General features: G+C 36.7%; 5 protein-coding genes across 17 annotated transcripts; 3 read left to right on the forward strand and 2 right to left on the reverse strand.

Annotated features, from left to right (window-relative positions):
* The first annotated feature begins 366 nt into the window (after positions 1–366).
* LOC121244951 (type IV inositol polyphosphate 5-phosphatase 3-like) lies at positions 367–8431 on the forward strand. Of its 2 annotated transcripts, none has more exons than XM_041143203.1 (11): positions 367–550; positions 700–811; positions 1259–1316; positions 2431–2505; positions 2624–2728; positions 4296–5154; positions 5418–5638; positions 6118–6226; positions 6628–6770; positions 7656–7890; positions 8040–8431. In XM_041143203.1, the coding sequence occupies exons 1-11, from the start codon at positions 521–523 to the stop codon at positions 8061–8063; spliced, it is 1971 nt and encodes a 656-aa protein (XP_040999137.1). In that variant the 5' UTR covers positions 367–520; the 3' UTR covers positions 8064–8431. The 2 variants fall into 2 exon arrangements, with proteins under 2 accessions (XP_040999137.1, XP_040999138.1); XM_041143204.1 differs by having other exon boundaries at positions 369–550; positions 5454–5638.
* A 2277-nt stretch (positions 8432–10708) lies between these two features.
* Positions 10709–30613, reverse strand: LOC121244995 (probable choline kinase 1). Of its 7 annotated transcripts, XR_005936519.1 has the most exons (10): positions 30357–30613; positions 29703–30095; positions 28594–28715; positions 28297–28492; positions 27676–27793; positions 27511–27558; positions 27232–27294; positions 26982–27140; positions 26726–26826; positions 26614–26642 (listed from the first exon to the last, which is right to left on the reverse strand). XR_005936519.1 is itself a non-coding variant. In XM_041143258.1 (8 exons), the coding sequence occupies exons 2-8, from the start codon at positions 30051–30053 to the stop codon at positions 11061–11063; spliced, it is 921 nt and encodes a 306-aa protein (XP_040999192.1). In that variant the 5' UTR covers positions 30054–30095; positions 30357–30613; the 3' UTR covers positions 10806–11060. The 7 variants fall into 7 exon arrangements, 4 of the variants coding, with proteins under 4 accessions (XP_040999192.1, XP_040999191.1, XP_040999190.1 ...); XR_005936520.1 differs by lacking the exons at positions 26614–26642; positions 26726–26826; positions 26982–27140 and adding exons at positions 10709–10790; positions 10941–11083; XR_005936521.1 differs by lacking the exon at positions 27232–27294 and having other exon boundaries at positions 26616–26642; positions 30357–30612.
* A 17324-nt stretch (positions 30614–47937) lies between these two features.
* Positions 47938–63367, forward strand: LOC121244387 (40S ribosomal protein S18). Of its 3 annotated transcripts, none has more exons than XM_041142449.1 (5): positions 47938–47949; positions 61844–61858; positions 61969–62129; positions 62520–62708; positions 63055–63367. In XM_041142449.1, exons 2-5 carry the CDS (start codon positions 61856–61858, stop codon positions 63158–63160), a joined length of 459 nt encoding a protein of 152 aa, XP_040998383.1. In that variant the 5' UTR covers positions 47938–47949; positions 61844–61855; the 3' UTR covers positions 63161–63367. The 3 variants fall into 3 exon arrangements, with proteins under 3 accessions (XP_040998383.1, XP_040998381.1, XP_040998380.1); XM_041142447.1 differs by having other exon boundaries at positions 47939–47953; XM_041142446.1 differs by lacking the exon at positions 47938–47949 and having other exon boundaries at positions 61755–61858.
* On the forward strand, positions 50368–60643 carry LOC121244380 (protein GIGANTEA-like). Of its 4 annotated transcripts, XM_041142437.1 has the most exons (16): positions 50368–50564; positions 50720–50811; positions 50914–51150; positions 53072–53143; positions 53321–53375; positions 53495–53637; positions 53851–54125; positions 55031–55086; positions 55697–55937; positions 56072–56222; positions 56782–56991; positions 57153–58697; positions 59150–59218; positions 59487–59705; positions 59894–59986; positions 60186–60643. In XM_041142437.1, the coding sequence occupies exons 3-16, from the start codon at positions 51061–51063 to the stop codon at positions 60483–60485; spliced, it is 3519 nt and encodes a 1172-aa protein (XP_040998371.1). In that variant the 5' UTR covers positions 50368–50564; positions 50720–50811; positions 50914–51060; the 3' UTR covers positions 60486–60643. The 4 variants fall into 4 exon arrangements, with proteins under 4 accessions (XP_040998371.1, XP_040998369.1, XP_040998370.1 ...); XM_041142435.1 differs by lacking the exon at positions 50720–50811; XM_041142436.1 differs by lacking the exon at positions 50720–50811 and having other exon boundaries at positions 51043–51150.
* Positions 63368–63872: 505 nt separating the features above from the next.
* On the reverse strand, positions 63873–67919 carry LOC121244382 (UDP-rhamnose/UDP-galactose transporter 6). The gene is made up of 6 exons (XM_041142439.1): positions 67859–67919; positions 67036–67240; positions 66108–66292; positions 65824–66024; positions 65282–65443; positions 63873–64555 (listed from the first exon to the last, which is right to left on the reverse strand). The coding sequence occupies exons 2-6, from the start codon at positions 67163–67165 to the stop codon at positions 64226–64228; spliced, it is 1008 nt and encodes a 335-aa protein (XP_040998373.1). The 5' UTR covers positions 67166–67240; positions 67859–67919; the 3' UTR covers positions 63873–64225.
* Between the last annotated feature and the right edge of the window lie 561 nt (positions 67920–68480).

Consider the following 68480-nt stretch of genomic DNA (forward strand, 5'->3'; position numbering starts at 1 on the left):
AATGTGCAAGCGTCGTGTAATTTTTTTAAAAGAATGAGTAAATACAAAATACACATAAAAAAATTAATTTTTTAATAATATATACTATTAATTTTTAAAATGATTATACGATATATACGTACTTTGCAATTATATGGAGCGATACTCTTTTTTTAACAATTTATTTCTCTCTTTTTATTTTATTTTATTTTATTTTTGCACAAAGTATAATTAACGACGGATTAGTATCTATAATTATAGGGATTAAAAAACTCTCAAAGTCAATGCACCGAAAATTGAAAAAAAAGAAAAAGAAAAAAAAGCCCACGTGACGTAACCTTATCGACTACCGTTATTAATTATTTGGCGTCATAGTTGTTACTCTTTCTTCTGCTGCTGCTGCTTCTTCTTCTTCTTATTCATTTGTTGCCTCTCTCTCTCTCTCTCACACGCTTCATTAAGTCAGTATTCATCTGCTGCTTCTTTCTTTATCTTTGTTTTGTTGTTCTGTTTGGTCACCAGTCTTTATATCTTCAGAGACATGAAGCAACGTTCAAAGCACCAACCAGAGGTACCACTGTTACTATTTTCTTGCTCTCTGCGTTTTTTATGGGATTTTAGTTTCAAGCCTTTGGTTTTCTTGTAAACAAGACTAATGGAAAACTTGCAGAGAAGTAGTAGAGCTGAAATTTGTTGTTTGGGTTATGGTGGTGCCTACAGCTCTTCTGGCCCAGCGTGGTGATGCGCAAATGGCTCAACATCAGCGCCAAGGACTTCAGCGCTGATGAGGACGACTGTGACATCGATTCCGGTTCGGATTCCGAGGGTGAAGGTCACAAGCCATGCCTTTTTAATCTTCTACCTTTTCTCTCAAAGTCTTGTTTTTGTTTATTTCTTGCTGTATTATTGGAATTTGGTTGGTTTATACGAATACAGTAGTGGTGGTGCTAGTAGTTGAAGACAGTCCGAGGTTGAGGCTTTGATTGTTTCTGAGTTATGACCGGGAAGTGGGCCTGTGTGGGACATTGAAAGTTTGGAACTGATTGCTCATTAGTTTTGTGTGAAATTCTGGGAAATTTGGTTTTTGATGTTGTAGTGTATTTCATGGTGTAGATGGATTTTGAGGACCCTTTGAAGCGAGTCTTTATGCAGAGCTAAACTTCATAGTTTTTTCAGTTTAACCGGATGTTTTGGTAGAACGTGATAGTATTGTCCTTTGGTTTCCCCCATTGAGTAGTCCCTTTGACGGCTTGATTCAGACTATCAAATGTGTTTGCAGGATTTCGTCAACAGGGAAGAGAATCTCGATTGAGGGGCAACAAAGGGGATGATCCTCAGGTTGATCCTGAAGGTAATTTTTCCCTTGCAGTTTGGTTTTTGTATGTTATAGCACAGCACCGTCACTTCTTTAGATTTTCATGAATTTTCAGTAGCTTTTTCTTGAGATTGTAGCAGCAATTCTTGTTTTGGTGATGGAGGAAGATGTAGTACCACTTTGTGGCTGCACTTGAAGACCAGACATTTAATTATTGAATAAACACCATTAATCTTGTGTTTAATTGCGCAGAACTGTATGTTGTTAGAATTTCAGAATTGTGGAACTTGAATATGGATCTTCCTAGCTACTGGAATTTCTTCATAAAACTGGGTAAAAGAAGTTTAAGAGAGATTGCTTGTTTTAATTAATAATTCGTTTGCGTCTTGTGTTGGCATTAGAAATTTCTTCCAGTGAATATGAATAAGAAGACAGATATACGAATTATTATCTGAATTTAGGAAGTAACGCATTGGCTTTTTCCCATTTAACAAGCTGGAGAATGCAGCTTCAAACTATGAAGGGACTTTCCTGGATGATTCTTGTTTTTGGATGTTGTGGTCCTCTTCCTCTGGCAAAAGACTCCATTTTATGCTACAAACGATTGTTTCAAAGTTCCATTAGATACAAAGAAAACTATAAACTTTCTTCTCCAGAGCTACACTTTTTTTTTTTCTTCTGTGTCAACTTTGGCTAGTGGCTCACTGTATAGACTTATGAGTTGAGATAGATTATGAATAGTAGTGAGATTTATGAGTTAAAATTGATGAATAGTAGTGAATAATAGTGAGATGAGTTGTGAATCCAAACCGGGCCGTCTTCAATCTCATATTCTGTGTATTTCCAGTTATAATATATCCTTTCAGTCTTCTTTCCTTATTTTTTTTTTTATACTACTACATCTATAAAAGAATTACACAAAAATAATCACATAAACTGACATGGCTTCATCTAATCTGTTAGATATACTTTACTATAAAAATAACTTTTTAATTTGATGAATCATTATAAATCACATTAATTTATGAGATTACTTTTATATAATTTCTATGTGGCTAAAGTATTTTTCATTCTTTTAGTATTAGGATAAATTGCTTTTGTTACTTTATTGGCTGAACTTTTTTCTTTTAACCTTCAGATGCTCTTCCAAGGTCAAGAAGAAGAAACTCAGAGACTTTTAGAGCACAGTATATAGACACCGAGGAACTCAGGTATGGTGCGCCTAATAAGAGTGAAGACTTGCAGTACTCATTCTGGAAAGTGCAAAAAGCGATTGTACCACTTTGAGTAAGCCACCAGCTAATAATTCGGTTCTTGCTTTTGTCTTAGAATATGTGTCGTGACCTGGAATGTTGGAGGGAAGCTTCCACCTGAGGACCTAGATATTGATGATTGGCTACATGTCAACGAGCCAGCTGATATGTATGTGATGGGGTGAGTGTTTTCAATACTTTTTTACATTTTTCCTGTATATAGTACATGAAAAATTATTTGTTAAGATAAATTTGGTGCTTTCTCATATTTGCTTTATGTTTCACTAATGTGCTGGGAATATGTTATGTACAACTCTCTCTCTCTCTCTCTCTCTCTCTGTGTTTTAAATGATTTTGTTCTGTGACTAGCCATAAAGAATCTCTCTCCTGGGTTTTCAATCTCTCCAAAGGTCTTTTCTCTCTACCCAACCATCGGCATCCTTCAATTTCCTCCGCCCAGAGGGAGTTGAAGTTTCGACTCCTCCCTCCCTCCTCTTGTCCGGCCAATGCCGGAGTTGTCCATAGAGTTTTTTTTTTTTTTCATCCGTAGCACCAAGATGTGCCAATCTACTACCTACCAACCACCTACGACCACCACGCACCTTGCCAACAGACTCTCCAACTACCGATCTGTTAGACGGTTTAAGAAAACTGCTTAAAAGAGCGGTGCGTGAGACTCACGCGCCGCCACGCCAAAGAGAGTCTACCGCTGTCACACACGGCACTATTGGGATCAGTGGCTTCCCGCCACCACAAATAGTGAAGGTCCTATGCCCGCATATCGACGCATCTTCCGGTTGCTACATTCCTATGTTTCCACTTTTCCTAACCAACGATCAAGTGAAAGTGGATGTGGACATGAAAGTCTTTTCCAGCTAGTCTAGACCAACAAGATGCAGCACCCAACCCTTCTCTGCGGCTAGAAACCGCAATATTATAGTCTATTTATCAGACTATATTAAAACCACTTCAATCTGCTTCCTTTTGAGGGAAATGGGTATGAGCTAAACTTTTGGCTCTAGATCCATTTTTTTCTTATTTTCGTGATGTATATATTAGTTTTGGGAAGACTGTAGGGGGACTTCCACCCAATGTTTTGAATACCGTACCGGATAGCGTACCGGTCAAGGCACTGGAACGAAATATTTCGGTACCGGTACCGTTTCGGGATAGCGTTTCGGGATAACGTTTCGGGATAATCGATCTATAAATAAATTATATATATAAATATATATAAAAATTATATTCTAAAATAATAGTCTATATATAAATAAATTATATACAAATACATATATATATAAATTATAAATAGTCTAGTCTGAATTGAGGGTTAAAAAATAAGTTTGTAGTTTGAAAAAACGAAAAAATGAAAAAAAAAAAAAAAAAACACAGGCCGAAATATAGGCCGGTACAGGCCGAAATTGATGCCGGTATGACCGGTACCGGCCGGTACGGCTGGTATTTTGGCCGGTACGGAACAGGTATAGTACCTGTACCGGCCGGACGGCCGAAACGAAAAATTTCGGCCGTACCGGCCGGTACGGTACGAAATTTAAAACTTTGCTTCCACCCCATTAGAACTTGTATCCTGTAATCTGCTAGTTTATCTATGAATATTTTACTTGCTGAGGGGAACAAAAAAGAACTTGTTCTATAACACTCTCTATGCTCTTAATCTATTTGCAATTTTGCATATATCCAGTTGAGTCCTTCTGATCAGAAGCATGACTTCTGCTTTATGTTTACAGTCTTCAGGAGATCGTGCCATTAAATGCTGGGAATATCTTTGGTGCTGAAGATAATCGTCCAGTTCCAAGATGGGAAAACATTATCCGCGAAACACTGAATCGAGTTCGGCCTAAGGCAACCACAACAAAATCTTTTAGTGATCCCCCATCTCCATCAAAATTTAAGCCATCTGATGATATCCCAGATATAGAAGAGGAGATGTTGCTTGAAAGTGATAGTGATGTAGGTGAGGAAGTTCATCCATTGGATGAAGAACCCAATGATTTTGATGGAGGTAAGGACAGACCAATCACGGATCAGCAAAACAAATTTGTGAGTTTTGGAGTTTCAGACTGTCCTGGAAGTGTCAAATTAGGCTTGCCAGGAGAAGAGTTACAGAGGCAATTTTCTTCTCCAAAGAGATTGGATAGATTAAATTGTTTGCGGACAGAACAATCAGAAGATGTGGAAACATCAGTTTCCCAAAATAGTGGCAAATTAACCAGAATGCTTAGTGGATGTGAAAGAATTGGTTTGAGTTGGCCAGAGCCTCCATTAAACTTGCTATCTCAATGTGTATTAGAGAGACCAAACTCCTTTAGATCGATTAGATCTTTTAGAGCATCCCAGTCTTTCAGGACATATGGTTCTTTCAAGTCAACAAAAAATGAAGTGCCTTCACAGATAGCATTGCTGGCAGAAATTGACCTCGAATCTCTCTTGAAGAGGAAACGAAGATCATCATATGTGAGGATAGTAAGTAAGCAGATGGTTGGGATTTTCCTCACAATATGGGTCCGTAGGAGCTTGCGTAGACATATTCAGAACTTGAAGGTGTCTACTGTTGGTGTCGGTGTCATGGGCTACATTGGAAACAAGGTTTGGTTCTTTTTGTTACATTATTTCACATTTTATTTTATTTTTTATTTTTATTTTTATTTTTATTTCTAGATCTCCTTGTCATGACTCATGACTCATGACTCGGTGCCCTTTAATTTTGATGAATAAATATAAGACTATGATCAGATTCTGGGTCCTTGCTTCCTACATTTCGTGGTTTGATATCCAGCATAAACGTAGTAACTTTTTATTTTGTCTTCAATTTTCAAATGCATTTATCACTTCGCTTATTCTATAGTTAGTCTTTCAGATTTCAAGACAGTTCTTCAATCTTCCAGGGATCAATATCTGTCAGCATGTCCATACATCAGACCCTTTTTTGTTTTATATGTACTCACCTGACATCAGGTGAAAAAGAGGGAGATGAACTAAAAAGAAATGCTGATGTGCGTGAAATTCATCGGAGAACACATTTTCATTCGCTTTCTGATATTCGACTTCCCAGGACAATCAATGATCATGAGTGAGTATATCACATGCTTTTGCAAAAACTGAACCTTTTTCTCCCCCCCCTTATGTCATGAGAGGAGGGATTTTCTTTTCTTTTTCTTTTCTTCAGTTTGGTTGGTTGTATCATCATTTCTGTTGAATAATGATCGAAATACAGTTATTTCCATAAAGCCATATTATATAGAGTAATGCTACATTCACAAAAGAATTACACAAAAACAATCCCACAAACTAACGTGACTTCATCTGATTCGTTAGATCTACTTTACAATAAAAGTAACTTTATAATCTGACGAACTACATCAAATCACGTCAGTTTGCGAGATTACTTTTGTGTAATCTCTTTGTGGCTAAAGTATTTTAAATAATCTGTGTAAACTCTTAAATAAATTTTCAGCCAATTTTCATTGTCATTTTGGTGGTATATTTCAGGAGCCATTTCTTCCTTGTGCGAAAGGAGTTAATTTAGTGATAATTTTTATTTTTATGCAGAAGAATAATTTGGTTGGGGGATCTCAATTACCGTATAAACTTGTCTTACGAGAAAACAAGAGAATTTATCTCCAAAAAGAAGTGGTCCAAGTTGGTTGAGAAAGACCAGGTATGTAGTCAATTTTCAGACCAGGTCTAATATTTCAGAACATTCCACTTGTTACTCTTTACTACCTTGGGAAAAATGAAATAAAAGACAGAATGGATAGAAATGCTGACTCTAGTTCGAATATTCAAAGAATATGATGTCATGTTGAACCTTACAGCATATGTATCACCAAGTCCATATGACTGATTCCCATCTCTTTTTCTTAGAGTAGTCTTTTATCTTATAGTACTGTTGCTTCTGGACATAGCAACATAACATGACATTACATGCTTGTGTATGATATTGAGATGTGCATTATTTTCTTCCATTTCAAAGACAAGGCAATGTTCTCATTTTATTACATATAATGTCGGAGAAAAGTCAAGTTATAGGGTGCCAATTTGTCCATCTTATTCTGTCAGCTTATAAGAGAGCTTAAAAAGGGTCGTGCATTTGATGGATGGTCTGAGGGCACTTTAAATTTTCCACCGACATATAAATATGAGATCAATTCAGAGAATTACTATGGAGAGGATCCAAAGGTTGGGAGGCGTACACCAGCATGGTAAGCTTTACTTGCCTAGTCCAACTGCCTGATCACTGTACCTCTGCTTATGTCATGCTTATATTTTTGCTTCATCATAGTAGAGATAAGTTTTTGTTTTAGTTTGTTCTGTAAGTAAAACTTTTTTCAGTTAAGTTCTTAGTGCTGGTTAGTTTAATTTGGCATTATGTGTATGTGGAGTGAATTTATTAGGACTCTTGGGTTGCCTGATCACTGCACATACATCTTATCATTTTCTGCCTGCTTATCTTTGTGGGTATGTTGTTATGATGTTTGCGTCTCTATGTTGATTTGGTAATGTTGTATTGGCTGTGTAAGGTGCATCCACAGTTTCAATAAGCTCACGGAGCTTTCCTTGAGGAATTTTAATCTATCTTGCGTTCATAATTTTGAGAATCTATGATGCTAAGTATTGAAAAGATCTAACAGATCAAGCACATTTTGTATTCGGATGCACCTTCTTGTGATAATTTCTGAAAAAGTTATGTTAGCTGCAATTTCAAATTTGGAAGCTGCAAATAATTATATTAGGGAAGAATAGAAAGACTAGATTGTTTTGGGAGTATTTAACCGTTTGAGTGAGCTCCATAAAATGCAAGTGTACTGTCCTCAATAGTCTAAACATTTGACACCGTACCTGCTGAGCTAAATTTGCATTACCTAGATTGACTAATGGACATCTTTCTTTTCATTGTTTTAGCATTACAATAAGCAGATTCCATTAAACTTGTATTTATATCTCACATACATTTTACTAGTTAGTGAACTTGTGTTCTGAAAATCCCAGAGGTGCTTTGTTTAGATCTAAAGAGATTTTGACTGCTGATCAAAACTAAACATGATACATATACATAAAAGTTACAGTAGCATGCATTCTTGTTCCAGGTGTGATCGTATTCTTTCATATGGTAAGGGGATGAGGCTACTGAGTTACAGGAGGACTGAGCTTAAACTTTCAGATCACCGACCTGTGACTGCCACTTATATGGCTGAGGTTGAGGTGTTTTCTCATAGGAAACTACAGAAGGCACTTACATTAACTGATGCAGAGACTGAAAGTGAAGATGTTATAGCAAATATGGGTATTGATGTTGGAATGAGCTGCTTAAGATTTGGAGAGGTGAGTACTTAGCCGTGTGTGTGATTACATCAGGTCTGATTGGCTTTTCCTTTTGAGTTGCAAGGGTGTACTTTGCCATTCTATATTTGCTTTGCTATTATTGTACTTGACATATTTTTCTTGTAATGCAAACTTTTCTTTTGATGCAGGACATACCTGATAGAGATCGTTAAGGCTGAATTTCACAACCCTGGAGTGGTTTTGGTGAGAGCTCCTGCAACTTATGGAGTTCCCAATACAATTACTATATTTCTCATGGCTTCTTTCAAAATTTGTCTTTGATATTGTATATAATATATTGCAGTTGCAGTTAGCATGTAATGGTCTTAGCTATAGGGGTTTTTTCCAGTAAGTCTTATAGAGCATGCTAATTCTAAAGGCAGGATCACACAAGGGGATTAGGGTAAATACTAAATAGTGTGTATTGGAGAGAACAGCTATCGAGCATAATGCTTTCTCTAGTTGGTTAGAAACTGTATATTGTAAAACACAGTTGATGCCTAATTTCATGAGATAGTGCTATATCCAGATTTGTGTCCTATTTACCTCCCAATTTCATATTCTTTTGAAATTCTATCATGGAGTATATCTTATGTTCCAAGACTTCATGTCTGTGTTTGGGTACAGCTGCACCGCCACAAAATGAATCAATCCCATGAATATAAAAACTTCCAACCCTACTCCCGCCCCAACCCGTTTATTTGTGCAAGTTTTTGAGGCACATAAAGAGTCATTTCTCATTACCCAGTTTTGATCTAGAACATAAGTGACATCCAAGAAGTGGGGATCTGGATACAGTACCTACCCTTCAACATCTTTTTCCCATGTGACTGCTCTTAAGACTTGAACCCACGGGCTTGGCAGCCATTGATTTGACCATTGCATCTACATGCATACTTGCACCTTTCCAGATTTATGTGCTTTTTGTCCTATTTTATGCAAGAGTAGGATGGTGAAATATCCTGCAGGGAAATATGTATGTGCTTGTTGTCATATGCAGGAGAGTTAAACAACTGTATCTGTTTGTTTTGCTGCATTATCAAAGTTCTACTTTATATCTAACTTACAAGATTAGATACCATCTCAAACGGATTTTAGAGGCATCAATGGTTCCTTGGCCGTTTAAATCTAACTTAGACCATGATGTTAGACCTTTCGATCGACCGTTAAAGAGTTTGATTCAAAACCCAAACCGATAGGATTGCCATGTTGCAGGCACTTTTCATTTTGCCATTTCTTCATCAATCCAAAACCTTAAGCTGTTGACCTCTTCTTGATTCAATTCCTTCTAATTTATAACTCCAAAATTTATCTTTCTAGCCATTTAAGTGAACAGTGTTAGTGTAAATAACTAATGGATAAATTTACAATCTAGCATGATTGGAACATAATCTTCTTGCCTGAATCCCCTGTAAATATATGGCCTCTTGGAAGTTTATCTTTTCTTGTAATTGCAGCTTGAAAGGGCTCTCGGTTTGTATTCACAACCTATCTCAATTCATCTCAACTCATCTTACTACTATTCACTACTATTCAATAACTTTAACTCACAAATTTTATTACTATTCACAATCTATCTCACTACTATTCATAATCCATCTTAATTCATCTTTAAATTCAAACATACCTAATCATTTCATTTCTTGAGAGCTTGACAAGCCCTCTTCCTTATAACCTGCAACTAGGCCTAACACAGTTTGAGGACCCAATTGTTCAAAAAAGTTGGTGACAGAGATTCTGTCCCCCCTCAATCATCTTCTGCTCTGATTTTGTCTGTAAAGACAAAATTTTCTTGCTCATCATATTTCTGTCTTGAGACTCTCAGAACAGAAATTTATTTATTTTTTCCACTGATTGGACGCTTTTGTGAAGATCTAGTTTGTTGTTATTTAAAAAAAAAAAATGAAAAATGATATAAGAACAATTATATTATAATTTATTTACAATTAAATATAAAAAAATTATTATTTTATCTAATTTGAACTGCTGTGTATAAAAATTTTAAATTAAAATAGAAAATATTAATATTTTAATTTATAATGATAGTTAAATTGTAATATAGTTGATAGTGTATTATTATCCAAAAAAAATATATCCAGAATATGATTTAACAGTGATTTTACGGCAGTACCACTGAACCACCAGAAAACAGAACTTTTTAGACATTGATATTAATTCTGAACAGATAGTACTTTTTTAGACATAATATTCTCTCAAACTCCAATGTTTCCGAATTCTACCGGTAATTTTCTTTAGAATAATTCTACTTATCAACACTACATATTATACTTATTTATTTATCATTTTTACACACTATATATATTTTAATTTTTTTCCTATAACAAGTATGAGGTGTATAGATGATAAATAAAACAACTCAACTAGTTTAATAAGAATAAAATAAAATAAAAATAATAAAAAATAATTTTAAAATATATAAAGTGTGCGGCATGAGATAATGAGTAGCATCCCTCTTTTTACAAGTGGATACAACACCACCTTTGGGAAGAACTCCTCTAGAAAAAAAACATGATATTTCAGATGAGTTTCAATAAGGTTGTCATGCACTTCATGTAGTATATGCTACATAACCGTTCTAAATGTCCTTCTGGGGCTTGCCTGAAGAACCCAACAATGCTGGTTTCCTCAGCCAGTACTGACCAAATCTCTGCCTTGCATTCTCCTTGCAATCGAAATCAATCTTGTTCACGTACGCCTGCAGACATGCAGAAGGTTAATCTTACCCTTTCAATCCCTGTGTTTATGAATAATAGGGAACCAAGATTTGGGAATGCTTACTGATATAATTCCCCATAAGCCCCAAAAGAGATGATTTGCAAGAGTGTATTTCTCCACATCCTGGACAAACTGCTCCAATTTTGCATCACTGGGTTGGTTGCCTGTATACCAACGAAGGAGATGAGCAGTTTATGTGGAAAAATGTTGTCCGGATAATCTACTGTAGTTAGGAGAATGGTTTCTACAAGGTTTCACTCTTTACAAAAAATAAATAAATAATAAGAATATACAGCTTAAAACAGAGAACAAACCCTGATCTGTTTTACATAGCATTGCATCCGGCCAGTGATGGCGGACCAATGTTAAAAAGACTAGACTACCGACACCAGATCTGCAGTGTTACTTGAGACTGGTGGCCAAGCATTTTATGTTCAAGCTTCCACAGGCATATGACCTGAGCACAGACCAAATTGGCATTTACTTTCAAAACCAAAATTAGTTATCCACAGAAATTCATCAGTAAGGAGATGGACTCTCAGTTACATTGTAATTTGTAAGTTAAATAATGCAGAATCCCAAGCAAAGTTGATCGCTGGATTAGGAGTCCATACACCTATCATTCGCAGAAATCAACTGCACATGAATCCTAGATCTATAAAGAGTTTCAAACAGCTATAGGTGCTCTACCTTCACCAATACCAAAGATAATATGTGGAACTCATCCCAACCAATGCACTAGGAGGATAAAAGAGCTAAAATTAAACACAAATCCCAGATCCTTGTTTGTCATTCTAATCACTTGATTGAATGGGAACACTAATGGGCTAACCTGCAGAACTCAGATATATGCGGACAAATCTTTGGCGCTCCTCCAGATCTGATACCAAATGAAGGATGTATAAGGAACAACTTACACGTTTAAGTAAGGAAAGGGTAATTTTGGAGGCAGTGAGATACGCAGGAATGAATTTATATATGTTCTGTATATCAACACTTACCTGGGTATTGACTATAGTCTGAAACATAAGGTGTCTGAGAATTGTAATTCGCTGCCATTTCACAGAAATGATTTGCTATGTCATAAGCAATAGGGTTGTAACTTGCATACTCATAATCCTGCAAAAATGAGCAAAATAATACAAGGAATATAAATCTACTCGTTAAAATATAGTCGTCTTACGTTTATTCTACCACAAATCTATTTAATTTTTCAGTAACACAGATAAGTCAACGAATCCTGCGCTGCGTTGCTCAAAACATGTATGCACATAACCATGGATGAAGTGCCAAGCTAGAGATGTGGACAACTTGCTTGCAATCCAGAAAACTCATTTTCAAGGCATTGAAATTTTATGGGTGGTACAATTGTGAAAATCAAACAGTATTGTAATCAAATATGCTCATCTCCAAGTTCATTTTTTCTTTCAAAATCCAAGAAAAGCCCGTACTTGTTAAACTCCACCGATCTAAAGGTTAATATAGGTCTTACTTTTTAGATAAAAGGTACAAGAATAGATCCTATACAGGAACGAAGTAGTCTTGTGTCTATTGACTGGGGAGAAAGTGCAACAACAGCTGAGAACTGAAAGCCATAATGCAGAGTCCATAGGAAAATTACGATGAGAGTGAGTGATCTTGTCTCTTCGTCCATCATTATATTACCATAGTGCAGGTCATTGTGACAAAATCCAACCTCTTGATAATCCCGTGACAATTCTTTCTCTAGCATACTAATTTCCATCTCAAGAGTATCCAAGCAAAAGTCCTGTGTGTCATGGGAGGAACACAAACTTTTGGCCACACAAAGCCAGTTTCTGAGGAAGGAACAGATAGGGTATTAGATATCTTCATATTTGAGAGGGAACTCTTAACTAGTTTGAAGTATTCTTTAACTTCTGATAATAGATATCAATACCTCAGTCTGTCCCAAATGAGTAAATTCTTTGGACCAGGCACAGCAAGATTGTGGAACTCACTCATCTTAGCAGTTATGAGAGCAGAAATCTCAGGATCTCGTAGGTCAGCCGCTGATAGCGTCTGAAAATCACAAAAAAAAAAAAAAAAAAAAAAAAAGGAAAAACAGTCATAAAAAACAATCTTCTGCAAGGATAAGTAATGGGTGGGGTAATAGAACCGAGTCCTAAAGGTGCAAACTTCAAGTCAGGATTGAAGAAAATTAAAAAGGACTGAAATAACGGAGCAGGTGAACCTGACTTGAACCAGATACAGTTTCTCATATGGAATGCTTCTTGTTTAATTAAAATGTAAGTCAATTTACAAACTGCAATGCTATATATGTCGGTTGAGGTTGGAAACCATAAACAAGGCTTATAAACGGCATACCCTGACCAATACATAAATGGACAGTGCAAGAGGGGAGGATCAGCACCTAATTGACGAAAACAGCTCCTATCCAACAATTAATCAAACTGGTTGCTATAAGATTGATAGCGTTTGCTTTCATCTACATTAAAAGATAAGGTACTGATGGGCACTATGAGGTCTATATTTAGTGTAATTAATTCAAATTAATTGGATAAACGTTTTCTTATCATAATATTATCTAGTTATTTTTATTAATTTTTTAAAAAGGGAGTTTAGACCCCAAAAGTCATTACTATTGAAAATTAAACTTGACTCTATTGCTGAAACTGGAGGGTTACAATCGATCAGAATTTGGAGGGACTACAGTTATCCAAATTTAGCTTATCAACTGGATTTTTATTGAGAAATCTGTGGCCAATTAAGAAATCGTGAAAATCGAAAAGTGTCTTTTATTAGCATCTGTCCAGAGGACTTGGATAGCATTAGATGTCATTAATTTAGACTCTAGAATTTTCTTTTGAATTTTTATAGCCATGTACTCAAGCTATGATTCTGTGAATAGAATTGAGTGGTGTATTCCTCTTCCATTTTCCTCTTTCTTTGTGTATTTTGTCTCGATCTTGTTTCCAACAAAGTGTTATCAAATATCAAAGCATTGGTTCAAGAGAGAATGTCTTCTAAAGGAGCTACTCTTTCTTTCTGTTAAGAGGTGGCTTGAATTCAGATTGAACAGTGCATGTGTCGTAGGTTCGCTCGAGCGGAGGTTCACTCGGCTCGAGTGAAGTCAGACAGAGAGCTTCGCTCAAGCATCGCTCGACATTCAGCTCGAGCGATATGAAGACAGAGAGCTTCGCTCGACATTTGCTCAACACTCAGCTCGAGCGAATTCAGACAGAGAGCTTCGCTCAAGCATTGCTCGTATGTTGGCTTGAGCGAAGTGTACAAAACCTACGCTCGCTCGACGTTCGATCGAGCCAATGTTCACAGAAGTGAATTCTCACTTTTCCTATAAATACCAAACGGCGCCTCCCCTTTGTTTAAGACTTCAGAAATCACTTTTTGTCTAGTTTTTAGTGTTTTCTTGAGAGAGAAGTTTGGAGTGAGTTTGAGAGATAACTTCCTTGTGAAGTTTTGTTGTATTCATCTGTACTCCATCTTTGTTGATAGTGAAATCTCTGATACCGACCCCACCAGTGGACGTAGACTCATTTTGAGTCGAACCACTTAAATCTTGGTGTTCTTTCTGTGTGATTGTCATCAATTTCTTTTGTTTATTTCCGCTACTATACTTCGAGTTAATCTTAGATCTACAGTTATTCCCAACACTTTCCAATACCCACAACTCACCAAGCTCAATTATGAGAATTGGGCAATTCGAATGAAGGCTATCCTTGGTTCCCAAGGATTATGGGAGATTGTTGAGAAAGGTTTTGTTGAACCTCAAAATGAGGAGTTTTTGAATCAACCCCAAAATGAAGCCTTGGAGAAAGAGAGGAAGAAAGATCAATGTGCGCTCACCATATTCATCAAGGCTTAGATGATGACATGTTCGAGAAGGTTGCCAACGAAACAAACTCCAAGCAAGCATGGGATACTCTTCAAAATTCCGTCATGGGAGTTGAAAAACTGAAGAAAGTGCGTCTTCAAACTCTAAGGGCTAAGTTTGAATCTCTTTCAATGAAAGAGAGTGAATCCATTTCAGATTACTTCACAAGAGTCTTGGCGGTGGTGAATCAACTGAAGAGGCTAGGAGAAAAATTAGAAGATGTTCGTATTGTTAAGAAGATTCTTTGCTCTCTCAACTTCAAATTCGACCATATAGTGGTAGCCATTGAAGAATCTAAAGGTTTGGAAGTCGTGTCCATCGACGAATTAAATGGATCCTTATGGGCTTATGAAGAAAGAATGAACCGAGGCAAGCAAGACCAAGTCGAGCAAGCCTTGCAAGCAAAACTTTCATTGAAAGCTAAAGGAGAAGCTTATGAAATTATGAAAATGGTAGAAGAGGCCAAGGTCGTGGAAGAGGAAGAGGAGGAGGCAATCATGAAAGGTACAATGAGGTAAATAATGAAAAAGTCAAATTGAATGTTATTCTTGTGAAAAATATGGTCATCATTCTTGGGAGTGTCAAACCAAGAAAGTATAAGAAACAAAGCTCATTTTGCACAGGGAAGATGTGGAGGAGCCCGCATTATTCCTTACGCTTAAGGAAGAACCCAATGGTGAGAAGAGTATGTGGTACCTAGATAATGGAGCTAGCAACAACATGACAGCCGATAGAAGCAAATTTGTAGAACTTGACACCAAAGTGACAGGCCATGTGCGCTTTGGTGATATATCAAAGGTGGAGATTAAAGGCAAAGGCACAATTTTGTTTGAGGTAAAGAACAGGAGCCATAAGATTCTTCATAATGTTTATTACATTCCTAAGATGAAAAAATAATATTTTGACGATTGGGCAACTTATGGAGAATGGTTGCAAAATAAACACGGAAGATTGCTTTCTTTGGCTTAGAGATAAAGGAGGGAATCTTATTGCTAAGGCTTCTATGATAAGAAATCGCATGTTCTTGTTGGATATGAAGACCATCGGAGCCATGTGTTTAAAGACTTGTGTTAAAGATCCATCATGGATTTGGCACATGAGATATGGCATCTAAATTTTGGGGGGCTTAGAGATTTGAGAGCGAAGAAGTTGGAGAAAGGTATTCCAACAATTGAACACCCTGATCATTTATGTGAAGCTTGCTTACTAGGCAAGCAGTCAAGAAAGAGTTTTCCCAAGCAATCCAATTCAAGAGCCATTTCAACTTATTCATGCATATGTTTGTGGTCCAATCAAGCCCTCATCTCATGGTAAAAGCTCTTATTTTTTGCTTTTTATTGATGACTATTCATGAAAAACGTGGGCTTATTAATTGAAGGCGAGGATTTTGAGGCATTCAAAAAGTTCAAAGCTTGTGTTGAAAAAGAATGTGGCTACGAGATCAAATCTCTAAGAAAAGATAGAGGTGGAGAGTTCACTTCCAACGAATTCAAGGCCTTTTGTGAGACACATGGAATTCGTCGTCCCTTGACCACTCCTAGATCACCCCAACAAAATTTCTACCTTCTTTATATTACTAGGGTCTCAGCATAACTATATATATAGATACCCACCATGCACGGCTCCTTCCACTAGGGTTTTCAGCAGCAACACGACCCGCAGAAAACCACTGAGAGTTTTCTACCTTCTTTAGATTTAATCACAATTATGCCCCTTTAAGTCACAATCCAAGGCAGATGCGTTTTGAATGGGAAGTTTAGGTTGGGCCTTTTTTTTTACGATGTGCCTCAGTTGGACTACAAAAAAATTATTATGTTATTTTAAGTGGGTTTCGTCTCAATTTAAATTCATCTAAAAATTTATTTAACAGTAAATATTTAAGGGTTTAAATTTTATTATCTAATATTAAATTTTCATAGTTAGATTTTAGAAGTAAGTAATTTAGAGTTAATTTCCTTAGTCGGAAGAATTAAGTGAATATTGACGAATTTGAGAAGTAATGATATTTTAGGATTAAAAGAATTTTAAAGATTTAGAAAAATATATTATTTTAGCATTTCAAGTTTTAAGGATCGAAATACGCGTTCGATCGAAAATTTACGGAAGCTAGGTGACTATTGATTTTCGATTGACACAGTTGTAAGGAAATTCAAAGAAATTAAAAAGTCCAATTAAGCGGGATTCATATGCTAAATTTTGCATAAAATAAAATGAACTGAGACCAATTTTGAAAAAATATGCACGTTTTGTTATGAAAAGAAATTTTAAGCGGCCTCAGTTATTTGTTCTAAATTACTCATTAATCATTGTATAAGAAGAAAGTATTTTCAGTCATGATTGGTGTATACATGAGCTATTTTGACATTTTATTTATGAACTGTGCAAAAGAGAGCGAACATGAAAATTTGTGCATAAATTATATTTTGTGATCTAATTATGTTTTGTTCTGAAAATATTTTATACTCTGATATAATATGATGTGATTTCTGAGATCTCTGACATGACATTCTGTTTTTGTTCCGTTCTGATCTTACCGTAAGTGTAAAATTGTGGCCTCTATTCGGATTGGTACCAATTTTTTTATTTCTGGTTCACCTACTTTGGAAACATAATGGTTTTCTGCATGGTTTTTCCTATGTACACACTCGGGGCTCCGAGAATAATAGGGAGAAGATTCACATTCTGTTTCTGCTTGGTTGGCCGTCGAGGTTTGCACAACTCTACCATGGAGATTAAACATAGATTTTTGTTCTGATATAATGTTTCAATTATGTTGTGCTAAAAAAATTTTGAATAAGAATATTTTTGAACTTTTGCTCTGATATTTTTTATAACATGTTTTGATTCTGCATTCTGAAAACAAAGATATTTTGTTCTGCATTCTGAACCCTGTAAATACTCATATTTACATACTAGTATATATTCTCTACTTACTGAGTTGTTGATAACTCATCCTTTATCTCTACAACATTTTTTAGATAAAGTGAATGCTTAGATTAAGGATCGAGAATAGAAAGTGAGTACAAGATTGCTAAGTGTAGGGAATAAGTACTGAAATTATTGAAAGGTTATTATTTTGAGTCTTATTTGGTAGTGTTATTATTTTATGTTGTTTGGGTATTTTGAGTCATGGATATTTTCGAGCCTTTGTAGAGATTTTAATTTATTCTATAGAAGTAGTTATTTTCTGTTCATATGGAGGAACATGAATATTTGTGTTAAATAAATAAGTTAATATTTTATAGTCTCTGGTTATTTATAAATGTGTTCTTGGAGATGATTTTAGAAAACAAGAAGCTAACTCTCCAGACCTCCGTGACTGGGGCATTACAAAGTCTATGCCAAAAGAGTTTTGGGCTGAAGTAGTTGCATGTGCAATTTATCTCTCTAATCGTTCACCTACCAAAAGTTTAAAGGATGTGACGCCCCAAGAAGCATGAAGTGGATGGAAGCCAAATGTGTCACACTTGCGAGTCTTTGGGTCTATTGCCTATGTTCAAGTTCCGGACCAAGAAAGATCAAAACTTGATTATAGGAGTAAGAAGTTTGTGTTTATCGGCTACAATGAGAACTCAAAAGGCTACAAGTTTTTCAATCCAAGCAACAACAAAGTCATGATTAGTATAGATGTTGAATTTAAAAAAGATGCAACATGGGATTGGAGTACACAGAATGAAACTGCTTATGATTTTCTCCCCTATTTTGATGAAGAAGAAACTCTAGTACAAGGAGCCCAAGGCGAAATTTTACCTGCAACAACGCCAACATTGTCCTCTGTAGCATCATCTTCTCCTTCATTTAGCTCAAGTGAAGGCCCTTGTATATATCGAAGCCTTATAGATCTCTATGAAGACATTGAAAGGCCAGAATATGAGAATTTATTATGCTTATACTCTAGTGATGTGCCTTTGAGTTTTGAATAAGCTATAAAAGATAAGAAATGGATACGAGCCATGGAGGAGGAAAGTCAAGCCATTAAGAAGAATGACACTTGGGAGCTTGCTTCACTTCTAAGTGGCAATCAAGCGATTGGAGTCAAATGAGTGTATAAAGTTAAGAAGAATTCCAAGGGTGAAGTAGAAAGATACAAGGTAAGACTCGTTGCAAAGGATTACAAGCAAAAACAAGGCATTGACTATGAAGAGGTTTTTGCTCCTGTTGCCAGTTTGGAGACAATCCAACTACTACTATCACTTGCAGCACATAATCAATGGAAGATCCCTCTCAGATGGATGTTAAGTTCATTTTCCTAAATAGTCATCTTAAGGAAGAGGTATATATTGAACAGTCTTCAAGCTTTGTTATTGAAGGCTATGAAGACAAGGTGCTTAGGTTAAAAAAGACCTTATATGGATTAAAGCAAGCTCCATGAGCTTGGAATAGTCGTCTTGATAAGTATTTTAAAGAGAATGGCTTCACTAGATGCATTCATAAATATGCACTCTATGTGAAAAATGAACAGGAAGATCTATTATTTCTTTGTGTCTATGTGGATGATCTTATATTCATAAGAAACAAACAAATGATGTTTGAAGATTTTAAGAAGACTATGGCTCAAGAGTTTGAGATGAGTGATATGAGACTCATGTCCTATTATTTGGGAATTGAAGTTAAGCAAATGTAGGATGGGATTTTCATCTCACAAGAAGCCTATACAAAGGAAGTGCCAAAGAAGTTCAACATGTTGGATTGCAATCCCATCAACATGCCCATGGAGTGTAGAGTTAAACTTTCAAAACGGAGGAAGTGCTACAAAAAGTTGATCCAACATTGTTCAGAAGTCTTGTTGGAAGCTTAAGATATTTGACTTGTATCACACCTAAAATTGTATTTTCAGTTGGACTTGTGACTCGTTTTATGAAAAATTCATCTAAGACACACATGAAGTCAGCCAAGAGAATTCTTCGTTATCTTAAAGGCACTCTTGATTGTGGAGTTTTTTTATTCAGCTTCAAATAAGTTCAAGTTAATGGGCTATTGCGATAACGATTATGCTAGAGATATTGATGATAAGAAGAGTACTACTGGTGTTTTCTTTTTGGGAAATAATGCAATTTCCTATGTTCTAAGAAACAACTCATAGTCACTATTTCAACTTGTGAAGCTGAGTATGTTGCTGCTACTGCTTGTGCTTGTCATGCAATTTGGTTAAATGTATTGTTGAAGGAACTCCATTTTGAGCAAAGTGAAGCTACCAAGTTTATGATAGACAATAAGTCTGCCATTGCTCTAGCAAAGAACCCAGTGTTTCATGATTGAAGCAAGCATATTGAGACAAAGTATCATTTTATTCAACAATGCATTGAGAACATGCACGTAAAGGCAAAGTATGTGAAATCATTTGATCAAGTTACTGATATTTTCACAAAGCCTTTCAACTATGATACATTTAAGAAGTTAAGGATGATGATCGATGTTGGAAAGATATCAAGTTTAAGGGGGATTGTTGAAAATTAAACTTGACTTTATTGCTGAAACTGAAGGGTTACTTTTGATCAAAATTTGAAGGGGGCTACAGTTATCCAAATTTAGCTTATTAATTGCATTTTTTTTTTTTTTTGAGAAAGTTATGGCCAATTAAGAAATCATGAAAATCGAAAAGTGTGTCTTTTATTAGCATGTGGTTGTGTTAAACGTTCAGTGGACTTGAATAGCATTAGATGTCATTAATTTAGACTCTAGAATTTTTCTTTTGAATTTGTATAGCCATGTACTCAAACCATGATTATGTGAATAGAATTGAGTATCCCTCTTTCTTTATCTGTTTTGTCCCCATCTTGTTTCAAACGATTACTTCACAATCAAAAATAGATGGCCAAGCTTTCTTAGCATAGTGATTTAGCTTTCTACGTCATTTTGCCCCCACTTAGGAGTGTAAAATTTAACCGAAAAAGGGGATCGGACCAGCCCGAAATGGTGAAACTAGTTTTGGACCAGTTCTCTTAGTTCCAAAACCGGCCGGTTCCAGTTCTATGCTTTTTAGGACCGGACCGATTCACTATTTTATATATTTTAAATTAATTTTTTAATATTATATATAATAATATAAATTATAATTATATATAAGATAATATTATTATAGTTTATAACATAAAATTTTAATCTTTAAGTATGAAAATTTATTTGATATATGCTTTAAACATAAAGTATATATATTTATAACATTTTATGGCCTAACAAATTTATATTTTATTAAAACCAAAAAATCGGAAGTACTAGTTTAAGATGTTAATCGGTACGTAATCAGTTTTCAAAAATTTAAAATCGGTGCATACTGGTTTAGTCCTAAATTTTATCCAAAATCGAACCGGACTGGTTATGCACCTACCCGCACTGAATCAATTCTGAAGGTGCATTTACAATCTATAAATAATTTTTTTAATTTAAATAGTAATGATTAAAGCATGAATAATGAAGTCAACACAAGAAGATAATCGTTCAAGCGCACATATTCTAACCATGTTCTCGCAACTTAGCATAATATTCAAAACAAAACACAATAATTTCTCAATAACATATATAATCATAGGCTTCAAAAACATGATCAAGAAATATATATAACCATTAAGCATCTGTAAAATACATACCCTGGCATGAATGAATTCCTCAACCCGCCCATCTGGAAACAGGCCGAGAAGGCGAGGCCCCTTCCCCTGCTTCGAAATGCACTCGAGCGTCCTAATCTCATCGTCCCTGTTAAAGAAAACCTCCATACCTTCACCATAGACACGAACCAAGACCTTTCTCCCAACCCCACCATTCTTTACCGGCCAGTTTATCTGGTAAACCTCATTTGTCATTGCACCGCTCAATTTTATCACCTCCAACGCCTCCAAATCATCCATCACATCCCCCCAGTTTGCTGCCACCGATCGAAGTACTTTCTTTAGTTCCTCTGGAAGATAATCTTCGACAAAACCCCTTGTCGTTATGCCCATTGCGCTTCAATTCTATAAGCCAAAATTGTCGCAATGTTTAACCTCTGTAATACAGAAAATTACCATTTCTAAGCCATTTGTATCGAACGGAAAGGTTGTTTCGCATGGAGCTTAATCTCAACCTTAAGATTCAGCAACTTGAGAAAAATATTGTTTCATCAACCTTAAACTATAAAGCAACAAATCATGGATAAAGTTCAAAAGAAAAGAATAACATGATGAAATGGAGTTCAGAGAGAGATTCGAAACAAAAGCAGAATGGAATTGAAACTCACCCCAGAAGGTAGATGAAAAGGCTGTCTAGCCTTCGAAAGAACAGCTAGAGGAGTTTTGCAAGGGCGGTGCTAGAGTTGTTATGAGCTTTATCGAAACAACAAAATCAAATTCAAGCATGCACGTTGAAAGTTTTGCTGTTGAAAGAATTAAAAAAGACCAAGAACGTGCTTTTCTTTCTTCGACGCAGCCAGCAGTATAATATAAGAGAATATTTCAACTGGATGATACTGCCACGCATTGTCATTACCAATGTTGGTTGCCACGTGTACGAGACCCAGATTGTGTTGGTTGACTACTACTTTTATATATGAAAAGAAATACCAAAATCACAAAAGCACTACCTAGTAGTACGTACTGCCAGGTTTGCTTTATTACGGGACAACCTCAACGTCAGGAAACTCCCGTTGAGTTTGCGGGGGATACTGAGACAGCTATAAAATCATTTAAGAGTAAGTCCATATGCAACAACTCAACAGACCCAAGAATTCAAGATTCAAAGGACTCTGCAGCAAATTCAAACCAAAATGTTAAAGATAACAATAGATAGTGTTTCGATAGCATCTCATGAGGTCTATCTTAGTGTTTGAATTTTTCTTATTATATTCTTTCCTAATGCATATGTCTATCCTCTTATAAATTTACATCGTTATTTTTTAAATGTAACTATAGGGCCTGAAAGTAGGAAGATGTAAGATATCTGGCATACCTAATGAACTTAATAAGAGCAAGAGGGATAAAAAGGAAACAAAACATACAGTCGCCAGAAAAGAGAAAAGAAGCATAAAACTGTAAAAATGAGAGAAGAAGATAATAGAACTCAAAGATAGAAAGGGAAATCAAATACAAAACAAGGGCAAAAATGAGAAAAAAAATTAGACGAAGGCAACAAACCAATGATAGAAAAGCAAGGGATAAAAATGGAAATAGAAATGGACGAATGCAGCAAGCCAGAAATGCAAGGAGAAAACAAATAGAAAAGAAGCAAAAGGAAAATGAACAGAACTTAGGGGCAAAAATGAAAAATAAAATGGAGGAAGTGCTACTTTCTTCGTCGACATTGACACTTATTATATATAAGATATATATTTGTAAAGGGTTTGTAATGCTAAATTACTAAACTTAATTAATAACATGAGAAATATCGGTTACAAGTCTTTAATAAATAAGTTTCGTGTAAATCTTTTTATAAAAATATAGATCCCATTAAAAAAATTTTTTAAAACTATTTATGATGAGGTCAACTGTTTTATAAAAAATTTACGTGAGACTTATCTATTAAAATTTGTATATATTATTTCTCTTATACTGCATCAGCTCCGGTTTGGATCGGAAACCGGGGCTAATGCAACCACTCGTATTCTCTCTGCCTCTGATTTTGTATCCGTAAAGACAAAATTTTCTTGCTTATTATATTTCTGTCTCAGACTCTCGTAACAAAACTTTATTTATTTTTTTCACTCACTTGTCCACTGATTTGACACTTTTGTGAAAATCTAGTTTGTTGTTATTTTCAAAAAATTATATCCAATGTGTGATTTAACAGTAATTTTACGGTAATACGACTGAACCACCTATGAATTATCGAAGAAAATATAACTTTTTAGACATTGATATTAATTCTGGATAGATAGAACTTTTTTAGACATCGATATTCTCTCAAACTCTTTCTGTAAAATTATTTATTCACATCTTTCATAATACATTTTATAATAATATATTAAATGAGAGATAATTTTGTAAAGATAATTCCTTAAGACTGGTCCGGCTAATTTTGGTCAAATAACAGTCTATCAATCACATAGTTACACGTATGACTTTCACCACATTTATCCTAAATCAATATATATCAGAAAAGCAACAAAATCTTATACGTGATTTCAATGTATTACCTCTCGCACCCCCCTTTGTCGAATCTCATCACATAAGAAATCCATATGAATTGCACCCCCTTCGTCGAAGCTCAACCCGTAGGAAATCCCACGAATAGGTGTCGGCCCCTTCAGAACCCCTCTTCGTTGAAGCTCATAACAGAAAAATAAATGAAAGAAAAAAAAATTGTTGAGAAAACTCTGTCAACTGGAATCGAATTGGCAACGACTTTCCGATCAAGAAACTCTGCCAACTCACAGTTGAATGTTCCATCAGCACGGTGAAGAACTCGTACTAACAAATTATAGGATGCAAAATCTCTAACGACCCAATTGATCCTATGCATATGACAAACTCCACCATGCCCATAACAAAAAATTACGAAAATTGTAAGGCAAGGGTAGGAAACCACACGAAATTGTTGAGAGGTGAAGGAAAAATAAATGCAGTAAAAGAAGAAAGAAAAAGAGGTATTTCCAAATAAATATCAAAAATCGCGAAACCGAGTAAAGATTTTCAGCTCTACACCTTATTAAAGGCGAATTTCTCAAACTTTAGATTACCAGAACAAGAAATCAAAACCCCACTTCGAAGGATTGAAAGGAAGAAAGGAATTTGACCAGTCATTATCTATACTATCATATCGACTCATCATATCGACCATGTATAAACCATTACAGATATGGGCAACACTCTAAAAGAAAGAGCATAAGTGTAACTTTGGATAACTCAAATCATTCAAATAAAAGACAAAAATAAAACTTTGGCTTCCAAATGAGACTCCAATTTCCTGGAGCCAAAAATTTTGAATCTAGCACCAACATGGAAAAATATATAATCCAAATAAAACCATCGTCCAAATGATCATCATATAAACTTCATACTCCAAAATAACAACATATTACATGAAAAAAATAAGTAAACAAGACCAGAAAGTAGAGGAAAAGATACCAGACTGAATACCTTGGATTCATTTAGGTTGACTTCATTACTACCAGCCATGACTTACTCTCCCCCTTCTGCACCACCAAAGATTCAAATCCAGACCTGCACTTAAAACTCCACGAGCCCTTTAATGCTCATAATAGAACAAAGCTCTCAGAAGAACCAAATGCCTAGAGAAGGCTATATCTCTCAATCTCATCGTCTTGATTGCTTTGGACCTTCTTATCTACAGCGAGGAAGAGAAGGGCGGTAAGTTTACAAATTGGCACTTTTTGAGCTGCGTCGGCATCGGATTGAGATGCTTGCTTCGGCATCGAACTGAAGGCGGTGTACAGAAAGCAAGGAGGAAGAGAAGGGCAGAGGGCGGTGCAAATGAGAAAGGGGCTAGCAGCACATATGACCTTGATTCTCTATGGTGGAATGTATTTCTCTTACAGTGTTTTTTCTTACGTGGCTTGAGTTGAATGGAGTGCTGTTTTTGTAGGATTTACAGCCGGACCGTTGAGATGCGGTTCTGTTTTGTAAAACACTCAACTCTTTTTATGGGTACAAATCCTCTCAAACTCCAATGTTTCCAAATTCTACCGGTAGTTTGCTTTAAGGCCCTTGACTCCTTGTTGTCCCTCTCAAAGTTGGTGCCAGAAATTCTTTCCCGAACTTTGCTACTCATCATCTTATAAACTATATCATATTTTTTTATTTTTTAAAATGTTTTAGTTTTTTTTTATTCTTCTTAAATATATTGAATTCTTCTACTCATTATCTATATATCATACATTTGATAAGAGAAGAAAAAAGTTTGTTGCTTATTATATTTGAAAAAATCTTATTGCAAGCAAGTTGGTGCACCAATTCGTGCACCAATATCGATATATAATATATATGTTTAATGAAGCGATGTGAATTAAAGACGAAAATAATTTTTATGATATAAGAAATTTTTTTCTTTTCTCAAAATATTTTTTAAGATTTTTTTTTAAATTAAAAAAATTATCGATACGCGATATGATGCACGAACTCGTTTTTACTTAGCAAAACTCATTATATTTCTGTCTCAGACTCTCATAACAGAACTTTATTTATTTTTTCCACCCACTTGTCCGCTGAATATCAATGTCTAAAAAGTTATGTTTTCTTCGATAATTCACAGGTGGTTCAGTGCTACTGACGTAAAACCACTGTTAAATCACCCACTGGATATAATTTTTTGAAAATAACAACAAATTAGATCTTCACAAAAGTTCTGTTATCAGAGTCTCAGATAATTTTTACTAAATTATACATTTTATTTTTTTACTTCGTAATTAAGAAAATAGTTTTTTTATATATATATTTTTTAACACTTTTAAATAATTTTTTTTTTTAAGAAAGTCACATATCATTAAAAACACTTTAATCACGAAGTAAAAAAATAAAAAAATAAAAAAAAATGGCCAACAGGAGCTGAGAGCAGTGGACTAGCATTATTCATTCTTGATAGATAGAACCTTTTTTAGACATTAATATTCCCTCAAACTCTTTTTATGGGTACATAAAATCCTCTCAAACTCCAATGTTACATTACACACCACACCTATTTTAATTTTGTTTTTTCCTATAACAAGTATATGACGTATGGATGATAAGTAAAACAATTCAATTAGTTTAACAAGAATATGTAAAGTTTGCAGTGTGGGATGATGAGTAGCAACCATCTTCTACTTATCATCCCCACACACTACACCTATTTAAATTTTTTTTTTTTTATAACAAATATGTGGTATATGGATGATAAGTATAACAACTCAATTAGTTTAACAAGAATAAAATAAAATAAAAAATAATTTTAAAATATGTAAATTGTGTGGTGTGGGATGATAAATAGCATCCCTCTTTTTACAAGTAGATACAACACCACCTTTGGGAAAAACAACTCTAGAAAAAACATGATATTTCAGATGAGTTTCAGTAAGGTTGTCATGCACTTCATGTAGTATATATGCTACAGAACCGTTCTAAATGTCCTCCTGAGGCTTGCCTGAAGAACCCAACAATGCTGGTTTCCTCAGCCAGTACTGACCAAATCTCTGCCTTGCATACTCCTTGTAATCGAAATTAATCTTGTTCACGTAAGCCTGCAGACATGCAGAAGGTTAATCTTACCCTTTCAATCTCTCGTGTTTAGAATAATAGGGAAACGAGACTTGGGAATGCTTACTGATATAATTCCCCATAAGCCCCAAAAGAGATGATTTGCAAGAGTGTATTTCTCCACATCCTGGACGAACTGCTCCACTTTTGCGTCACTGGGTTGGTTGCCTGTATACCAACGAAGGAGATGAGCAGTTTATGTGGAAAAATGTTGTCCGGATAATCTACTATAGTTAGGAGAATGGTTTCTAAAAGGTTTCACTCTTTACAAAAAAAATTATAAGAACATACAGCTTAAATACAGCTTAAAACAGAGAACAAACCCTGATCTGTTTTACATAGCATTGCATCCGGCCAGTGATGGCGGACCAATGTTAAAAAGACTAGACTACCAAGTACCAACACCAGATCTGCAGTGTTCACAAAGTCACTTGAGACTGGTGGCCAAGCATTTTATGTTCAAGCTTCCACAGGCATATGACCTGAGCACAGACCAAATTGGCATTTACTTTCAAAACCAAAATTAGTTATCCACAGAAATTCATGTCAGTAAGGAGATGGACTCTCAGTTACATTGTAAGTTAAATAATGCAGAATCCCAAGCAAAATTGATCGCTGGATTAGGAGTCCATACACCTATCATTCGCAGAAATCAACTGCACATGAATCCTTGATCTATAAAGAGTTTCAAACACCTATAGGTGCTCTACCTGCACCAATACCAAAGATAACATGTGGAACTCATCCCAACCAATGCACTGGGCGGATTAAAGAGCTAAAAAAAAAACACAAATCCCAGATCCTTGTTTGTCATGCTAATCACTTGATTGAGTGGGACACTAATGGGCTAACCTGCAGAACTCAGATATATGCGGACAAATCTTTGGCGCTCCTCCAGATCTGATACCAAATGAATGATGCATTAGGAACAACTGACACTTTTAAGGAAAAGGTAATTTTTGAGGCAGTTAGATACGCATGAATGAATTTATATATGATCTGTATATGAACACTTACCTGGATATTGACTATAGTCTAAAACATGAGGTGTCTGAGAATGGTAATTTGCTGCCATTTCACAGAAATGATTTGCTATGTCATAAGCAATAGGGTTGTAACTTGCATACTCATAATCCTGCAAAAATGAGCAAAATAATACCAGGAATATAAATCTATTCGTTAAAATATAGTTGTCTTACGTTTATTCTACCACAAATCTATTTAATTTTTCAATGACACAGATAAGTCAATGAAGCCCGCGCTGCATTGCTCAAAACATGTATGCACATAACCATGGATGAAGTGCCAGGCTAGAGATGTGGACAACTTGCTTGCAATCCAGAAAACTCATTTTCAAGGCATTCAAAATTTTATGGGCGGTACAATTGTGATAATCAAACAGTATTGTAATCAAATATGCTTATCTCCCAGTTCATTTTTTCTTTCAAAATCCAAGAAAATCCCGTAGTTGTTAAACTCCACTGATCTAAAGGTTAATACAGGTCTTACTTTATAGATAAAAGGTACAAGAATAAATCCTATACAGGAACGAAGTAGTCTTGTGTTTATTAACTGGAGAGAAAGTGCAACAACAGCTGAGAACTGAGAGCCATAATGCAGAGTCCATAGGAAACTTACAATGAGAGTGAGTGATCTTGTCTCTTCGTCCATCATTATATTACCATATTGCAGGTCATTGTGACAAAATCCAACCTCTTGATAATCCTGTGACAACTCTTTCTCTAGCATACTAATTTCCATCCCAAGAGTATCCAAGCAAAAGTCCTGTGTGTCATGGGAGGAACACAAACTTTTGGCCACACAAAGCCAGTTTCTGAGGAAGGAACAGATAGGGTATTAGATATCTTCATATTTGAGAGGGAACTCTTAACTTGTTTGAAGTATTCTTTAAATTCTTATAATAGATATCAATACCTCAGTCTGTCCCAAATGAGTAAATTCTTTGGACCAGGCACAGGAAGATTGTGGAACTCTCTCATCTTAGCAGCTATGAGAGCAGAAATCTCAGGATCTCGTAGGTCAGCCGCTGATAGCGTCTGAAAATCACAAAAAAAAAAAAAAAAAAAAGGAAAAACAGTCATAAAAAATGATCTTCTGCAAGGATAAGTAATGGGTGGGGTAATAGAACCGAGTCCTCAGTGCTGCTTTTCCCTAAAGCACTTAGCTTTGCAACATCTTTCTAAAGGTGCAAACTTCAAGTCAGAATTGAAGAAATTTAAAAAGGACTGAAATAACGGAGCAGGTGAATCTGACTTGAACCAGATACAGTTTCTCATATGCAATGCTTCTTGTTTAATTAAAATGTAAGTCAATTTACAAACTACAATGCTATATATGTCGGTTGAGGTTGGAAACCATAAACAAGGCTTATAAACGGCATACCCTGACCAATGCATAAATGGACAGTGCAAGATGGGAGGATCAGCACCTAATTGACGAAAACAGCTCCTATCCAACAATTAATCAAACTGGTTGCTATAAGATTGATAACGTTTGCTGTCATCTACATTAAAAGATATGGTACTGATGGGCATTATGAGGTCTATATTTAGTGTAATTAATTCAAATTAATTGGATAAATTCTGACCAAAGGGACGAGCTTAAAGATTCTTGATTGATTGGGCTTTTCTTATCATAATATTATCTACTTATTTTTATTATTTTTTTTTTTAAAAAGAGTTCAGACCCTAAAAGTCATTACTTAACAATCAGAAAAGGATGGCCAAGCCTTCTCAGCATAGTGCTTTAGACTTTTTACATCACTTTGCCCCCCAATGAATCGATTCTAAAGGTTCATTTACAATCTATAAATAATTTGTTTAATTAAATAATAGTGATTAAAGCAGGAACAATGAAGTCAACACAAGAAGATAATCATTCAAGCGCACATATCCTAACCATGTTCTCACAACTTAGCATAATATTCAAAACAAAGCACAATAATTTCTCAATAACATATATAATCATAGGCTTCAAAAACATGATCAAGAAATATAATCATTCAGCATCTGAAATATACATACCCTGGCATGAATGAATTCCTCAACCCGCCCATCTGGAAACCGGCCGAGAAGGCGAGGCCCCTTCCCCTGCTTCGAAATGCACTCAAACGTCCTAATCTCATCATCCCTGTTGAAGAAAACCTCCACACCTTCGCCATAGACACGAACCAAGACCTTTCTACCAACCCCACTATTCTTTGCAGGCCAGTTTATCTGGTAAACCTCATTTGTCATTGCACCGTTCAATTTTATCACCTCCAACGCCTCCAAATCATCCATCACATCCCCCCAGTTAGCAGCGACCGATCGAAGTACTTTCTTTAGTTCCTCTGGAAGACGATCTTCGACAAAATCCCTTGTCGTTATGCCCATTGCGCTTCAATTCTATGAGCCAAAATTGTCGCAATGTTTAACCTGTAATACAGAAAATTACCATTTCTAAGCCATTTGTATCAAACGGAAAGGTTGTTTCGCATGGAGCTTAATCTCAACCTTAAGATTCAGCATCTTGAGAAAAATATTGTTTCATCAACCTTAAACAATAAAGCAACAAATCATGGAGAAAGTTCAAAAGAAAAGAATAACATGATGAAATGGAAGAACCCAGTACGAGAATATCTAGAGAACTCGAAAAAAAGATAATCGAAACAAAAGCAGAGTGGAATCGAAACTCACCAGAGAAGGTAGATGAAAAGGCTGTCCTTTGAAAGAACAGCTAGAGGAGTTTTGCAAGGGCGATGCTAGACTTGTTATGAGCTTTATCGAAACAACAAAATCAAATTCAAGCATGCACGTTGAAAGTTTTGCTGTTGAAAGAATTAAAAAAGAAAAAGAACCCGGAATCGACTATATTTTGGGATGTGATTGTGAATTTGTGAGAGCAAGACCAAGAACGTGCTTTTCTTTCGTTGCGGCAGACAGCAATATAATATAAGAAAATATTTCAACTGGATTATACTGCCACGCATTGTCTTTAGGAGCCATTGATATTACCAATATGGAGTTGCCACGTGTACGAGACCCAGTGCTTGTCAAATTGTGTTGGAGATTCTTGAACTGGTCTATACCCTACCGAACTGGAATTTGACCGTTTTCGAAACGCTAAAGTCAAGACCATTAAGTTCAAGTTCAAACTTCAATATATAAATCTGACGCCGAATTTGAAGACTTTTTTCGAGGGTAAAAAAAATTGAAGACTTTTAGAAAAGAGAGATTGTAATCTTATTTCGTATATCTATTTTTTTATTTAAAACTTTTGCGGTGGTCAGGATAATGGGTTAAATTGAGATGAGATTAAAGTTGAAAATTAAATAAAATATTATTATAATATTATTTTTATTTTAAAATTTAAAAAAGTTGAATAGTTTATTATATGTTTTGTTATATATCAGTCACTATTCATCCAACACTCTATCTATACTTGATAGCTTTTTTTCTATAGAGAGTAGGGTGTGTAGTAGTGAATAGTGATGAATGAGAAGAATTATTCTTTATTATATATATTTTGTTTAAAAGTTTACGAAAATCATAATGATAATATAATATGAGAAAATATGAGTTAGAGAGTATTTTTTTAATCCAAACAAGGCCACTAAAAATAGTAAGAAAGCATTCTAATATCTATAACTGAAGAGTAATGTTAGGTATAAAAATTAAGTGTACAAGTCTTGCACAAATCTTTTATAAAATTCGAAATTTGTATATTTAAGAGTTATAAATCATTACTCAAAGGTAATTCATGTATTTTTTTTCCTTTTTCAAGGACTGTTTTTCCCATAGCTTTGATAACATGGATTCGAAGATAATGGATTTTTTTTTTTTTTAAAGGTATAATGGATGCATATTAATTGTGCTGTTATGAGATGCATGCATGTCTATATTTAAAGGGTCTGAAACTGAACCCAAATATTGTCCTTAATTAAGGTTTTAAGTTAAATTTAGGTGATTATTGGGAAATTTTGTAGGGAGGATTTACTAAAAATAAAGGCCTTCCTTTGATGAAAGAAGAAGATAAACAGATAAAGCCAAATATATATTATGCATACATACATATATATATATATATATATATTATATGATCACTACCCATTTATTACTTACATGCATTTGAAAATTTTTTATTTTTTTATCATTTTCTTTTAAGAATGTTTTTAACATCCTTAATCATTAAGAAAAAAAATTAAATATATATAATTTTACTAATAGTCACTTTTTTAACCATTAAGTAAAATAAAAAAAAATTAAAAAAATTAAATACAAAAAAAATAATAAATAAGTAATAGTCGGATACTAATCCTATCATTTTCATATATATATATATATATATATATGTATATGTATATATATATATATATATATATATATTATCAAGAACAAAATCCAATGTCTCATTAATGCATGCAGCTTCTTCTTCCAAATACATACAGTCACATGCACTACGTGGCCATAACTGCATGCATTCAAAGCAAGGTGGCCAACAGCATAAAGCTAGCATATACGTTATTTAAGAACCTTGTATTCAAGAAGTACTCAACATAAGCCCCTTTTTTGAAATTTCATTTCTCCAATTACTTATAATTTTATGCATAATATTATATGTATTGATTAGTAATTTCGTCTTATCAGTATTTTCTTTTTTAATTTAAAATTTAAATTTTATGTTTTAAGATTTTCACCCTTTTCAATAATTGATACATTAGCACGTGTGATTATGCATGATAGACTTTTAATACTTCAAAATTCTAGATGGGATTCCTTGTTTACTTGTTTGGATGTAGAAAGTTGAGGATTTTATTTTTTCTTTTTTTTTTTCTAATGAATAGTGAAGAAATAGAGTAGAGATAGAAGTTTTATTGGCTTTTGTGAAAATATGAGGCATATTTTATAAATATATTTAAGTAATAAACTTTTTTATTTTTTAAAATTATAATTAATAAAACATGAGGGATAATTGCAAACTCGCAGCTACCCTAAGGCCACCCTATTCTTATGCCGCTCGATTTGAGCCACCCGCGAAGGTGGCTTGAGGTGGCTGCAATTTTCACAGCTACCCCCTCTCGATCTTTCTTTTTTTAAAGAGTGTTTTTATATGTTATATTTAAATAATATATTTTAAATGAAAAAAAAATTAAAATAGATTGATATGATAATTATTGGTAATTTTTTAATGTTTGGGAAGAATTTTGGAAATGTTTTTTTACCGTAGATGAAAAAAAAAAAAAATACCGTAAATCAATATTAACGCTACCCAAACATGGGCTTAATCATGCTCAATAGATCAGTGCAAAAGCTTGGCATCAACATTGGCTGGGCTCTAGTAAAGTGCAATACCTTCGTATCCACCGCACTCTGATCTAGCTGGGCCTGGACTTTGTCCGGCCTTATGGCTAGATTGGCCCATTTCTTGGCCTTGTATGAGAATTAGTACTCTGATATTTTATGACCATAAAATTGGAAACTCATAGATAATAATATTTATGAGTTTTACCATTTTAATTTGGACTAAATTTATTTAACATATAAATATTAAATTTAAGATCTGAATTTATTAAAATATGTATTTATTTTTGTGCAAAAAAAAAAGATTACTAATTATACAAATCTAATTTTAGAAAATAGGGATATTATTTATTAGGCTTTCATTCCTTAAACAAATATATACTTAATTTTACGTAGATAATTATACATATTGACGTGTCAATTAGATCTTAAAATTCTAAATTTGAATTAAAAAATAAAAAAATTAATAAAATAAGACTGAGACTCAATACCTAGTTAGCCACCTCTCAAACTGTATCCTTGTCATCATCCTATTACAATAATATAAATGTGGTTGATTAAGAAAAAGTTAGATATCTTCAGCCGTCCAAAGCTTCTTTTCAAAACGACGGACTGACTATATTATGCAAAATTCATTAAAATACACCCGTGTTGTGGCCCGCCACGTTTATTCAGGAGACGTGTGGGGAGGATGGATTGACACGTTAGCCTATATTCTTGTCATTGAGAAGGGTTTTCAATTTGAAAGGCATGTTAGTAACCATCATGATTGATTGGGTTGTAATTTTATACTGATTTTGTGTTGTTGGAACCGACATGTTATCACATGATTGATTATTTTATTGTGAGTGGGGGGTGGATGTTTTGGTCACTGTTTTGTCACTCATTCATTCTAGATTGTTCCATTATTTAGGCTCCATTTACTATGTTACCCTTGTGTAAGATAAAATGGAATCATAAATTACGTGACAATATTGCTATATTTTTCATGGTCTATAAATATATATATATATTTGCAAAGGGCTTGTAATGCTATATTAATAAACTTAATTTATAACACGAGTAATTATAAAGGGGTTTTTCTCGTCTGCAGGCCTGAGAACAAGAATTAAAGGTCTAACTCCAGAACAAATAAAGTCTCTAATCTGACTCATGGGTATGCTCCTCTAGATGCAACCTGTATGAGGAAACGTGCTGTAGGGGATGAGACTCGTCGACCTAGAGACCCCTCAAATAGTATCCAGCTCTTGAGTGCTTATTTGTGCAGTCAGCGCAATAAATGAGGGTCAATCCTCTGATAGGAAGGGTATCAACGGACCACAAAAAACGCTAGCGGGGTGAGAGAAATCGAAAAACCACGTCGCATTACTACCCTAACTACACGCCACATTAATGATGATATCATAAAGTTACGCCGCATTAAATGACTCTGACAAAGGAAACAGTACGAAAGCTAAGGACTCCATGGGGGCCGACACAATCTGTCCCTAAGACTTATGGTATAAATAACAAGTCTGAGATACGAGAAAAGTCTTTCTGATCCCTAGACTCTCTCACTTATTTACAAATTTCCAAGAGAATTTACTAACTCTAGCATCAAAGACTCCCAACCCTAAGGCCACCCTCTCCTAGCTGCTTCATTTTCTATTTTTTGCTGACCTAAGTTCTGAATATCTGAGTTACCGGAATCTGACCTAAAAGCATGCGAAACATGACATTAATAATAATGTCAATTACAAGTTCTCAATAAACAAGTTTCATGTAGATTATTTTTTTATAAAAATGTGGATCCCATTAAAAAAGAGTTTTTTTACATTTTTTATGATGAAGTCTGCTTTTTTACAAAAGGTTTACGTGAGACTTGTCTGTTAAGACTTATATAAATTATTTCTCTTATAATATGTAGTATAGTTGAGACAAACAAATATAAATGTAGTCACTAGTCATTTAAGTTTTTTAGCATGTAGTTGTGCATCCAAGCCAGCTACCAGCTCTATGTATACTTGGACCATCTTGCATGCATGCCATTTATGCATGCATCACGTGATCTCTCCACGAGTTTTATCAATTACTCGCTTATTCAAGTTTGGAATCGGACTCTTTGCTAGTTGTTTCTTTCTTTTTATAGATTTATGTATATCAACTTTTTGTTGTTTTTAATAATTCCCACGTTATTTTTTAGGAGTTTGGTTTTGAGATTATGAATGTAACCCTCAAGCTTTTTTTTGGTACAAAGTATTACTCTGACATAAATGAACGTGATCGGTAAAGTTAGGATACCGTTCTCTTTTAAAAAATAAATTGAAAAAAAAATACTATATGTGGACACCATAATATAATATTGCCAATAAATAACATAAATCCTAATATTAAATATAACAGGATGTACGAACTCTCTGCCAATATTTATTTGTGTAGAAAATATTTGAATTCGGGACCCAAAAAGTGTTCCAAATAGTGTAGTTTTTTTTCTTTTTGTTATGTATTTTTTTAATCATCATAAATATTTTTTAAAAAAATAAAAAATTCACAACATCATTAAAAAATATTTTTTAATCATTCGGTAAAAAAAAAAAAAAAATCTCATTCGGGACATTTTTTTGGTCCCAAATGAGCATTTCTCAAACTATAAAGAATCTTGATGCAAACTAAGGCTATTCACAAGCATTCATGAACATACGTATGTGTAACGATTAGATTTCTTTGTCCTAGCACTCTTGTCTTCCATATCGATATTGTCATTGGATAAAATAAATATATAAACGCGTTTGATGATACTTTATTGATTTCTCAAATCGGTGTATGATATATTATCTATATTATTTAAATTGCATAGTTTGATTTATAAATTTTAAATTTTATTTTTTAAATTAAATTATGCCATAAAATATTTTATCAAATATATTTTATATATTGATTTAAGAATAAAATAACATACTTTATTTATTTATGGTAAGCCAATTGATATCTATTTACTTTAGAAAAATTATACTCATCATTCCTATACTGCACACATAATTATTTTTATTTTTATTTTTCTAATAAAAATGTGATAAAATATTTCAATTAATTTAATAAGAATAAAGCTAAAAAATAAAAATAAGTTTGATGTTTTAAAATGATGTATAGCAATGAACAAAATTACGAAGAATTTCGTACATCGGGGGTATATCCGTCATTCCGGGGGACGATGCATCATTGCATGCATCACCCAAGGAAAAAGTCCACCAGAGTCTAGCGTGAGAGTCGAGTGCACAAAAACCATACGCTCGTATGACACCAAAATGCACGATTACATGCATTATTATAATCTAATACACCCATGCATGCAGCGGTTTGGACCATGACCATCGATGCCAAAGGTGGGGCCCACGCGGTTCACGACGGAGGGGGCGGGGGGGGGGGGGGGGACCGTGCAATGCGATGGACAGAGGATGTATATATTCCTCGCACCTGATTGGGCCACGAGTACGCTGGGTGCGTTGATTATCTAGAGTTGTGCTGTGATTGGTCCGTCAGAAATATCTAGAGAGATCCTACAAACTTTGTTCCTGGGTCTTTCCTTCAGATATTTTTGCTGTTTCCGTGGCTCTCTCTACCCTTTGGTTCCGGTCCACAGTCCACACTACTCTGCCCACGCGGCGAGATTCATGCATCCACATGTTATTATCTCTCAATTAGAGGCTATAAGATATGGCACAATTTATTTAAGGGATTCGACGACTTGTGCACTAAAGCTCACGATGTGGAAGCACATCTTAGCAAACGGCGGCGTCCTACGAAGTACTTGAAGTTCGTTCCGTTACCTTATTAACAAAGTAGACGAATCACAATTTATTTAAATATTTTTAGTTCATTCTATTATATGATATGCGAGGGGATAAAATACACTGGTCTGAAAATGGTTCTTAAGGCCCAATTTATTAAGGGACTATCATTAGAAGATAAAGAAAAAAAAAAAAAGAAAATGAGACAAGAAAGAATAAGAAAAGGCAATGGATAATGTGTTACGGGAGAAAATAGGCGATTTGATGTAAATTAAGGGGAAACGACATAAAGCAAATGGGGCAGAAGATAAGAGGGACATGGTGTCTACGGTTTCAACGACTTTTCTTTTGAATGATTGAAGAGATTTTTGGGGGCCAGGCTTCTCAGGGTCTTCTTCTTCGGCTGCTTCTTCAACCTCTAGACAGAGAGCTACAGAGAGAACATCTTCTCAAGAAATAGATCTCCAACTCTCATTGTACAGTGAGAAATGAGAGGCTATAAGAGACTGTAAACAAGCATATTATAGAGAAATCTCTCATCCCCAAACCCCTGTGGACGTAGCTCTAGTGTCGAACTACGTAAATCTGTGTGTTCATCTCTCCTTATTTTCTCTGGATTTAAATATTGTTCACCGTCATGGACGTACGTTTGGACACCGTATAGTTGCACCGGATCACTGTCGGGGGTTCCACACCTCACTAATTGAGGCCCAGCCCACCTCAACACGTTCAAGAATGGATCTTTCTCCTCTTCCAGACTACGCTGTTTTTGGGTGCTAACAGTGGCGCCGTTTGTGGTATTCGAGTTACTTTTTACACGAGAAGCGGAAGAATGACGATTTTCCAAAGCGCTAAAATCACTAAACGAGCAGATGAAGTTTTTCCAGATAAGTGTTCTCCACCTTCTTGCTCAGATGCGAACTCCAAGTTACTCGCCGTTTGAATTGTAAATACTTAGTACCCTTTAAGGGAACTGTACAAATGGGCGAGTATGAGAGGACGCAATACACTTAAAGTACACAAGTAGGAACAAACAAGTGCACAGTGCATAAGCGTACAGTGCTCAAGCGCACGATGAACGTATCGTGCATGGCATGAACAATGCCATTCACTGTGAGGGGTGCACGTTACCGTGCACCCTGGGCTCCCCTTGACCACTGGCCATGGTGTCGATGAAGATACCCGCGGCCATCCTGTGGTTCGTCGTGGTCGCCGGCAGTCCCCGTGGGCTAAGGGTGGCCCTCGGCCACACATTGAGGCTCATGGTGTACTCGCGGAAGCACACTGTGAGCCATGAGGACCTGTCGGTGACCACCACATAGACCATCGACATCGTCTGGACCTCCCAAGCTGACCCTCGACCACCTCCCTCCTGCGGAGACCCCGCCACGCTAGCCAAGTGCATGCACGGGACTGTACATGGCCGAGGTCTCCTTGGCCCAGTCCCACCACGACAAGGTAGAGGTACCGACGACCACTATGTGTACCGTCGGCGAAGTCTGTCTTGGCCTAAGTGCCTTTGGCACACCCCAACGCATGACGGGAAACAGTGGCCTTTGGCCATGTACTCCGTGCAAGTAGGAAGCTCACGACAGACCATTGTGAGTCTCTTGATCCCGCTGACGATCACCAGTTGGATCGTTGGCATCCTCTGTCGTCTAAGGGGTGGTCCCCGACCACCACGATTGACCCTGGTGGCCCCTCGGCCATGCACTCAGTGCACAAAACGTGCACTGGACTTGTCAACCAGCTCACGACAGAGGTCTCCCCTGGCCCTCCAAAAGACCTCCACTCCTCAGCCATGCTCCAAGGCCGATGTCTCCCTTCAGCTCGTAACTTCCATGGCCATGGTTTCCACAGCTAATACATTTGTCACCAAACAGCTCATCGACCAGAGCTCTCCATACACCACGACCATGCACCACGACCAGAGATCTCTTTGCCCACGACCATGCACCATTGACAAAGGTCTCCTCAGCCAGTGACAACCCAGCTGGTATCCTCGGCCAGTGATGACTCATCACCCAGACTCCACAACCATGCAACTCCTCGGCCATTCAAACTCCTCGAACTTTTCCACGATAAACAGTAAACTCCAAGCCAGCTCTTGCCCTACAAAAGGATTCTCGGCGTGAACAAGTGCACGACTTGAGTGATTGAGCTCCCAACCTCTAGCACATGACCACCTGATTTTTTTGGCTACGTGGGCAACATGTAGCACACGTTGCATGGCCCATGCAACTTGCTCCACTAGCTCCTGCTTGGCCTCCACAGGCACGGCCAAAGGAGTCCTAACTCACTCGTGCCCTCGGCTAACCGTTCCCGACTAGTGGGTACAGTGTCACTACCACCAAGCTACCCCTACTTGACTGTACAGATAAAAATCACAGACAAGCATGCACCTAAAAAAATGAAAATAAAAATGAAGAGCAAGGAAGAGAAGAAATGAAAAACATTAGTGGGCAATTTCAGTCAAGTAACGGGTAAACAACAGTGGACAAAAATAGTCATAGTGGCTAAATACTCCAAACTTGTGTGGATTTTGTTTTCACTAACATAATTGATCTTTGTAGCATGAGATCTCTATCAACTACTTACCTCCCCGCGAGGCACCAAAGAGATGAGTGTAATACCTAAAGTTGCTCTATTCCTCTCGCGAAGGAGTGTGGGTGGCTTTCGGCTACCCGAAGATGAAATATCCACCAACGAAATCTCCATCAGCTACTTACCTCCCCACTAGGCAAATGGATGAGTGTAATGCCTAAGGCTGCTCTATTCCTCTCACGGAGGAGTGCGGGTCAACCTTTGTCTACTCGAAGACAGAATCTCGATTAACTACCTTCCTCACTGCGAAGCACCAAAGAGATGAGTGTAATGTCTAAGGTTGCTCTATCCCTCTCGTGGAGGAGTGCGGGTCAACCTTCGGCTACCTAGAGACGGAATCTCCACCAACGAAATCTCCATCAGTTACTTACCTTCCTGCGAGGCAAAGGGATGAGTATAATTCTAAGGCTGCTCTATCCCTTTCGCAGAGGAATGTAGGTTAGCCTTCGACTACCCGAAGATGGAATCTCCACCAACAAAATCTCCATCAACAGAATTTCCATCAGCTACTTACCTCATCGCGAGGCAAATGGATGAGTGTAATGCCAACCTGCTCTATCCCTCTTGTAGAGGAGTGCGGGTTAGCCTTCGGCTACCCGAACTACTCTTGGGATGTCATCTCTAGCAACAGAACACCAAACAGATAGCGCCTTATGTGGCGCCCCCAATCCCCCTTATATAAATACACAGGGATCGAGACGCCAGGATGGTGACAACACGGTCACACATCCCAACGAAGTGTCAGTGTGTGTACATGCAACAGTGTACAAATATAATAACGCAGCGGATAGTCAACTAAGTACCAGAATTTAAATACAAATATTTAAAACAATTTATCTTTAAAAAATTATACAGTCATCCCAAATATAATACAAAAGGTGAATACATAAACTGATAAAAACACATAACTCACTAAACAGGAGCAATCCCAGATCACTCCTCCAACGGAGCCAAGCTAAGGCTCGTCATCATCATCTGCATCAAAATCTGCGATACCATAAAATGGTACCACAGGTAAGTATAAACCAAACAACTCTCGGGATAAAAATACATTAATGCAACCAACAATATAGCAAAATACAGTTAACCATAAAATACCATTTTTTCCCAGAAAAATGATTATTTCCAACACACGCCAAAAATCCCATTTTGGCCCAAAATATCCGTAACACATTTTCCCATAAAATGATTCACACAAACAATCCAATTATCGGACACTGTAGGCGGGAATCGCAGGCGGGACTCTACCACCGTCCCTGCTTACCACCATCCCTACCGCGTGCACCGTAGGCGGGAATCACAGGCGGGACACAACCACCATCTCTGCTTACCACCATCCCTAACGCGTGCACCGTAGGCGGGAATCACAGGCGGGACTCTACCACCATCCCTGCTTACCACCATCCCTACAGTTCCTTTACACACAATAAATACTTAACAGAGCACTGTAGGCGGGAATCACAGGCGGGACACAACCACCATCCCTGCTTACCACCATCCCTACAGTCTCTTTCCTTTTACTCACATGAAAATCCAAATCCAATAAATACATAAACATGTATGCAATACACGAAAACCCAGTTTTCTTTACAAACATGATCATGCATGCAATATGCGATGTACGTGAACAAGTCATAACCAACAACCACAATTCACAACGCAAACAAACACAACTCCGTCCACAATCCATCCAACCCCCGAAACTCCTCGGACTCAGTCCGGCAAAACAACCCAATTCACAGATAATATGCGTTAGTGCAAAAATATATTTAAATCACGAAAGTTCTTTAAGGAAAATACTTACAGTGCAATATAATAATTTCCGGAGGATCTCGAAGTTGCAAGTGGTGATTTCTGAGCAACACCACAGTGTAAAATACACTGTGGCCGTGGGTCACAATTACCAACTTTTCAACGAGGACAAACGAAGACCCAAGATTGATAGGGTAGGGCCTAGGGAGGTCGGTGAAGCCAATGGTGGCGGTGGTTTGCCGTGGGTGGCGGCGGAATGGGCGGTAGAAGACCAAAATGCCCAAATCGGAAATGTAGTTGGTGGAGCTTCACCGGTGACGGATCGGAGGTGGGGTTGGGTCCAATGGGTTGCCAAGAGGTCGGGGATGAAGTGGTAGGAAGATGGTGGCCAATGGTGGTGCGACGGCGGCGCAACGGCGGAAGGAGTGCCGCGGCTTCGAAGAGCTACTGGTGGTTAACGGCGGCACGGATGGAGGTGAGATTGGTGGGGTGAGGTCGCCGGCGGCTGGGGAAGCTAATGGGCTGGGCGGTGAGGGCCACCGCCGGCTCACGGCGGCGCTGGCGTGAAGGTGGCCCGCGGCTTCGTGGGGGGCGTGTGGGCTACCGGCGGCGAGGTAGGGGCTGAGGTTTGGGAGGTGAGGTCGCCGGAGGGAGGGGGAGCTGGTCGGCTGGGCGGTGTCGCGCACGGCGGCGCGACGGCGGCGCTGGGAGGAGACGATGGAAACGGGCGGAGGAGAGGAGAGAGAGATCGCGCGGGAAGGAGAGGAAATGAGGAAAAAAAAAGAAAAGAAAGAAAAGAAAAAGGAAAGAAAGAAAAAATGGAGGAAAAGAAATGAGGTCCAATCCTCATAACTTGGGTCACAAAAAAGATCCAACGGAGACGATTTTAAAACCACAAGTTAAATAAAATAATTTAAACGTAATGGTAAAGTCAAATTGAAATAATTAAATCCCACAGTAATTAATTTAAATATTAAAAGTAATTTAAATGCATAATAATAAATAAATATTTGGAAAGCACAAAAAAATAATTTTCACCAAATAAAATCATAGAAATAAACTTACTAAAAATCCAACCAATTTTAAAATAAGAGGATAAATTTTTGAACAATCAAAAATAATCCTTCAGTAAAAATACACTGAAATACGGGGTGTTACATCCTCCCCCCTTAAAATAAAATTTCGTCCTCGAAATTTGTAGGGCCAATCATCACTCTAAAGCAGGATACCAAATACAACCAGAACACTCTTAAGAAAATCACACAACCTCCAACACCCAACGGGCATGGATACAACTTGCATAACTTTCCAAAACCCAAGAATAAACCACACATGGCATCCATTACGAAAGGTAAGATTAGACCCATACCTGCCGTAACTCCAGCGTCCTGAGTCCCTGGAATCTCGTCGCCAGCACTACCAGGAGTCACTGCATACACCCGAGCCTGAACTAGTTGCCTCTGATTAGTCCTACCACCGCGATGACCACCCTGATTTCCTTGGGTCCAATTAGGGCACTCACGAGCAAAGTGTCCTGTCTGACCACACTCAAAGCACTGGTTCCAACCCTGACGACACTCGCCCTCGTGGGCTCTATTACATCTACCACAAACTGGAGCTCGGCCCCCAATACGTATACCGGAAGCTGCCTGCGCTCTGGCCCCGATCCTTTGCACAAACTTCTGTGGCGACCCGGAGCTGCTCCCTTCACCATCAACGTTCAGTCGCTTCTTACCCGGAGGGGAATCTACCACAGCACCTCGCTCTCGCTCAGCAATTGAGGCCACATTGACCAACCTCTGAAAGTTCTGGATTTCCAAGCATGCGACCTGCCTGCGGATTTGAGGGCGCAACCCTTCTTGGAAACGTTCAGCCCGCATCTCTTCCGTAGCAATGAGGTGAGGAGCAAACCGCCCAAGCTCCATAAATTTCCTTGCATACTGCTCGACAGTCATGTCTCCTTGAACCAAATTATTGAAATCCTGAGCCAATTGCCGTCTCACCGAAACAGGAAAGAATCGATCATCAAATTCTTTCTTAAAACGCTGCCAAGACACAGCAGCCAAGGATCCCAACTCCATCTCTAAAAGTGACCGCTTGGTCTCCCACCAATTCGCCGCTTCACCTTGCAGCATATAGCTCCCATATAATACCCTCTGGGCCTCGGTGCATCCACAGACTTCAAACGTTCTTTCCAGATCTTGAATCCACCTTCTAGCCCGTAATGGATCCTCTTCACCAGAAAAAGCAGGGGTCCTATGCGCTAAGAAGCGCTCATAGGTGCACCCGGCCTGCATCGCCCTGAACTGCTCTCCTTGCTGTGGACGAAAATTCTGCTGAAGAAACTCCGTCATCCTATTCAACGCCCTCGCCATGGCATAATTTCCATCACCCCTCGGTAATTCATCCTCGGGCTCATTAGCTTGCCTTCTTGGTCGTACCATTTTCCTGCCATAGCGTAACCCTTAACCCCACTATCAGTTTAAAACAAACTAAAAAATATAATTATAGTAAAATAAATTAAAATACAACCATATCACATAAAATAAAATAAAATAAAATAAAACCAACAAAATAAAATATCATAAGATAAAAGGAATAAAACAAATGAAATAGTACACAAGAAAATAATTGAAACAAGTAAAATTGCCTGCCATATAATAAAATAACTAAATAAACTAAAATAACAAAAATAAGATAAATAACAAACAATTAACGTACAATTAAAATAAATAAATTAAAATAATGTACTCCCAACAAAATAATTTCAAATCAAAATTTTAAAATTTTCTGGTACTACACCTATGGGACATGTGGTTTTACCCAGAGCCGAACTGTTCTGATACCACCTGTGGCGCCCCCAATCCCCCTTATATAAATACACAGGGATCGAGACGCCAGGATGGTGACAACACGGTCACACATCCCAACGAAGTGCCAGTGTGTGTACATGCAACAGTGTACAAATATAATAACGCAGCGGATAGTCAACTAAGTACCAGAATTTAAATACAAATATTTAAAACAATTTATCTTTAAAAAATTATACAGTCATCCCAAATATAATACAAAAGGTGAATACATAAACTGATAAAAACACATAACTCACTAAACAGGAGCAATCCCAGATCACTCCTCCAACGGAGCCAATCTAAGGCTCGTCATCATCATCTGCATCAAAATCTGCGATACCATAAAATGGTACCACAGGTAAGTATAAACCAAACAACTCTCGGGATAAAAATACATTAATGCAACCAACAATATAGCAAAATACAGTTAACCATAAAATACCATTTTTTCCCAGAAAAATGATTATTTCCAACACACGCCAAAAATCCCATTTTGGCCCAAAATATCCGTAACACATTTTCCCATAAAATGATTCACACAAACAATCCAATTATCGGACACTGTAGGCGGGAATCGCAGGCGGGACTCTACCACCGTCCCTGCTTACCACCATCCCTACCGCGTGCACCGTAGGCGGGAATCACAGGCGGGACACAACCACCATCTCTGCTTACCACCATCCCTAACGCGTGCACCGTAGGCGGGAATCACAGGCGGGACTCTACCACCATCCCTGCTTACCACCATCCCTACAGTTCCTTTACACACAATAAATACTTAACAGAGCACTGTAGGCGGGAATCACAGGCGGGACACAACCACCATCCCTGCTTACCACCATCCCTACAGTCTCTTTCCTTTTACTCACATGAAAATCCAAATCCAATAAATACATAAACATGTATGCAATACACGAAAACCCAGTTTTCTTTACAAACATGATCATGCATGCAATATGCGATGTACGTGAACAAGTCATAACCAACAACCACAATTCACAATGCAAACAAACACAACTCCGTCCACAATCCATCCAACCCCCGAAACTCCTCGGACTCAGTCCGGCAAAACAACCCAATTCACAGATAATATGCGTTAGTGCAAAAATATATTTAAATCACGAAAGTTCTTTAAGGAAAATACTTACAGTGCAATATAATAATTTTCGGAGGATCTCGAAGTTGCAAGTGGTGATTTCTGAGCAACACCACAGTGTAAAATACACTGTGGCCGTGGGTCACAATTACCAACTTTTCAACGAGGACAAACGAAGACCCAAGATTGATAGGGTAGGGCCTAGGGAGGTCGGTGAAGCCAATGGTGGCGGTGGTTTGCCGTGGGTGGCGGCGGAATGGGCGGTAGAAGACCAAAATGCCCAAATCGGAAATGTAGTTGGTGGAGCTTCACCGGTGACGGATCGGAGGTGGGGTTGGGTCCAATGGGTTGCCAAGAGGTCGGGGATGAAGTGGTAGGAAGATGGTGGCCAATGGTGGTGCGACGGCGGCGCAACGGCGGAAGGAGTGCCGCGGCTTCGAAGAGCTACTGGTGGTTAACGGCGGCACGGATGGAGGTGAGATTGGTGGGGTGAGGTCGCCGGCGGCTGGGGAAGCTAATGGGCTGGGCGGTGAGGGCCACCGCCGGCTCACGGCGGCGCTGGCGTGAAGGTGGCCCGCGGCTTCGTGGGGGGCGTGTGGGCTACCGGCGGCGAGGTAGGGGCTGAGGTTTGGGAGGTGAGGTCGCCGGAGGGAGGGGGAGCTGGTCGGCTGGGCGGTGTCGCGCACGGCGGCACGACGGCGGCGCTGGGAGGAGACGATGGAAACGGGCGGAGGAGAGGAGAGAGAGATCGCGCGGGAAGGAGAGGAAATGAGGAAAAAAAAAGAAAAGAAAGAAAAGAAAAAGGAAGGAAAGAAAAAATGGAGGAAAAGAAATGAGGTCCAATCCTCATAACTTGGGTCACAAAAAAGATCCAACGGAGACGATTTTAAAACCACAAGTTAAATAAAATAATTTAAACGTAATGGTAAAGTCAAATTGAAATAATTAAATCCCACAGTAATTAATTTAAATATTAAAAGCAATTTAAATGCATAATAATAAATAAATATTTGGAAAGCACAAAAAAATAATTTTCACCAAATAAAATCATAGAAATAAACTTACTAAAAATCCAACCAATTTTAAAATAAGAGGATAAATTTTTGAACAATCAAAAATAATCCTTCAGTAAAAATACACTGAAATACGGGGTGTTACACCTTAGACTTTCACCGCACCCCAGCAAGACAGCTTAGGTTTGCGAATTTCGCACTTATGATTGGAAAATATTTGCAATAAGAGGTTTGACTTTTGCAACATCTCCTACTTACCTTCCCATGAGAGTTGGCAGGTGGGTCTAACCATAAGGCGGCCTGACCTGCCTCACGGCGAAGTGCGGGTTTAGTCTTTCGACTGCCCGACATTACTTGTGAGATAGCATCTCCTCCAATAAGCATTGAGCCTCCGATCTTCGCTGCACTCTAGGAGGGATGTTTCTTTTGAATGCTTGGAGGGATGTTTTGGGAGCCAGGCTTCTCGGGGTCTTCTTATTCGGTTGCTTCTTCAACCTCTAGACAGAGAGATCCAAAGAGAGCATCTTCTCTAACAAGTAGATTTACAGCTCCTATTGTACAATGAGAAATGAGAGGTTATGAAAGACTGTAAACGAGCATATTATAGTGGAATCTCCCCTCCCCAAATCCCGTGGACGTATGCCTAGTGCTGAACTACATAAATTTGTGTATCTATCTCTCTTTATTCTTTTCGCATTTAAATACTATTCACTGTCATGGACGTATGCACGACACTGTATAGTCGCACCAGATCACCAACAGGGGCTCCACACCTCATTGATCGAGGCCAAACCCACCTCAGCACGTCGAACAATGGATCTTTCTCCCCTTTCGGGTTGCTCCGTTTTTGGGTCTTAACATGATAAATTTGAATATTAAAATTATTTTTTTATAAAATAAATAATGACATGTCATTTACAAGACACACTATTTACCCTATACACCAACTTTTAAATATGAATTGTATAGAATGTGGGTATAGAAAGAAAAGTTATAATCAAACTGAAGTTTTTGCCTAATGGTTGTTGTTTTCATTTTACTAATGGTTATTTTTCTTTAGAAATAATATTTGCAGTTTTAGTGCAAGTTTCGAGCACTCTATTTAAAAAAAATATTCTATTTTTTAAATAAAATTTGAGTAATTTGCACACTTTAAAACTGTATTTAGCATTACTTTTTTTTTTTTTTTGGTATAATTTCAATTAACTTTAAAGTTTTTAAGCTATTAAGTTAGTATTTTATGAGATAATATTTGGTAGTTATACGTCTATACCATTATTTTCTTCCTCGTTTTTACAATGTCTATCCTCTAAACGATAAGGACCCAACATCTCATAAAGGGGGGTTTGATGAGAAAAGGAACTATTGACAGCATCAAAAGATGGAAACTCCAAAGGTAATCTATGCGATTCCCAATTAGAAAGAGGAAGCTGCAAGATCATCACTCACGCGACACAAGTCACCTATAAAACAAAACCCATAATTATTATGCTCAAGTGGCCATAGCTCTAGCTTTTAAGCAAGCAAGCAAGCAAGCATTCTAAAAAGACAAAAGCAAGTTGCTAAAGTTCTTCTTCCACATGATCTCCTTCTTTTTAAATCCATCTATCATTATTTATGCACAGAAAGCTGTGTCAATTAATGAAAAAAGAAGTCAACTTTGTGCACTAGCAATAGTAATTGGTTTTCTGAATTGACAAAAAGCAGTCCTCCCTGTAAATTATAATATTAATTGGGTCCCTTAATTTTCTTTAATTTACGTATAACCAATCTCCAATTATAGCGTGTTATATCCACTTAATAGTCAGTGGGGGTTTAGCTGTTTTACTAATTTCAACTTTAATGGCACATTGTTTCCTCATCTTAACGAGTCAATGAATATTCAAATCCCTCTCTCTCTCTCTCTCTCTAAGCACTACAATCTCTTAAGCATATAGAGGCACAGTTTCATGGTTAGTCAACTCTAATATTCCACAACAAGTTGAATTCAACCCACACAGATATATATATATATATATATATATATATATATATATATATACACACACAAAAGTCCACGGGATATCAAGTTGAATTTAACCCATGTTGTAATTTGGATTACATGTCAAAAGAATGGATGCGCTTAAAATATACCATTAATTAGCATTTCAAGAAAAAAAATGTTATATACTATATTTTTATTTTGTTTCCATCTCATTTTATACATATAACACTACTCGTAACTTTTGGATCAAATCACTACAAGAAAAACGAGCATTTATAATGGATTATTTGCGGCGACAATGACTATTTGCAATGAAAACAGTCTCGTTTTAGTAGAAAATAATTATTTTCGCAAAAAATAATTTGCGACAAATAATTTATTTTTTTATAGTGAATTTTGTTTCTGCATAGATAGGTAGATACATAGGCGCAAATGCATTTACATTTTGAACATGAGCTTGTTATGTGAAATTGAAATCTCAACTTTCAAATATCTTCAATGCTCAATGATGATATAACTTGAGTAATACTAGAGAATAAACCATTCCTTCACTTTGCTCAAAACGATAATATGTATTAAAAGGTATGAAATAAGTAAGCGGCACGTGAAGTGCATGTGCATGAACATGCATGAGCAAAAACTTCATACCATATGCACTACCAATTAATATGCTCAATCCTTTACTTTGTTTCAATGATATAATTAATGAGAGTATTGTTCATTAAATATTGTTCTAAAAATCTGAAATTAATGAGAGTATATAAGTTTAGTAATTTGATTTATGTTAAGTGTAGAGTATTTTATAGGATATATAGATAAAATATAGAAGAAAATATTATCTATATTATTTTTATTATTTTTTTAAAAGTTTATATGAAAAATTATTTATTTTTTTAATTAGTATTTAAAAGTACAATAATTCCGATACAAAGTGGCATCAGAAGAACGAGATCACTAGCTGTAGTTTCCTTATAAAGAATAGAACATGTGGGCCTGTGTTTTCCTCATTTAAATACCATTTCCTGCCTACCCATTGTGTTTTATAATATTAAAATTTTGGGCTTACTCGGTACGCATTAATAATGTAGTGTATGTCATAATCTGCTACATTGCATGCTTAATTAAAGATATTTTAACATATTTTGTATTGTTTTTACTTGTAAGAAAATAATTTATACTGTCGTAGAGTATAGAAAGTCTCGTATATTCTATTTAAAAAAAATAGAAAAATATTGATATTTATATGGCAGAACTCACTTTTTTAAAATAAGTGTGTAAAATTTATATATTTTAAGACTATATCTAACATTACTCTATATATTCTTTTTCGTTCGATTCTCGAGCGTGTTATTTCTTAGATGACATGTCAAGAAAAAAACTCATATAATTCGTCATTAATTGCAAAATTTAATGCCCAAAAGTTATTTTTCATGCTGTCTCTTAAGATAAATCATTCAAGATGAATCTCTAATGAAATATTGCAATAATTATCACCCTTGGATTTTCACGTTAATCATCAAGATTAATCGGACGGCAGAAACATGAGGAAGACATACACATGAGCATCGATCGCACCAAGTCAAACTTCAGCCCAAAAATATCTAGCAACCAGCACCGGCCTCTTCGACCGCCCCGAACTTTTTTATTCTATTATTAATAAAAATTATGTTATATATAGTATTTTTTAATAATTTTTATAGAGTACGTAAAAAATAGATAAAAATAATTACACTTAACATTTATAGGCTGTGTTTAGATATTAAATTGAATTAAGTTAAATTGAATTTTTTATGAATAGTACAAGTTGAGATGATGAGATGACTTATATATGATCCATTTAAGATGAGTTTAAATATCAAGATAAATTTAGATATATTTATAAAAAAATTAAAAAAAAATTATGAATCTTACGTGTAAAGAGGTGTTGAGTTGAAAAATATAATGGATCTCATATGTAAAGAAATTTTCAATTGAGATGAGTTTAATGATTTGAGAGTTAAGTATTTAAATATTAAAAGATGTCTAAATTTAAACTAAACTCAACTGAACTGAGTGCAGTCTAACAACCACACACAGGCTTAAATTAATAATTCACCACGTAATAATCCCTAAAATATAGGGTCAGTTATGTCATTTTACGAAGTGCTTGTCCTAGTGTCTATCTCGTGTCGTGGCTGATTAGTGATGTAGCAGTAGTAGTCCAGATCCTTTGCTTTGTAGGATGGATGTATCGATGCATGCATGATGGGGTATGTATGGGAATGTGGATGGTAAAGCCTAACATGACGTGACATCCAGCCTCTTAGGCGAGCGGAAAATATCATTGCCACGTACGCACCCAAATCTAAGCTTCGCACGACAGAGCTCCTAAAGATATTCTCTACCTCTGTGACCACCCAAAAACTTCGAGTTCAACCCTCAAATATTTCTGAAAAAGAAGAGAAAAAAAGGGAGAACAAAAAAATCTAAAATTACAGTGAAAGTGAAATATCGGAAGGGTTTTGTTCAGAAATCGGCTTGCAGAGAACTCTAGCAGGTACTTAGTTTCCTTTTCTTGTTGATTTATCATCATTTTCATATATATATATTATATATATATATATGATAATAGTTGGTTTTAGTGATGTCAGTATGTAATTTTGCATTGATTAGAGTCTGAGATTTCGAGTTGGGATTTCTGTAATTTTTTAGGATATGGAAAAAAATCCTGTTATTCTTGCTCCGTTCTCACCAGAATCAGATTGTATGAGTCTTCTCTCTAATAAAATTAGCGAGATTTGGAGGTCTGAAGCTTTTCAGAGGCAAATATTTTAAATTATGTTTCTCGAATTAATTTCAAAATTCCTAATCATCGAGCTCAGATCTTGGTTGCTAATGGATCTCAGGGAAACGTTAAGGGCGGAATGTTGAATTACGAAATTTTGATTCTTCATTGGTAGCGGTTTTGCGGTTACGGTTACGGTTACGGCTACGGCTACGGCTACGGCTACGTTTAAAACAATTTTTATTTGTAGGAAGGATAAATCTCTTCTATGGCGGGTTCATCATGTGAGAGGTGGATTGATGGTCTTCAATTCTCCTCATTGTTCTGGCCTCCGCCGCAGGATTCGCAGCAACGAAAGGTGCTGTATATTTATTTCTTATATTTTTTTGAAGAAACTGTTAGCTAATTTATTAGTTTTATTTGTTCAACTTTGGTCGCCTTTTTTTCATTTGATTTTGCCTTTTTGATATGAGTGCATGGTTGGAAAGATGATTTATTTCCCGTGACTCTTGAGTGCCTCACAACGAGGGTGATGTGGTAGTGTCAGTGCCAGAAGTTGCTAGCAGAGAACTGCTTTTTAATATTAGTTTGAAATATGCTATATTTTGTTTTGAGTATGAAGTTTAACTATGTTTTACACCAAGTACTGCAAAGGTTTCTGCTGAATAAAGCGCTTAAAATCATGTTTTCATCTACCAAAGTTGGTTGCTGTGAGAAATTCTTAAGGTTATTCTTTGTATTAAAGCAGAATAATGGTATCCCACATTCCTTCAGCCGAATATTTCTTTGACTCCCTTTGTCAAATAGATTATATGAAAAGAAAAAATCATTGTTAATAGCTTTTTCAATATGCTTCTTTAAAATCTGGGGATGCTTAGGAAATAGGAATAGAACATATAACAGAACCATGCGTGAAGGTCAAACAAGAATTATTTGAAAACTGCACCTCTTTTGATAAGAAAAGAAACTGGCAATGTATAAACAAAGAGTTTCAGAGCCAGGTTTCCATCTTGGATCTGTGAGTGGGGGTCTATTTGAAAACTGTACCCTTAGAAGAAAGGAAGCAGAGAGCAACGCTGAAAGATCTGAAACATTTTCATTTGACCAATTATCCAACTCCCTTTCACTTGTTTTGTTAGTTTTTGTTTTTGTTTTTTTTTGCTTGTCTTCATATTTAATTTTCCTTTTCTAACATTTTTTCATATTTCTGAACATTACCATTGGACCTCTTGAAACTTTTATGTCCTCTAGAACATTGAACTAGAATCACACTTTGGAACTGCACATAATCTGTGTCAAGAATTTCGAAAATTTAGGGAGACATATTCGGCATCACCACTAGTAGTAGTAGTTGATATTTTCTGAAAGTACATAAAAGTGGAAGAGAAGTATTTTTTTTTTTCTGTATAATAATGTAAGCAACCACACCACACCCCCCCCCCCCCCCCCCCAAAAAAAAAAAAAAAAAAAAAAAAAAACTGAAAATGATCAAAACCTCACTATTGAAGGTGAAGTCATCAAAGGCTTTTTACATGCAGTTCCTATTATTATTGTGAAGGGCTTTCGTCTTTCGTCCTAACTCTCGAAATTTGCAAGCGAAAAGTTTGAAGAGATGAAGTAACCTTGTTGGTTTATATTTCAATTCTTAAGATAGTTCTATGAGATTGGATTTAGAGAACTAATGAGGACAGAAATTTCATACCAACAAGAGAATTCATAAAACTCAGTCTCAGACCTGCAATGAAAGAAAAACCTAAATATCTATGAGAATGTAAAACTTGCGTTCAAATTAGCAATATTGTAGTCAACGTTGTCCCCATGGGAGGTTGCACCAATAGGAAGGGCTGCTGACTTCAGTACTATGTTCCTCAGCATGAGAGGCGGTTAATTCTAGCAGGAAAAAAAGAATGAAAAGGAAAAACAAGATCTGCAGAATAACATTGAGAAACACATCACTGCAGAAGATGGGGATGTATTGTGCAGTGCTACGTTTTTTGTTATTTCTATTTCCAGAGCATCTTGTTTGTGCTGAAAGTTATTGATAAGTTGCTCTATCTTGCCTGTCCAAAAAGTGAGAAGGAAAAAAAAGGAACTTTTTGTATGTAGACAACAAAGGCTCTGAAAATGATTGATTGCTTTGGACAGTTGTTTTTATATCTTCTCTGTATTTTTTATGTTTCCTACTTCATTTTTATGGTTATTTAATTTTACCTCTTTTAAGTCCATTTCTCACAATGTTTGAGACATGCACGCTTCTTTCTTTCCTTCCTTTTCCCCAGGCTCAAATTACAGCCTATGTTGAGTACTTTGGTCAATTTACATCAGAACAATTTCCAGAGGATATTGCCGAGGTACTGCATTCTCATTTACGAAATAACTTTTTTTTATCCTGAAGCACAGCATTGAGAAACAGACTGAACTAATACAATTTATATCTAGTATGAAAGAAATACTGATTATGCGGAGACTTGAAGTATTGGGTGTTTATAACATGCTTACTCTTATACTGATATATGGTCTTTTGGCAGTTGATCTGTAACCGTTATCCATCAAAGGAAAAGCGCCTTTTCGACGATGTATTGGGTATTGACGCTTTCCCCATGTTAGCTTGGCAATAATTGCTAAAATGTCTACGCTATCATTTGAAGTTTTTTTCTTGTAACTGTATAGTGACTGCTTTGTGCATGTAAACATATTTCCAGCTACATTTGTCCTTCATCATCCAGAGCACGGGCATGCGGTTGTCCTTCCAATTATTTCATGTATCATTGATGGTACGTTGGTGTATGATAGGACCAGTTCTCCATTTGCTTCTTTCATATCCTTAGTCTGCCCAAGCAGTGAGGTATGACCCTAAGCATATAAATATCACTATATCCTAATGTCAATTCATTTTGCACTGAAGATTTTCCTTACTTGATGAAATGTATTTTCTGCCTTATTTTTCCCAAGCTTATATCTTTCTCTTTTATTTACCTGTTTTTCAACAGAGCCTGCAATGTGCTTTACAAACTACCGTGGAAATTCATATTAACATCATCTCCCCCCATTTTTGCAGAATGAGTACTCTGAACAGTGGATTCTGGCATGTGGGGAGATTTTGCGAGTTTTAACTCATTACAATCGCCCAATATACAAGATGGAACAACCAAATAGTGATACAGAAAGAAGCAGTAGTGGCTGTGATGCTTCCACAAGTAACTCTATTGACAAACAATCCAGCCGTATTCCTTTGGTACAACAAGAAAGGAAACCTTTAAGGCCTTTGTCTCCCTGGATAATGGATATATTGCTAGTAGCGCCTCCCGCTATCAGGAGTGACTACTTCCGGTGGTGAGTGCATCATTTAAATGTGGCATATTGCTTCCATTTTAGTTAGGAAGTCCTCAAAGATAGAATGGTGTTTTTATACTCGTCGATATTATGATGATGATTATAAGTCATTCTGGGTGAAAAAAGCAAATTGGTATCTGATCCAATTATTGTGGAAGAAGTAAACCAGCACAAATTTGGTTTGGTCTAATCAAGTTTATTCTTGAACAAGCAAGCTGGTATTTGGTGGTTCCAAACTGCCTTCATAAATTGAATATACTTGTGAAACTAGAATTCAACATTTACAACAGTGTGCCTTTCTTTCTCCCCCTCAACTGGCGTGGCTGTTTGTTGTTTAGTAGATTGCATGTTCTATTTCTGCGTGGCAAAGATTTGATAAGTTTTTTATTTCTACAACCTGGTTTTGGGACTGCAGTTACCTTCATATTGTAACACTCCCTAAATTACAGTTCAATATTTGTTGCTGTATTTGGCAAGTTGCTTGTTTTCTATCATAAACTAGTTGATTTATAATTCATGATTTTGATCTTAATGTTTGTATCACCATCAATATATTCTTGACCAGTTGAAAATGCAAGATTACTCCGACTCTAGGGCAAATGTTGGTGGCTTGTAAATTTGGTCTATGCCAATGGTATTGAGGTCAACCTTGAGGAGTTCAGCAATTTCTATTGCTGGTCCATATATCATGCTCTCAGTAACATTTCATAATAGGCACATCTGATTTCAACTTTCAATGGCATGCAGACTTTCTCGATGGTCAACAATTCCGAGAATAAGCTAGAAATTAATTGGTTATAGGTGTCCATTTGTAGTAAAAGTTTTCACAGGCAGTTGACATAGAAGACATTTAATCCTTTTATATGCCCTTATCTAAGTTCATAAATGTTTTTATGCATTTACAGGTGCAGCGGTGTCATGGGTAAATATGCTGCTGGAGAGCTCAAGCCACCTACACTTGGTCAGTTACTTTAGGTTATAGAATATGACTTTACATTCTGTAATCCTTGATATTATTTCGATTCAACTGCAAGATTAAGGCCAAAAACTACGAAATTTGATTTTGTTTTGAGTTGTAATTTTGAATAGTCTTAATATCATCCTTAGACATTACTTTTGCTACACGTGGTGGTATCTGATCCTTTTCTGATGCAAGTTATAGAATAAGTTCATAAAATTTATACATATATTTTTAGGTGAAATGACTGGGCAAACATATTGATGTACTTAAAAACAAAATATAAAAGCTAGTGAAATTCTTTGATTTAATAGGAAAAGAACAATATAAAAAGAAAGAAGAATATTGATGATCTGGGCTAAGGTTGAGGCTCAGATAAACATCCGGTATTAGATTAACCATGATAACATGTGGTGTTAATGGCTTGAGACAGCAGATAAGAAAAGTAAGGGATATCTCACCCCTAGAGTGGTTGGTTTCTGTAGGCTGTTTCTCTATATCACGCGGTTTCACTCTATCCTCTCCCACATATATAGTCTCTTCCAATTTTCTTAAATATAATATTGAATAAGAAATTTCACGCCTGGAGAGTGAACTCCTTTTTTCTTTTCAGCTTCTTCTCGTGGATCTGGAAAGCATCCTCAGCTCATGCCATCGACTCCAAGGTGGGCTGTTGCTAATGGTGCTGGTGTCATATTAAGCGTTTGTGATGAGGAGGTTGCTCGATACGAAACTGCTACTTTAACAGCAGTTGCTGTCCCTGCACTTCTGCTTCCTCCTCCAACAACAGCTTTGGATGAGCACTTGGTTGCTGGGCTGCCCGCTCTTGAGCCATATGCACGCTTATTTCATAGGTTAATATCTGGGTTTTACATCATTTTTCTAGCAAAAAGTAGGAAAAAAAGGAGAAGAAAAGAAACTGAATCTTTTGGTGTACATCTCAGGTTATTACTAAATTCGTTAGTTAAATGTCACTTTCCTCTGCTAGGTATTATGCCATTGCTACTCCAAGTGCCACCCAGAGACTTCTTCTTGGACTTCTAGAAGCACCGCCATCATGGGCTCCAGATGCACTTGATGCTGCTGTCCAACTTGTGGAGCTCCTTCGGGCTGCTGAAGACTATGTATCTGGCATTAGGGTAAGCTGGATACGCCAGGTTGCTAACTTTATATATGCTGTAACATGTACTGTGGGGTGAAGTGCATATTTCATGGTCCTAGCATGAAGGGTAAGAAAGTGGGCAGAACGCAGTAGTGTGCAAGAAAAGTGACATTTATGGTAAATATATCTCCAGAACTGCATCTCATATTGGGTATGGAACGGAAGAAGTCAGAAACACTAAATTATGCACACAATATTTTGTTCATGTCTATGTATGACTTCTTTTCATTCTCTATTCCCTCACCACAAGCTCTAAATAAACGTATCTTGAAGAAAGGAAACAATCTATGCGGTATCAGATATTTTATACCATGATTTTTTTTCTTGCATATTTTCAGAAACAAAGTAATCTAGTATAAAGAGTTTATGTTCCTTTCTATGGAGTTATTTACTGAGGGTTGGCTTATTCTAGTACTTTTAAATTCTTTTTCCTGACAAATGTTCAAATTTGTTCTAGTTTTCAGAACCGAGTGATCTAAATGCATATATCATTTCCTATTCTGTTGTATTAATTTCTTTTTTGTTTGTTGATGTAGCTGCCTAGGAACTGGATGCATTTGCATTTCTTGCGTGCAATTGGGACTGCAATGTCTATGAGAGCAGGCATAGCAGCTGATGCTGCAGCAGCTTTACTTTTCCGCGTACTCTCACAGCCAGCATTGCTTTTTCCACCAATACGGCAAGTTGAAGGAATCGAAGTTCAACATGAACCTTTAGGAGGTTACATTTCATGCTATAAAAAGCAGGTACAAGTTACAATTGTTGGCATGTCTTTCCTAATCTCCCTCTAGTTTTGTGCCACCAGATGAAGAAAAACACTTTGTTATAGTTGAGTTTGAATTTTACTCTCTTTTTTTCTGTTTATGTATACAACATAAATATAGTCTCAAATATTACTTATGATCAGATTGAAGTGCCAGCGGCTGAAGCAACTATTGAAGCTACTGCCCAAGGAATTGCGTCTATGCTTTGTGCCCATGGCCCTGAGGTTGAATGGAGAATATGCACCATATGGGAAGCTGCCTATGGCCTGATTCCATTAAGTTCGTCCGTAGTTGACCTTCCTGAAATCATAGTTGCAACTCCGTTGCAACCACCCATGTTATGTTGGAATCTGTACATACCTCTCCTAAAGGTTCTGGAATATCTTCCTCGTGGTAGTCCATCAGAAGCATGTCTCGTGAAGATATTTGTTGCTACTGTTGAAGCGATTCTCCAGAGAACATTTCCACCCGAGTCCTCCAGAGAACAATCCAGAAAAACAAGATACCTTTCTGGCATTGGGTCTGCCTCCAAAAACCTTGCTGTGGCAGAGCTTCGTACTATGGTCCATTCGCTTTTCCTAGAATCTTGTGCCTCTGTAGAGCTCTCTTCACGCCTGCTTTTTGTTGTGTTAACTGTGTGTGTTAGTCATGAAGCTCAATCCAGTGGGAGCAAGAAGCCGAGTGGTGTAGAAACTTGTCCACCTAATGAAATCATTGAGGACTTGCAAGCAATATCTGAAATGCAAAAACAGAAGAAAACTAGGAAGTTGAAAAGGCCAGGGCCTGTAGCAGCATTTGATTCATATGTTCTAGCTGCTGTTTGTGCTCTTGCCTGCGAGCTTCAGTTATTTTCTCTGATTCCGAGGGTGAGTAATCACTCAAGGTCAAAAGATGTATCACATGTGGCCAAGCCTATGAAAATAAGTGGATCTAATGATGAGTTTCAAAATAGTATTGACTCAGCTATTCGTCATACTCACAGAATCTTGGCAATTTTAGAGGCACTTTTTTCGCTGAAGCCATCCTCTATTGGAACCTCATGGAGTTACAGTTCAAATGAGATCATTGCAGCAGCCATGGTTGCTGCACATGTTTCCGAGTTATTTAGGCGGTCAAAAGCTTGCATGCATGCTCTTTCAGTCTTGATGCGATGCAAGTGGGACAATGAAATTTACACCAGGGCATCATCACTGTACAACCTCATTGATATTCATGGAAAAGCTGTTGCATCCATTGTCAACAAGGTTGAGCCATTGGAAGCGCACTTAATACATAAACCAGTGCGGAAAGATTCCCTTGTGGGTTCAGATGGCAAAAAACAAAAAACATGTGAAAATGGTGTTTGCTTTGGTGAAGGGCAGCAATCTACCACTCAGTTTTTGGATTCATCTCATTCAGATACTAAATCTACGTCTCAGAGAGCATCAAATTCAAATGAAGGCTCGGGAAATACCTTGGGTAAAGGCATTGCAAATTTCCCATTAGATGCATCAGATTTAGCTAACTTCCTCACGATGGACAGGCATATAGGATTTAATTGCTGCACGCAAGTTCTTCTTAGATCAGTGATGGCAGAGAAACAAGAGTTATGTTTCTCTGTTGTGTCATTGCTGTGGCACAAGTTGATTGCAGCTCCTGAAACCCAACCAAGTGCAGAAAGCACTTCTGCTCAACAAGGTTGGAGGCAGGTAATCTTGTGTGCCAATTGCAGCACCTTCGTTTTCAGTCTTTCATAGTATGAGCTCCTGAATAGAGGCAATATAACTATCCAGCTATAATGAACCGTGTGATTTTATATTCTGGCACAATTATTGTAATATAATACAAGTTTTAATGTACCTTTTCACTATGCAGGAATTGATTTTTAGTCATGTAAAAGGAAGGATGACATCTAAAGGATATACTCCTGCTACTTATATGTATATTATATATATTTTTTTATATGAAAATAAGAACTAATAAAACATGTATTTTCTGTTAAAGGGTCAACTATGAACAAAATATTCTCATCTTGAGTAAATGAGTTTCTGCGTACTTTATTAGAGCAGTATTTTTTACTATTCTTCTGCTACAGTTCATTTGACTATTGTTTCCATTATCAATGGAAAGGTATTTAACTGACATATTTTGATGTATTTAGGTTGTTGATGCGCTATGCAATGTTGTATCAGCATCACCGACAAAAGCATCTACAGCCGTTGTTCTTCAGGTCCAAACTTCTGTTCAACTTGTAAATTGTCACTGTATTTATGTTTTACATTTGCTTTTGGCCGCGGTCTTGAGACCACATTTTTTTTTTCCAAAGATGATAAATTTCAGAACTAATTTGTGATATTACTAAAACGTAGCTTACATTGAAAAAATTCTCAAATTTTAATCAATGTGGTAATGAGGAGGTGTTTCACTGGCCTTGTTAACTGGTGCATTGTAATTATTTCGTCTGTTTCTTCACTTTCTGGTCTTTGTGTGCTTGTCAGGCGGAGAAGGAATTGCAGCCTTGGATTGCAAAAGATGATGATCAAGGACAGAAGATGTGGAGAGTGAACCAACGGATTGTAAAATTGGTCGTGGAGCTCATGAGGAATCACGATCGGCCAGAATCATTAGTGATTTTGGCAAGTGCATCAGATCTACTTCTGCGTGCAACAGATGGGATGCTCGTTGATGGAGAAGCTTGCACTTTACCACAGCTGGAGGTAACATACCATAACATTAATTCATGTTTTTGCAGTTCCATGTGGTTAGTGACTATGTTTGATTTTGGAGCCTGTATTCTTCAACCTTCTTATCCTATTGCAATAGGCGTTTCTGTCTTTTATCATTGAAGTTTACTGTTTGGATTAATTAATGACTTGAAACATTAAAAATAAATATGCATTATCAGCTGCTGGAAGCAACAGCTAGAGCAGTTCAGCCGGTGCTAGAGTGGGGAGAATCTGGGGTGGCAGTCGCAGATGGCCTTTCAAACCTCTTAAAGGTAAACACAGACCCGTTATTGATACACTCCATTGAGTTGGATTCCAGGCTGAATGTAAAACTTTGTATGAACAGATACTCATATTACTACTCATTAAGGACATAACAAATTGGTGCAAAACAAAAAGTGATGCCATTATTCTCATTTTTATGCCCATAAAAACCTTTACTTACGCAGTTGCTTGGTCTAAATGTTGCAGTGTCGCCTACCTGCTACCATCCGATGCCTTTCTCATCCGAGCGCTCATGTCCGTGCTCTAAGCACGTCAGTTCTCCGCGATATCCTGCACACTGGTTCAATCAAATCAAATTCGAAACCGGTAAACATAAATGGCATCTGCGGTCCCTCTTACCAGTTCTTTAGTTTAGACGTTATTGACTGGCAAGCTGACATCGAGAAGTGCTTAGTATGGGAAGCTCACAGCAGACTGGCAACCGGAATGCCTATCCAATATCTTGATACTGCCGCCAAGGAATTAGGCTGTACTATTTCCTTATGACGTCAATTAGCTTTTGCCATCCTTTTTTTTATAGGTTTACGAGTACTTTTTTTCTCCTTATTTCTAGAGAGACTTACACATAGAAACAGACTCTATTTCTTGCCTTGGAGAACATGGTTTTGCGGGCAAGTAATTCTGCATTCTGTTGTTGTAGATATAATCATTGGCCAGACATTAAAATCCTTTTGCAAGAATGACTGCATATTGCTTTACTTAACACTGCCACAATTAGGCTCTTATGTTGTGTTTTTAACATTTGTTCAATTCATGTTGCTTCTTATGTTTGTTAACCATTCCCACGTTCCGAACATGAAATTTGGTTTTCCTCCGAGTAGGGGAAAAAAAAAATTTTATGCATCAGTCACTAATTATTATTCTATACCCTAGATATTATGAAAAATATTCATATCTTATGAAAAAAAAAAAAACTGTAAGTGTAGGGTGTGCAAGTGAATAGTAGCTGATGTATAAAATTTATCGGAAAAAAAAAAAAGAAAAGGTTTTTCCTCTGGAGTGGAAAAGCAAGCAAGATTACCCTAAACCGGTTGCCATTCTTAATCAGAGCAAGAATGTGTTTTAGGTTGGGTAATTGTGTTTGGGTAATTGTGTCGTATACTCAACTACGGTCTAATCAAATTGTTGTTTTGCTCCTTCTATTTTATGACATTTAGAAGAAGGGAAAAAAAAAAAAAAAAGTATTTACATCAGCCCATAGCCGCACACCTGAGGTGTGCTGCGGTAAAAAAATAAAATAAAATAATGTGAGGTGTGCTTCGACTATAGGCTAATGCATAGAAATACTCGAAAAAAAAAATTACCTATCCACCTTAAAATGAGATAAAGGTTAGACAATAGCATTAAAGAACACATAAACGACTTGAACAAAAATCAAACCTCATCCTTCTCACCCACCACCACCCCCTCTCCTCCGACCGTTGGCTGACGACATGAGTTTGGCGAGTTCACCGGAGCCAATTAAATCTGTCATTTTAAAAACATGACAATTATTTGGGGGTTCTTGTGTTTGTTTATTTTAATAAAATACATTTTGGAGTTTATAGTTTCTTTTTACTTGGGAACAATCTCATTGAATGAATCAAGGTTCACCTCCAACAATAAGATTTGGGCCCAAAATATGTTTTCGGACGGCCCAAGAGCCCAAACTCAACGCTGGTGAAATAAAATGGAGGGCAAAATGGTCCAAACGGTGTGAAAGCCAGAAAAACCCTAGCTACCCTACGAGTGCCAACGAAACCCAATCAGTATATATACGGAAAAAACCTAACCACAGCTCGCAGCTTCCGACTTCGGCACCTCCTCTTTCCTACCTCCGAATAATCTCTACCCTTCTCTCTGTTGGAGATTCAAAAATGGTAACGGTTTTGTTCTAAGATTCAATTTTTCATGTTTTCGTTTTTGCTTTTGTATCAGTGTGCGTGTGAATTTGGATGGTTATGAATCTGTGTGAATATTGTGCACGCAGTCGCTGGTGGCGAACGAGGAGTTCCAGCACATATTGCGGGTGCTGAACACTAACGTCGACGGGAAGCAGAAGATTATGTTCGCTCTTACCTCCATTAAAGGTATCGGTCGCCGCTTGGCCAACATCGTCTGCAAGAAGGCCGATGTCGACATGAACAAGAGGTTCGTGTCCTCGTTCTATGTGCCCTCTATATTTTTTTTTTTTCTCTGTCAAAATAGTATATTTCCGATATAGAAGTCGAAAGAATCCAATTTTAGAAAGTTCCAAATCATGAGGAAAACTTAGTGGAATTGGCAAAAGACTTTGGATCAACATAATGGATTCCAATTCATGTTTAGCGGCTGATGGGTGCAGAGTGAGTAAAACGTGAATCGACTTGTGATCAATTTACCTCTTTTTTTCCATTTAAGCTGTGTGTTTTGTGGTATATCTCTGAGATTGCTATTTAGTACATTTATAACTTTACATGTGTCCAATATGACTTTATTCTAAGATCCAGTGAACTAAAATTAAACACCTATGTTGTTTCGTTATGATAATGTTGTTTTCAGAGCTGGTGAATTAAGTGCCGCTGAGCTGGACAATCTCATGGTTATTGTTGCCAACCCTCGCCAGTTCAAAATCCCAGACTGGTTTTTGAATAGGAAGAAGGATTACAAGGATGGCAAATACTCTCAGGTGGTTTCCAATGCTCTTGACATGAAGTTGAGAGATGATTTGGAACGATTAAAGAAGATCAGGTGACTTTTAACATTCTTAACACTCAAATCGGTGACAACTTTTTGTTTTCATACTATTATTTATAGAATGAAAATTTTATACCATGCTACCATCATACTTTTATCCCACAATGTAAGATGTGACACATTTATCACCATTAGATAAATTATTAAATGATTTTTTATCACTTAATAGTAATAAATGTGTCACATCTTATATAGTGAGATGAAAATAAGATGAGAGTACGGTGTAATAGCATTACTCTTGTATAGCAGCCACGTTCGAAGGGCCTGCCTTAGAGAGGTTTCCGGCATAAAAAAAAACTCTTGTATCGACGTTGAGCTGAAACTGAAACTCTTTATGTAGGAACCATCGAGGCCTGAGACACTACTGGGGCCTTCGCGTTCGAGGTCAGCACACCAAGACTACTGGTCGGAGGGGGAAAACTGTTGGTGTCTCTAAGAAGCGCTGAGTTTTTCTCTCTTTGTTTTCATCAGTTAATATATAATTGGGCATCCGATGAATTTTGTGAATTTAGTATTGTTGGATCAGAGACCTCTTTCTACTGTGGTCGTGGTTGGGTAGTACACTATTCTTGGGTTTTTTAGCCCTGTAACCCTATTTATCTTATTAGCTCAATTTTGGCTTTTCAATGATCATAGCTAGGGGTATTCTTCTACCTGGTGTGTGGTACACGACTGTTTTTCATGGCAGAAAAGGAAACCTTCTAGCTATCTGTATGAAAACCACACTAAATTGGTTTCTAAACTTGCATTGGAAGTCTTATTATTCTCTTAAAAGTGATGCCAAGGTTAAGATCATGATCTAGGAAAGCAAAGAGCTATATTAATCCAAGTCTTTAGGCGACAAAGCTGCAGGGTTGGAAGTAATGGAACTCCAAAGAATGATTGATGTGTCCCACTTCTTGTCTTGACAACAAAAAAAAAAAAAAAAAAATGTGCACCTACCGGAGCTCACTTACAAGAGAAACTCAAAACATTTCAAGTTTATTTTTTTTTTTTTTTTGTTCAGTTTGCCTTTTTATTTTTTAATTCGGTTAGATCCGGTGATCTTATATACTGTTTAAAACACTTGTCAAAATATAAGGCCAATAAAAGTAAATGAATGGGATAAATTATAGTGCAAATAGGGGAAAAATTGCTATTGCAACTGGTCAAACTAGCATTTCTTAAACAGCCAACGTCAATCTTCTCATTAAGTAATTGTTACAAAAATGTTCTGAATTTCGGTGGGGTATAGTGCATCAAAATCTCAATATCCAAAAAATAAATAACAAAAAAAAGGTTACTATAAATTTATAATCAAGAAACAGAAAAGTCAGAATCTAAACCTACCCAGAAATATCCGTTCCCCCTGATAGGAACTTCAAAACAAATATGAATGAAACTAGGAATTACAGAAAGTTTGGAAAATAAATAGGACCAAATTATGGGTGGTTTTCTAATCTCAATTAAGTAACATCTTCCTGGTATCAGATGTCTTTCTTTTGTATGCTCGATTTTTCTGAATGAAGCGCTTACACTTTTCCATCAACCTCAGTGGATTCTGATAAACTGCTTTGTTTTTGTTGTCTGGTAGCAGGGAGTGAGTGGCTCCGACGCTCCTTTCCCCCAGGCTTAGCTGAGGCATTTCCATACCAAATCATTCCAACTACAGCTATGACCATTCCCAAAACTACATGCAGATTGAGACCCTCCTTCCCAAAGAAAAAGAATCCCATCATCAAAACAAGGATTGTCTTCATATGACCAAGTACTTGAAAAGAGACAGCTGTAAATCTGCCGATGCAGATGAATTGGCTGAGGTTGGTCCCCACAGCGATAGTGCATGAAAGAATTATAAACATCTGTGAAGATGAAGTCACAGGTGAAATTGTGAGTTATCAATCGATTAAAGTTAAAAACAACAAGACAGAAGCCAGAATACATTCACCCCTTCATGCAAGTAGTAAGAAATAAGGGGGGTGAACATAAGTCGTGTAGACTAGTAGCACCACTTTGAGATTCCGTAAAAGGACACCATAGGAGCCACCATAGTCATTCTACACAATAACTGGTACAAACAAATTTAGATAAAGGTTCAATCAAAAATCACTTTTTTTTTTTTAATAAGTAATCATGAATTTTATTGATGAAATCAATAGGCACAGCCCATGTACACAATACATATACATTAGAGACACCTCAGTAGGAGTCCCCTGAAAATTACTACACAGACAATATATTAGAAAGTAAATTCATAGATCATTTGGCATGAAATAATCAAGATCCAGAGAGAGAAGATTTTGGTTTGGATTGGGATTTCATTTGGATGTCATGAACTACTAACATTTTTAAGTTCCTCCCATGTCCGTGGAAAGTGTGTGAGGAAACCTGAATACCTTTTTTAATTGCATAAAAGCAAATGACACTACCCATGTCCAATAACGTTTTGTCTACAAGCAGATAATTTGAAACTGTTCATACAACTTTCATAAAAGCATAATTTTTTCTTTTTTTGATAGGGAAGATTAACTAGCATAACTTTGCATAAGAATCATAAAAGAAAGACCATAAATGGCTGTTGCACCTACCACAGAAACCATGTTATAGTTGTAACCGTCAACTCTTTTGTTTGTCAACCAATAATCTAGAAAGGGACCTAATAATAGCAATGAAGCGGCCTGCGCTGGAGCTGTGTGTCCCAACAGGTTGAAAGAGCTAAGTGAATACTTCCGTTGAAGAAAATGAACATACTGCACACATAGATTTGAGAAAAAATAAGCCTTTTGAACATACTACATGCATAGATTTGAAAAAAACAATATATCTTTTGAACATACTGCATGATAGATTTAAAACAAAAATAACTAAGGCTTTTCAAACAGTATAGATAGATTATAGGAAGAGAGACTTCTAGACAACTATATTTATGAGTTTAACGAAATAGAGTTTCAAGATAATGAAAATTTGGATTGTTAAAATTCCAATTAACACCATACGATTCTTGTAAATATGTGTATGCACAAATGAGCATAATGTCTGTTTAAAACCGGCGTGCCCTAATGTGTGTAAATATATAAATGGAGAAGTACTGATAATTATGTGTGTATGTTTAGAGGAATGGGCAGCTTACATATTGTTGCATAGAGGTACTCCATACTGCAATAAAGGCTGCAATGAAGCCTCTGGCATTAACACTCACATCAGTGACAGTGCAAACACCAACACCCAATAGAACAACTGCTATGCTTAGTTTCGTGTCTCTGGAGTATCGAATCTTATCCAACATAACTTCCAAAAGGCAGGACACAGGGATCATGCTCAACTTAGCTATCTGCATATAAAGTGGATAATACATAACATTCATTGCAATAGATCACCAGAACGAATCCCAAACCCAGGTCACAGAGAACTTACCTGATAGAATCCAACAGAATTCCACATCAGACTAACATTCATTCCAACAATAGAGAAGTTAGCAAAGATAACAAATTTTAGAAGCTCTGGGAATGGTAGATGAGATGTTTGGACATATCCCAGCCACCTTAAAACAACTGTCATCAGAGTAGTTGTCACGAAATGCAAACCAGTTAATGTAGTAGCTGCAAAAGATAACAAATACTAGTGTGAACAGATAGATGATGAGAAGCGTGCCTATAGCTATAACGTTTCTAAAATGCTTACCAATAAAAATAGAATCAGTGATTTATAAACTAAAAGGTCATTAAAGAAAACACCATCACTATCAGCAAACACCGACCACCATCACTACCACCACCATCCAAGCTTTATTCAACTCTCCATAGGTCAACTGCAGTTGCATTATGCTTATACTGAAAATAAACCATGCTTATACCCAAGTCTTCCTTATATAATCAATTAGTGGGATTATTAGAAAATTCTACAGCACACAAGTACCCAACAATCCTTTATACTCCTACCAATACACTCAAATCCTTTGCAAAACGAAACCAACTACTTGGTCCTAAATCATGGTCCTTGTTATTTTTCCTTATTGGAAAGTCACATATGCATTGAATGGTTCTTGAACCCATGACCTCACCTTCCATTGAATTCTTATGGGGGTGAAAGCCTGAGATCAAAGAGGAGCGGATGGATCCAAACTCCAACAAAATTACTTGCAGCAAACTAGTTTAAAGATAAAAAGAATACACTAACCTACCAATAAAAAAAAGAACTAATAATAGAGCTTTATTATTAGTTCAAGTGCACAAAGCATTCCCTTAATAACTAAACACATAAATTTAAAACGCACCGTTAAATCAACAGAAAGAAACTTAGAAAGAAAAATCCAAATAGAAAATTTATATTAAGAGCAACTTACCAAAACTGAAGCCATATGTAGCCATCAAGGCTTTATTGACAATGATAATCCCAACAGAAGTGACAACATTGAACATCCACGCGGCTGCATCTGCTGTAGCCTTCTCATCTGCCTTGCTAGTCGGAGCCATAATTATGTTGTATTCTGAGAAGTGAACACCGCAAAGTCCTTATCCCTCAGCTTCCATTAAGAAATCCATCCACATCTGCAATAAGTCCAGAGTTCCTGCCCACTCAGCAATAAATTCTTGTACAAAATTTACGTCGGAAAAAAATAAAGAAAACTTGCTCGACTGAAAATAAAAATCACAATCGCAGAGGAGGTGTTGCAGTATTTTATCAAACTATTATCTTTTTTAGATATTCATTTTCGATAAAGTAACATAATTGAAAATCATCGTCTGGTTAACCAAAACTCAGAAAAACACTCTGCTTTGCTGACTCATAGACTGTTAGTTCAGCGCCAACAAGTCTAAAAGCCCATTTACAAAGATCACAGTGCGACAGAACCTGCACTAGTAGATCCAAAACCAGAAAATTCTCGTCAATCATAAACGGATCCAAAAATGCTTCAGATCAATCGCACATATTCCAAATCTTTGCGGAATCAAACCAATACGAAAGTCAGATCCATAATTTAGACACAAAAAATCACAATTGGATCCCAAGCATTTCACAATTGGAGCCAATTCAGCTACCGTAAAAAAACAGATCTACCACAAAAGGGGAAAAAAAAAATACTACCAATATATACGAATCACATTTTATGAAGATACAATGAACCGGAATCCACGGTTCGGAACGAGTAAATGTACGGTACGTACCGGCGAAACGGACCGAGCTGAACGAGAACGAACTGGCCCCGAGATAGAGAAGGACGAGGGGCTGTGGCGACCACCGGGCCAGTTACAAGAGCTTTGGAAATGGATGGAGAGAGAGAGGGAGAGAGAGAGAGAACTCTGGGAGTAAGGAAGTTCTTTTCAGGAAGTTCTTTTCAACTATTTATTCATCCTCTCTGAGTTTCTGTTGCTTTTTTTCTTGGTTCTCTCGGATGCATCCTATTCCTCCAGATTCAGACGAGAGAGAGAGAGAGAGAGATTCTGTTAGGAAACGAGGAGCTCGTGGAATTACGTTGCCGCCAGCCAATTAAGTGTTATAACTATGGTGTAATCGTTTCAGTCTAATTTTAAATAAAATTTAGGATCGAATTGGTATGTCTTAATTTTTTATTTTTTAAAACCGATTACGTTTCGATTATCTTCTTAAATCGATACATCTGATTTTACCGATTTCTGATTCGGTCTGGTCTGATTTTTTTATTTTTTTAAAATATAGAAAATATATAATAAAGTATTACTTCTTATAATAAAATATTATTAATAATTTAATATATATATTATGTTTAAAGTATATCATCAATTAAATTTTTATCTTTAAGATTAAACT

This window comes from Juglans microcarpa x Juglans regia, chromosome 8S (assembly GCF_004785595.1).
Source record: "Juglans microcarpa x Juglans regia isolate MS1-56 chromosome 8S, Jm3101_v1.0, whole genome shotgun sequence".
Classification (NCBI taxonomy): domain Eukaryota; kingdom Viridiplantae; phylum Streptophyta; class Magnoliopsida; order Fagales; family Juglandaceae; genus Juglans; species Juglans microcarpa x Juglans regia.

Bases quoted from the DNA above. Each gene is read 5' to 3' on its own strand.
- LOC121244387 (XM_041142449.1), top strand. The intron at 62,130-62,519 runs GTTCGTGTCCTC...TGTTGTTTTCAG, and splicing joins GATGTCGACATGAACAAGAG to AGCTGGTGAATTAAGTGCCG. The intron at 62,709-63,054 runs GTGACTTTTAAC...CTCTTTATGTAG, and splicing joins GAACGATTAAAGAAGATCAG to GAACCATCGAGGCCTGAGAC.
- LOC121244382 (XM_041142439.1), bottom strand. From the start codon at position 67,165: ATGGCTCCGACTAGCAAGGCAGATGAGAAGGCTACAGCAGATGCAGCC. The intron at 66,293-67,035 runs GTAAGTTGCTCT...TATCTTTTGCAG, and splicing joins TACATATGGCTTCAGTTTTG to CTACTACATTAACTGGTTTG. The intron at 64,556-65,281 runs GTAGGTGCAACA...TCATCTTCACAG, and splicing joins ACTATAACATGGTTTCTGTG to ATGTTTATAATTCTTTCATG.
- LOC121244380 (XM_041142437.1), top strand. From the start codon at position 51,061: ATGGCGGGTTCATCATGTGAGAGGTGGATTGATGGTCTTCAATTCTCC. The intron at 53,376-53,494 runs GTATTGACGCTT...ACATATTTCCAG, and splicing joins CCTTTTCGACGATGTATTGG to CTACATTTGTCCTTCATCAT. The intron at 56,992-57,152 runs GTACAAGTTACA...ACTTATGATCAG, and splicing joins TTTCATGCTATAAAAAGCAG to ATTGAAGTGCCAGCGGCTGA.
- LOC121244995 (XM_041143257.1), bottom strand. From the start codon at position 30,053: ATGGGCATAACGACAAGGGATTTTGTCGAAGATCGTCTTCCAGAGGAA. The intron at 28,493-28,593 runs GTATTGATATCT...TTCCTTCCTCAG, and splicing joins CTCATTTGGGACAGACTGAG to AAACTGGCTTTGTGTGGCCA. The intron at 26,643-26,725 runs GTAAGCATTCCC...GCATGTCTGCAG, and splicing joins GCTTATGGGGAATTATATCA to GCTTACGTGAACAAGATTAA.
- LOC121244951 (XM_041143203.1), top strand. From the start codon at position 521: ATGAAGCAACGTTCAAAGCACCAACCAGAG. The intron at 812-1,258 runs GTCACAAGCCAT...ATGTGTTTGCAG, and splicing joins TTCGGATTCCGAGGGTGAAG to GATTTCGTCAACAGGGAAGA. The intron at 2,729-4,295 runs GTGAGTGTTTTC...TTATGTTTACAG, and splicing joins GCTGATATGTATGTGATGGG to TCTTCAGGAGATCGTGCCAT.